This window comes from Eubalaena glacialis, chromosome 13, assembly GCF_028564815.1.
Source record: "Eubalaena glacialis isolate mEubGla1 chromosome 13, mEubGla1.1.hap2.+ XY, whole genome shotgun sequence".
Taxonomy (NCBI): Eukaryota; Metazoa; Chordata; class Mammalia; order Artiodactyla; family Balaenidae; genus Eubalaena; species Eubalaena glacialis.
This window is the reverse complement of record NC_083728.1, coordinates 21966548-22038334: the sequence shown is the minus strand read 5'-3', so window position 1 is coordinate 22038334 and position 71787 is coordinate 21966548. Positions and strand designations below refer to the sequence as shown.

At 47.3% G+C, this 71787-nt stretch overlaps 1 protein-coding gene across 1 annotated transcript; it reads left to right on the top strand.

Moving 5' to 3' along the window:
- The first annotated feature begins 33164 nt into the window (after positions 1 to 33164).
- On the top strand, positions 33165 to 63118 carry BPI (bactericidal permeability increasing protein). The gene is made up of 15 exons (XM_061208787.1): positions 33165 to 33294; positions 35790 to 35904; positions 37175 to 37303; positions 38792 to 38953; positions 40487 to 40550; positions 46449 to 46512; positions 47875 to 47966; positions 51369 to 51545; positions 52578 to 52637; positions 54056 to 54223; positions 55332 to 55399; positions 57550 to 57592; positions 60400 to 60463; positions 61530 to 61606; positions 63080 to 63118. The coding sequence occupies exons 1-15, from the start codon at positions 33165 to 33167 to the stop codon at positions 63116 to 63118; spliced, it is 1452 nt and encodes a 483-aa protein (XP_061064770.1).
- The last annotated feature ends 8669 nt before the right edge of the window (positions 63119 to 71787 follow it).

The window sequence follows — 71787 nt, the reverse complement described above, 5'->3', positions numbered from 1 at the left end:
ACAAGTGCTCATTATAAAGTCCATTCCTTGGGTCTCTTGACATTCTTTGCAACTTTATTACTGTCACATGTTCTTCCAAAAATACTTTCTACTTAGATGGTTCAATTCCACATCCAACCAAAAATGTACACACACATACATATCCATACACCCTTGGCCTCATATTGTGTGTGACCTCAAATAAGTTCACCTTCCTGAGCCTCAGCTTCATCCTTTGTAAGCCAGAGAGAATAATATTTACTTCCTTATAGGATCATGGTGGGGATTAAGTAAATTAATGAGTGTAAGGTGCTTTGCACTGTGTCTGGTACACAGCAGAATTAATATACAACACATAAAATGGTGGTGTTTATGTTAGGGATGAATGGTTGTGAAATCAGCCTCTAAATACACGGGCTTAACTGCTGGATTGGATTTGGTTCATCTCTCAGGAAATTTCCAAAGGATTTTCCAAGGACTATTCAAGTATTCATTTCCTCTCTCTTTGGTAAATGAATAACTGAATCTTGCTCCAATTGCTACACTGAATTTGGAGAAATAACAAAATCCATCACCGGTCTTACGTATGGTAGAGTGGAGAAAACCGGGAAGGGATGTGGAAATGGGCTCTGCTACTGATGTGCTGAGTAGCCTTGCACAGATTGAGGCCACAGTATCCTCAGCATAAAATGGAGGTTATAATCCTCTCCTCATGAGATTTTCGTGAGAATCCAATGAGATAATGCATTGAAAGGGCTTCACACAGTGCCTGGCGTATAATAGGTCCCTGGCAAGTGGCAGCTCTACCTATGATTCTGAGATTCCCAGGGCCAGATGCCAGGACATGTCATCAGGGGACAGTCTTACCTGGGGGAAGACAGTTGCCTAATTTCTTTAAAATGTCACGGGATTCAGAATTTATTCATTCAATAAATATTTATTTGTTCCTACTATCAGGATAGCAAATACTTGGCACACATGTGTACATTCACGCCTCTCCTACCCACAGTAGACATCATTAATCAATCATGGAACTTCCTGCTGAACCTAAAAGCATCCTCAGAATCCTCCTCAACACAGAGCCCAGGCAGCTGCTACCAATCAATATGAGCTGGCGTTACAGACAAGGCTTATTTACCATCTGTGGTCCCTAATGTACAAGGAAGATTGACACTGGAGAAGACACAGGCTCTGCAGACAGAAGGCTTTGGTTTGAATCTTGCCCCCTACACGCCCTTATTAAAATGAGTAGGTTCCAAGGTATTGTATCAGCCATGGAGTGTGCCACTCACATGTCCCTTCAACAGAAAGCCTGCTGCAGGAAGTTCGGTGAGCTGTGGATGACTCAAGATACAGTTTGTGGCTGAGGCCACATGCTTCCTGGGCAGCCCCTGGTTGAGCACACTGTGTACAAGGGTTTACCCCTTCTGCCTGATATGGGACTCTTCTGTAAACAGCCTCTGTGCCAGAGCTCCCCATTGGGCTGGCTGAGACTTCCTCAGTGCTCTAGCACAGGCCGAAGTTCTTTCTACCCAGTCCTTCTTTCCTTCCCCTTTCCTTTCACAGATGTCGAACCTGTGGCATGGTTTGAAGGCTCTTCCTTGACTCTCCCTGCTCCCTCTCCCCTTTATCCTCCTCACAAGCATCACCCCCAATGAATCCCTTGCACTTCTAACTCTGTCTCTGGCTTCTGTTTCTCAGAGGCTGCAACTAACACAGCACTGAGCTGCGTTAAGTCTGGGTTGGAAAGGAGTGGTTTGCTTCTCTTCTCTGATGGTGACAGTAGGGGGTGGCACAGAGATGATTGTGAAGGCTGGGGGCCAAGAGCGACTCAGAACAGGGAGGCTGAAGGGCACAGTAACATAACCCATGGCCTCCCTTGGATGAAATTGGCCTTACCCATCAAGGACTCTTGATTGTAAATGACAGAAGTTCAACTCAACCTAGCTTAAATAAAAAAGGGATTTAGGGTCTTAAAAGTGAGAACTGGTGCCAGAGCTCTGTCATCATTCTTCTGGTGGTTTTTTCCCTGTGGCCAAGGAAGAAGGAACTCCAGGCTTACTCAGGTCCTAGTACAATGACAACAAGTTTTTTCCCCTACATCTATATACTAATTCTAGGGAAGATCCTGATTGGCCTTGCTTGGGTCACATGTCTATTCCTGAACCAATCACTATGGTCAGGGTAACAAGGATAATCTGATTGGTCAGAATAGATTTTGTGCCCACCCCTCAGGTGGGAACACATGGTGGTAGCTCTACCAGGACTGCATGGAGTGGGGAGAACTTCTCAAAGAAACCAGAAGGAGGGAGATGGAAATGCAGGTTAAGCCAACAAAAGCTTTGATGATCATTGCCCACTTCATAAATAGTAGGAAGAAAAAAGACAGAAAAGACATGGTTTTCTCCCTCAATGACCTTCTCTTCTTGCAGGGGAAAACATGATGCTTAAGTGAGCTCCCTGATACCAGGTCTTGCGTTGGGAGTGGAGGACGCCTGTGGACACACAGGTACCTTAGACACTGTCCCAACTTCTCCTAGGATGCCCACAATCTGGTAACAGGGACAGAGAAGGAAATCCATGAGAACAAAACCTCTCAGGGCCCATGAAACTTAGAACTTAACTTGTTTAACTGTCCTAATTTACAGCAGGGAGATCCACCCAGAGAGGGGTGACTCACACAATGTCACACTGCCCAGCCAGGACTACTATCTTTCTTACTTGGTCTGCTCTTAAAACTGCTTCATGGTAGAGGAGCCCATGATATATATGTAAGGGCCCTGAATTCAAGTCCCTGGCTGCCCACTACTTCCCTGGGGGATCATGGGGGTTTGCCTAAATTCTCTGAACCTCAGTTTTCTCGGCTGTACAATGGAACCAGTAGCCTCTGCTTTGGCTCCCTCCCTTGCCTGCTGTGAGGCAATAGCCACAAGCACTTTTCATGTCCTGCATGGGATAGTGGTTCCTGAGATGCACTGATTGATTGCCCACTCTATTCCAGGGACAGCATGTGTACTGGGAGCTGGAGTAGCAGGGTGAACATAACAGAGAGTCCCTGCCCTCGTGTAGCACACAGTGTGGTAAGGGATCAAATCTTAATAATGAACACTTCATACAAATGGGGGTATTGTTGTTAAAGGGAAAAAAGAGTACATATCAAAGGAACCCAGTAGATTCTAGGGGTCTGGGAGAGGTGCCCTGAAGGCTTAAGCTGATATCTGACAAGAGAGGAAGCATTAACTAATGAAAGAAGGCAGGGAAGAGCATTACAGTCAGAGGCAACAGCTCATGCAGAAGTCCTGTGGCAGCAGGTTGAAGGCACAAAAGAGGCAGAGTGAGGGGGACAGGGACCCGGGAAGTGGGAGAGGTGGGCAGGGTTCTGCAGATCACAGAGAGTTTGAATTGTCTCCTTAGAGCCCTGAAAAGCCATGGAGGGAATTAAAGAGGGAGTAATGTGATCAGCTTTTTTTTTTTCAAGATTCCTCTAGCTGCTGGGTAGAGAACACAGTAGAAGGAAGGCAGGGGCCGAAGGGAAACCCACCAGGAAGGGGGCTATGGAGGGCTGGAGAAGTATCTAGCTCCAAGGGCAGTGGAAACCAGGAGCCAAGGCCCCAGGGGAACTTGGGGCTGGAGACCCCAAGGCAGGGGGCACTGAGGGCCATCCTGCTTCCCTCAGTCCATCCATTAGCCCCCCACCCCCCGTCTCTTTTCCTCCTAGTTCAGCCCTTTCTTGTTATTGTAGGATTGACTCCATGGATGACTCATCCAGGAGTTGGGTTTCTCGTTCCAGCCATCTCCCCCGTCCCTGGCCACTTGGAGCTCCTCAGGGCCTGCAGACCTCGCCCCTCACCATCTGGGGAGGCAGCCAAGAGCCCCCCAGCTGAGGGGAGGTCCAAGGAGGAAGGAGCTGGGCCTCTGTCAGCCTCAGGCATGACCTATGCCTTCCTGCCTCTGTGGTTTTGCTCATCCTCTTCCCCTCACCAGGGGATCCCCTTTTTGCAAGTCCTGTTCGTCCTCCCAGGACCACCTCCTCCGGGAAGCCCTGCCTGGTGGCCCCAGGCGATCTTCCCCGCTCTGCTCAGCAGCACCTGTCTTTTCATTCATCCCTCAGGAGCTCACTTTCTGGTAAAGGAAGCAGGAAAGTGCTGGAATGGAGCTGTGGACACAAATATGCTAGGAGCCTAGAGGAGGGAACCAGTAACACCCCCTAGAGGTGGGGTCCAAGGAGGTTTCCCAGAGGAGGGACACTGGCACTGGGGTTGTGAAGGAAGAATAGGAGTTCACCGTGGGGAGAAAGAAACAGGGTGTGCAGGGGCTGATGGCAGGTAATATCTGTAATGTGTGAAAGGGGCCCCATGCATACAAATGTTTGTGATGAATAAATGAATGTTTGGGAAGAACATTGAGAAAATTCAATGCGGCTGCAAACTGGTGGCATATGAGCCAAACCAGGCAAACAGAAGGTTTAAAAAAAACCAAAGCAAATCAGTTGTCAATGTCTAAAAATAAGGAGGCTTTACATAAACTTCTGAAGCTGGGCAGCAACCTCTCCCTTCACTGAGGCACTTGGTAGCCAGCTCACCAGAGTCCCCACCTGGTTCACTTTACTTGTTCATGCTACTTCCTGGACCCTGCGGACTTCTGAGTTTGCACCCCTGATCCAGATAATATGCTTTTTTCAAGGTTCTGGACTATGAGTTGCTCACAAGGCCAGGCACACAACAGGTGCTCAATTAATGTTTGTTAGCTAGGTGGATGGATAGCATGGTGATTCTAAAACATGCCCATGAATTTCTTTTTTTTAATTAATTAATTTATTTATTTATTTTTGGCTGCATTGGGTCTTCATTGCTGCACAAGGGCTTTTCTCTAGTTGCGGCGAGCGGGGACTACTCTTCGTTGCCGTGCGTGGGCTTCTCATTGCGGTGGCTTCTCTTGTTGCAGAGCATGGGCTCTAAGCGTGCAGGCTTCAGTAGTTGTGGCATGTGGGCTCAGTAGTTGCGGCTCACGGACTCTAGGGTGCAGGCACAGTAGTTGTGGTGCACTGGCTTAGTTGCTCTGCGGCATGTGGGATCTTCCTGGACCAGGGCTCGAGCCCGTGTCCCCTGCATTGGCAGGCGGATTCTTAACCACTGAGCCACCAGGGAAGTCTCCACGAATTTCTTAACACTCCTGCTTTCCCAAAGTGGAGCCCCCTTCAGTGTGGGCTGGATCTAGAGACTTACCTTGAAAGAATCAAATGTGGAGGAAGTGACGGTGTGTGACTTCTGAGACTAGGTCATAAAAGACATTGTGGCTTCCACCTTGCTGTCTCTTGGATCGTTTGCTGTGGGGGAAGCCAGCCACCATGTTGTTAGGACGCTCAAGAGGCTCTACAGAAACGCCCATGTGTCGAGGGACTGAGGACTTCGGTCAATAACCATGTTGCTCAACTTAGCAGCCATGCAAGCAAGCCATCTTGGAAGATGACCTTCCAGCCCGACAAGCCTTTGGGTGGCTGCAGCCCCAGCTGACAACTTGATTGCAACCTCATGAGAGACCCTGAGCTAGAACTACCCAGCTAAGCTGCTTCCAAACACCTAATCCACAGAAACTGTGTAAAAAAATAAGGATTTATTTTTGTTTCAAATGCCGAGCTGGAGGTAATTTGTTGTGCATCTAACTAATATAGATGGATGGATGGATGAATGAATGAAGGGATAAATGGATGGATGGATGGATATAGGGTATATAGGTAGGGAAGGAGATTCTATTCAGAAAGTGAGTAGAGGTCAGATCTGAACTAGAAATCAGAAAAAAGTTTGTGATACAGGAGTGCCATAGTCATCTCTAAGTTTTAGGCATGTCACACAGGCAGCCAGGTAGGGGAGGATGGAGTGGGAGAGCCTTAAGTCTGAGAGATAAGCAAGAGGCTGTGTCAATCATCCTGGGGAGACTGGGTGCCCTGTGTCTCCAAATCCAACTTCCTCGAAAAGCAGTCCCACCCCAGTCTTTTGCACCCTGAGGTCCTGGCTTCGTCATTCCTCGGCCCCAGCTGGCCCTCTGAGTTGTGGAGGAGGTCAAGACGTCAGCATTTCTCAGAGGCCTAGTCATCCTTCTCACTCAGAGTCTTCTTTGTGTGGAGGAAGCAGTTTCTCCCTTGACTGGTGGGGGGCTGAGGGTAGGGTCAGTGGCCTTCAGGAACCAGAGAGGGGGAGTGAGGAGCTGCGATCCTCTGTGGAGACCCCACTGGCCCTGGGCATGATGGGAGCCATGGCCACCAACCAAACATGGGGTTAGGTCAACCCTGAAATCCAGCCTACTGGGGTTGTTTGAAATGGCCCAGCACTTCTGGGGAAATGTATGTACGAATGGGACTGACACATATGAGAAGTTTCAATGCAAATCAGACTGCACTGAGATGCCATTTCTCATCCATCAAACTGGCAAAAGTTCAAAAGCTTGACAACACATGTTGATGAGCCTTTGAGCAAATAAGCACTCTCATACATCATTGGTGGGAATTTGGTAATATCAGCAGAATGACATGCTGTGCCCTCTGACCCAGGATTCTTACTTCTAGGATTTATTCTAAAGCTATAATTACACAAATATTTTAAAACTTATATACAAGATTATTCACTGAGGTATTATTTGTAATAGCAAAATGAATTTTGGTACCATACAACGAATGTTATGCAGCCATAAAAGCTGGGAGGAAGATCTCTATGAACCTGTATGGAGTGATTTAAAACATACATTGTTAAACCAAAAGATAAAATAAAAACAAGTGTAAAGGATTATGTATAGTATGCTACATTTCATGTAAGGAAAAAATTTTTAATTATATATTTCCGCATGTATTTATTTATTTGATCATGCAAAAGAAACCCAGGAAGGATAAATCAGAAACTTATTATGGGGTTGGCCAAAAAGTTCGTTTGGGTTTTTTGGAAAAACCCAAACGATCTTTTTGGCCAACACCAAACGGTTACTCGTAAGGAGTTTGCGGCAATGCAGTAGAGAATAAAGAGATGGGAGTGAGACTTCTCTGAATATATTTTTATACAGTTTTGATTTTTTAACCATGTAAACATTTTACATTTTCAAAAATAAAATTAAATGAGAAGATGAAAACCTAGACCCTAAGCTTGAAAACAAAGAGAAAAAAATGAGCTTAATTGTATGTCAGATTCATAATATAACCACACAAAGAAAACAATTAATTTAAGTAAGTTTGGCCACAGAACTCTTATTCCTAGACTCTTAGTGGGATATATTCTAAGAACAAAGAGAACTACAAAGAAACTTTAATTAGCAGTACTTGGCAAAGGTATTGGTGTTATAATTCTGAAACTACTATCTGTTGTCTGATAGAAGAAATGAGTGAATATACTGATGATTTGGGAACCTGGGTTCTCACTATGGGAAATGAAAGTTTAAAATATGGAACAGAGGAAGGGTCTGTGGCTATGAGTTTTATTTGGAGACATCGGTGTGAGCTCACGCTTTACACACACACACATATTCTCTAGCTCTGCCCACTGAGAGGCCTAGGGAACACTCCCATAGCAATTAGCATACCCAGTGCTCAGATCTCGGCTCCTAAATACCATTCCCCACTGAAGGAGACCCACATTCTTAGAGAAATGGCTGATTCCAGGATTGTGCAGGGAAGGTGTAAGGTGAACCTGAAATGTCTTGTGTCAGGAAGCAAGAAAGCCTTCAAAGAATGGTGAAGCCAAGTGAAAGGAGCCAGCTTAAAAGGACTTCCACCAGCCAAAGTTCAGACAATTTGATCATCAGAAGAAGAATGGTGCAGGTTTCTCACTACTGGAGTAAGAAGTTAACAGACAAGCAAGGGACTAGACTGATCCATGTGGTAATGGGTTAGAGCTGGAGACTCTCATCATGAACTCATCATGCTTAGCTTAATGTAGATACAGATGTAGATGGTAGATTGTTAGATACATATAAAAATATGTATGGATATGTGTGTACACAGAAGTTAGCCTATACACACTTATTTCCTTGCTCCATCAGCTGAGAGGGCTTAGAAACAACAACACCCCAGTAACAATGAGCCCACCTAGCATCCACATCTTGGTTTCTAATACCATTCTCCAATAAAAGAACCAAGGCTCCTTGGAAAAGTGGCTTATTCTACGACTGGGATAGGAATACACAAGATGAGCCTGGATCATCTTGCAGTGCCAGAAAGTAAGGAAGTGCTAAAAAACAAACAAAACCCGCAATGATGGCAGCATGTCAAAGGGACACAGGAACCAACTGAAAGAGCTTCTAATGACCAAAGCTGGGACAGTTTGAGCAAGAAAATAAAGCATTATACTGATATAAATAAATGAGTGGATAAATATGTGGGAGAAAATAGATAAATCTCCTTGCAGAAGAATTCCAAATAATTTATGTAGATGCATCACCTTCAAGGAGATGGAACGTAACTTGTCACTCCTAAAGTGTGGGCTGCACATAGTGACTTCCTTCCAAAGAGCACAGTATGGAGAGGGAAAAAAAGAGTAACTTTACATGGAGAAACCTGACAAACACTACCTCAGCCAGGTGATCAAGGTCAACAACAACAGTGATAAATCCTGTTGGTAGTAAATACTCTTGATATGTGGGCAAGGATAAGGTAACTGAGGTACAAACTGCCTTAGACAGCCTCGATTCTGTTCCCACCTACCTTGCAAAAATGCCCAGAGAGGGCAATAGTCTTCTCCAAGGACACACAGAGTGTCCATGGCAGATCAAGATTCAAACCCTCTATCTTGACCTCTAGCCCAGGAATCTACCCCCAAATTCCAGAGTGCTGGAAATGGGAGGCACACAACAGGCCTATTTACAATATTACCCAAGCTGACACTACGGGGACACCCATTTCACAGAGAAGGTAAGTGGGGCTCGAGGGGCTGGTAGAATTTCTCCCGCATCACCTTGGAGTGGCAGAGCTGCAAAAACATAGGATGTGGGGCTTCCCAAGTTATGTATGCCCCCAACAGCCACAGCTTAGCCTGATTTACCTTCATCCCTGGAATTCTCAGCCCTAAAATGTCTCCTTCCCCAAATCTCTAGCTCTTTCTCCCTCTTTTCTCATGAGAATGCCCCTTCCCCTTGTGGCCCCACTTCAAGGCTCTAGGGCCACCCAAGGACACCCCAGGCCTCTTGCTGGGGTAAAAAGGCCTGGGCAGTGCGAAAAAACTGGGAAGATGGTGCTATGGCAATGGCGACAGGGAGGGGGCCAGGGTCATACTGCGGCCTCTTCCCACCAGCCAGCCAAGAACTTAGCTCCTAATGAAAGGGCTAAATTGTCCTGTGCAGCTGTGCTTGTTTTTTTCCTCCTCTTTCAATCTGCAGTGCTGACAGGGGAGGGGGGAAGGTCGCTTTCTTCCTGCCTGTGTTCTACCCCCCACCCCCAGGGAATCCCCCAGGACTATTCTACAGGGGCTATCAAGTGCCACTTTCCCTTTCTGGTTTCTTGTCAAAGCAGAATCTCAGGTCTGCAGAGTGAGAAGGGGGTCTCACAAGCCATGGTGTCCAGCTGTCGCCACATCAGAATGACCCATGGGGTATATTACACGCAGAAGTCCCTTTCTTCTCCAGAATCAGGACCTCCAGGGCTGGGACTGGAAATTGTATATTTTCATAAACACAGCTGGTTGGTGAGACACCTGGTTTCACAGACTGAGAAAAACTGAGGTCCACAGAGAGCAGTGGACTTGCTCACAGTCACAGAGTGATTTTTATGGCTAGACCCAAGCCAACTCATTCAGTCAGTCATAAAAGCATTCACTGAGCGCTGACTCTACCAGACTGTATGTTAAGGATTTACCAGAAAGAAGGTTTGCTAACAAGATGCTCACAATAAGCAAACAAGCAACAAACGGGTCCTTCAAAAGCACAATGATAAGTCTGACCATTGAGATGTCCAAGATACTGCAGGAGCCCAGGAAAGGGTACTTAACCAGGCAAAGGAGCAGTAATCAGGGAAGGCTGCCTGGAGGAGGTGATAACCCAAGCAGACTCTTCAAGGAATTCTATGAAATATCTATGTAGCGGAGGAAGGGCCCTCCAGGAAGGTGGATCAGCATGAGTAAAGGCTTGGAGGTGATAAACAGCATGGTGTGCTTGGGCAGCCAAAAGCAGTTCAGTGTTGCTGAAGCCCAAAATCTGAGGGAGGAAGAAGTAAGAATTTCACTCACTGATTATATCTATTGAGTGCTTGCTGTATGCTGGACCTTTTTCAGGCACTGGGTTTGGGCACAGTGAACAAAGTGGACAAAATCTTTGCGCTCATGGGACTTACATTCTAGTGGGAAGGAGGGAAAAACACAAACTGGTAAGCAAACAAGCAAATAACATGCATGAGGTGATAAGTGCTGAGGAGGAATATAAAGTAGGGTAAGAGGCTGGGGGTTCCTGGAGGGGCAGACAGGAAGGCCTCCTGCAGAAAATGGGCATTAGTGGAGACTTAAAGGAAACAAGGCAGTGACTCATAAAGTATCTGAGTAGAATGTGTTCTAGGAAGAGAGAGTAGCAAGTGCAAATGTCCTGAGGCAGGAGTGAGATGGAGAAATGTTGGTGCAGGCCAATTCAAGGAGGAACTTATGCAACATGTTAAGAATTTTGTTTTTCTTCATTATGGAAAGTATAAGTCAGCAAAAGATTTAAGCAGAGGAGGGGACAAAGTCAAATGTAGACTTTAAAGGTCCTTTTGACTGTCATTTAGAGAATGGAGCAGGTGGCAGCAGGAAGACCAGTGAGGAGGCTGCTATGGCTGTCCAGGTGGGAGGAGATGGTGGCCTGGACTGAGGGGGTTGATGAGGAAGAGAAAAGAAATGCTAAACTAAGTCTCCAAGAAGCAAAATCCACAAGGCTGGATTGGTTGCTATTGTTGGGAGAGAAGGAGGTGTCCGGGATGGCATCAGGTTATAGGTGGGAGGCATGACCATCCCTTAGTTGGAGGCATACTTGGACCTGGACGAGCAGGACTGGGGAAAAAGATACATTTAATTTTTAACTCCTGAGCCTGGCGTTCCTGTGGGATGCCCCTGTCCAGAGGGAGGATGATCTAGGGCTCTAGAGAGATCTGAGACAGAGAGGGGGGTTGGGGAGTTGGCAGCATAATGAGGGGCTGGGGAGAGGCTGGACAGATTGGTCATTTGAGATGGTTCATGAATGTTGAATGGGAAGGAAAGAGGGCCCAGAACAGAACCCCAGGAAGCCCCAGCGTTTAAGGGGTGGAATAGACACCTACAAGGGAATAAGAACCAGAGAGCTGGGACCCAAGGAAGTGAGGAGAGAGTCTTTTGGGTAAAGCCAGGGGATGCTTCAATGGGAGAAAGACAGGCTATGTTAAGGGCGCTGAGAGACACATTCAATCAGGGACTAAAATATGCCCATGGGATCTTTGTCAGGCATTAAACAGAATGACACTGCTCTCAATGGGCTGATGTGGAGCTGTCTTCAAGGCTGTATTCATTATCTACTGCTGGGTAACAAATGACTGACAACTCAGCAGCTTAAAGCAACAGTGAACATTTATTGTGTCTCACAGTTGCTGTGGATCAGGAATTTGGGAAGGTTTAGCTGCCCTGTTCTGGCTCAGAGTCTCTCATGAGGTTGCAGTCAAGATGGTGGCCAGGGCTACAGTTATCTGAAGGCTTGACTGGGGCTGACAGACCTGCTTCCAAGTTGGCGCACTTACATGGCTGATGATTTGGTGCTGGCTACTGTCAGGAGGCCTCAGTTCCTCACCCAGCAGGCCTCTCCACAGGGCTGCTTGAGCAGCCTCACAACGTGGTGACAGGCTTCCTCCCCCAGCAAGTGATCCAAGAGAGCACGTGGAAGCCACAATATCTTATGACCTCACCTCAGAAGTCACACACTGTTATTTCCACAATATCCTATCATAGTCCGTCCTATTCAGTGTGGGAGGGGGACTCTACATAAAGGCAGGGGTCACTGGGGGTCATCTTGGAGGCTGGCTTCACAAGGTGAAGACAGTAAGACCATCAAGTGCCCAGCAGCGTGTTTGGTACACAATGATTTGTGGAAGTCTTTCAAAGGCCACCCATCCACATAAGCATGTGATGCTTATTTCATAGAACATCTCTGGGCAGATATGCTTTTCACTGTTTAATCCCTTTGTGTCTTTTCCATGTTTCCCCTATTCTAATAAATATATTTTAAACAATAATTATCAGGTGACTGGAAGAAGTGTCCATTGAGTTTGGAAAGGAGTTCTTTCATTCCTTCAAACAACAGACACTTGTATTGAGTTCCTACTGTGTGCCAGGCATTGTTCTTGGCACCAGAAACAGTGAAGTGAGCAAACCAAAGTTCTTGTTGTCATCAGCTGATTCGTTTGCTAGGGCCACCATAACAAAATACTACAGACTGTGGAGCTAAAACAACAGAAATTTATTTTCTCACAGCTCTGGAAGCTAGACATCCAAAATCAAGGTGTCAGCAAGGTTGGTTCCTCCCAAGGGCTCTGAGAGAAGAAACCATTCCAGGCCTCTCTCTCTGCTTTATGAATGGCCATCTTCATGTTCCAAAGCCTTCTCCCTGTGTATATGTGTATCCAGATTTCCCCCTTTTTATAAGGACACCCATCATATTGGATTAGGGCCCCCTCTCATGACTTTATTTTAAAGCGATTACAGTCTCTAAAGACTGTATCCCCAAATAAGGCCACACTGCAAGGTACCGGGAGTTAGGACTCCAACGTACGAATTTGGAGGGAGAACTATTCAGCTCATAACATCACCTTATGATCTAGTGAGAGAGACAGATGATAAGCCAATAAGCATATGATTCCTCAGGAGGTGAGGGGTGTAATGGAGAGAGAGACAGCAGCACTAGGGGATGAGTAGGCCAAAGGAAAGGTGTGGCTCTTATCTGTGGGATGGAAGCTTCCAGGGGCTGAGTGGGGAGGGGTGGCCTGAGGGCAGGAAGTGGGAGTCTGGGCCAAGGAGACAAATGGGGCTTTGTGGAGGTTTGGCTGAGGAGGGGGTGGAGGATGATAGCTGGAGGGAGGCCTGGGATCAAAGGGAAGTTTTATCTAATTTTACGAGGAAGAATTTCATGAGCTGAGAAGACTCAAAGAAATTCAGGAAAGGGGGGCAGGACCCCAGGTGGAGAGCTGGGCCTCTTCTGGGAGCTATGAGGAAGGGAGGGAGGGAGTGAAGAGGCGGGTGTATCAGCATGAGTGTCAGGGAGGGGAGGAAGGGAGCTGAAGCAGGGGACCAGCTGATGGAGCTGCAGGGTGGGTATGAGAAGGCTGAGGGCTTGGCTGAGGGACACAGAAAGCTTGAGGGTGGTGGCTCCCCAGCCCTCTCTGTTCACAGGCCTCCCTCCCAATCCCCCACCAGCGCCGGCAGCCTCTGTCCTTCCCATTTCCTCCCCATCTCCCCCAGGACCCTCCTATGACACGGCTGTGGGACACTCCCTCCCCACCACTGTCCACTCCATCAATGGATGCTGTGTTCTCTCTGGCGTTCCCCCCACCATGTGTCCACCGTCACAGGGACCACATGGCCCAGGGTCAGTCAAGGCCATCTTCATCTGGCAGCAGGGAAGCTCTGCCTCCACATTATGACAATTCAGAAATTCTTAAGAAGCTGTGCGGTGGTTTGTTTTTGGGGTTTTTTGTCTTCAATTTTTATGAGAAGCTGTGTTTTGTCTTTTCACATCCATTGGACTCTGCCCCCCCTTTTGAAAACCCTCCAGTGACGCCCTGTTGCTCAGAGGACAGAATCCAAACACTTCAGAGTGGCCTCCAAGGAAGGCCCTGCATGGTTTGGCTTCTTCAGTACTTTTTTTTTTTTTTTCCACATCACGCATGCGGGATCTTAATTCCACGACCAGGGATTGAACCCACGTCCCCTGAAACGGAAGTGCAGAGTCTTTTTTTTTTTAATTTATTTATTTTATTTATTTATTTTTGGCTGTGTTCGGTTTTCATTGCTGTGTGCGGGCTTTCTCTAGTTGAGGCGAGCGGGGGCTACTCTTCGTTGCATTGCGCGGGCTTCTCATTGCGGTGGCTTCTCTTATTGTGGAGCACGGGCTCTAGGCGGGCGGGCTTCAGCAGTTGTGGTGCGTGGGCTTCAGTCGTTGTGGTACGCGGGCTCTAGAGCGCAGGCTCAGTAGTTGTGGCGCACGGGCTTAGTTGTTCCGCAGCATGTGGGATCTTCCCGGACCAGGGCTCGAACCTGTGTCCCCTGGATTGGCAGGCGGATTCTTAACCACTGCGCCACCAGGGAAGTCCCTAAAGTGCAGAGTCTTAACCACTGGACCACCAGGAAAGTCCCTCTATAGTACTTTTTAAAAACTTTTTCATTTTGAAGTAACTTCAGGTTTGCAGAAGACTTGCAAAGACAATATAAAGAATTCCAACATATCCTTTGCCTAGGTTCCCCTAATGTTGCCATCCTACCTCACTATAGTACACTTATCAAAACTAAGAAATTAATGTTGGTGCAACGATGCGTTACTTTTATAATAAATAAAAATGCTTATGGATTTTTTCATTTTTATTGTGGAATATACCACAAATACAAAGGCATATACGTGCAGTTTGAAGAATAAAGATAATGCCCTTGAACCCACGAGTCCATTTAAGAAATAGAACCTTACTGTTACCTTGAAGATCTCTGTATGCCCCTCCCCGATCAAATCCCCCGGTCTCAATGATTGTACCCACAGATTTTAATTTCTGGAGGTGACTGAGTGACGACTCAGAGAGGCTAATGTCACTGAAAAAAGAATTGATTACTTACATTTTCCAAGGGAAGGGGGTTGCCCCAGGCCACTCAGGGTCACATGAGAAAGACATCTGGGTGAATTGGAGGCAGAAGCAAGGATGTAGGGAGCTTAAGGTCCTTTACTGGGGTTTCCATGGCTGTAGGGGTGGTCTCTAGTTGCCTGGTTAGCTGGATGATTTAGGGCAGGGAAGTATTGGTTTGGTGTGTGAGAGTTAGATAAAGTGGGTAGTAGTGGGTATGGACTCTGGATGCGTTGGTTTGCATATAAAAAGCACACTCCTGGAGAAACCCTTTGCTATTTCTAAGAATTGGCTACCCTGCAGTGCCATCTCTCTTGGGCCAGCAAGATTTTCCAAATGTCAAAACACCGTAAGATAACAGAAAATAAAAAACACAATTAAGGGAGTTCCCTGGTGGTCTAGTGGTTAGGATTCTGGGCTTTCACTGCTGTGGCCCAGGTTCAATTCCCTGGTCGGGAACTGAGATCCCACAAGCCACAAGCTGTGCCGCGTGGCCAAAACAAAACGAAAGCAAAACGATTAATATGCCCCCCTCCCTCCATGCTCCTGCTGCCTCATCTCAGAAAACCCATTCCCTTGTTTTTCGCTATAGTTTTACTCTTTATATATAATTTCCTAAGCAAAATATTCTTTTGCTTTGTCTGTTTTCAAACTTTATATAAAAGGAGTCATACTGAATACATTCCTCTGTGAGTTGCTTCCTCCCAATCCCCCCGGACCTTCTGCTTTTAAGATTCATCCATGTGAACACAAGCAGCAGACAGTTTCATTTGCCTTCACTGCTGTATAGTACTTCATTGTCTGCATATTACAATGTATATTGTACAATGCAAATTACAATGCATGTATGTTCTATTGTGGATGGATACTTGCATCTTCTCCAGGTTTTCGCTGTTGTTGTTTTTCTGTTGTGAACAACGTTTCTCTGAGTATTCCTGCAGATATTGCTGATATACAGATGTGATTCTTTTGGGTAAACCTAGCAGAGTGGAAGGGAACCTACAAATATGTTCACATCAAAGTACAGCATCTTCAGCATTACTGAAGATAATGGAAAACTGTTTTCCAAAGTTTACATGCCTGCCAGCTCCCTTCAGACCCTCATCATCTCTTGGTGCCATTTGACTTTCAAAATTTTGCCAATCTAGTGGGTATGTAAGGATATCTGATTGGGTCTTAATCTCTGCTTCTTTGATTGATAATCAGGTGTCAGTCCTGACTGTTGGCTTTTCTTTTTGTAATGGAAGTGCCTGACTTAAGCTTTGGTTGCCCGGGCATCCACTTCCAAGAGGGCTATCTCAAATAAACACATTGTTGGCCACAGGACTAGGTAAAGAGCCTGGCCACCTGCCCCAACTGAGGCTCTTTTGTTTTAGAGATCTTGGTTGATTTCAGTAATTGACCTTTTGGGCTACTTGTTTTTGGTTATTTCCTCTTCCTGTGCTTTAAATTCCCACTCTTATGCTTCAAATTTTCCAATAAAGAGAGAGCCTGAGAAACCCTAGGTCCCCACCCTTGACCCCAATTAAAGCAGGACCTCAGGTCCTCACCCTCTCTCTCTGCTCGAACCTTGCTGTGTGGCCCCAGGTGTGCTGTGTAATTTCTGGTTCCTGTAAGTAATAAACCTTTACTTTTTCATGCTGAAGGGCATCTTGCAATCATATGAACCACAAGGGCCGGTCCACCCCAAACATAGTTTACTGATGGGCTGAGATCAGCACACAACAATTAGTAAAGTTGGCTGGATTCTATGATTGCCCTTGCAATTAATCAAGGGGAATGCCCCTTTTACCTGCAACCTTCTTACTAACCACCTAACTCAGGTGGGGACTCCATCTGGGAAAGAGCACTGCTTGCTGGGCTTGTTGCACTGCTATGTGCTTTTGCATATTGCCTCTGTGGTGTGTTGCCTGCAGTATCCAACCCAAAAGGTAACGGCCACCATAATAATCCAAAGATCTCCCCAGAGCAGCGTGATCAAGGACATATGGTTTAAAGAGACAATAAGACAACTCATTATAAAGGCTTTAATTGACTATAAATGTGCATAAGGGTCCTCCACGTCTCAAGACTAAGGGGAGCTAAGGAGGGTGGATTGGATCACAAGGCTATTGTCACTGCCCAGGGAGATGCTCTGGGCTAAAGGCACCAAGAAAAAGTAAGGAGGACAAAGAGGGTGGGAGACCTCAGCCTGCAACCACTGAGTCAGTGGGTTGTGCCTGGACTACGTGTCCTACCCCAGGAGTCAAGTAGCCTTGCAACCAGAAACCAATGCTAACACCAGGGGGAACATACAACAGAGGCCTATGGCCTCTGTGTCACCACTTCACTCACAACTGTTGCTCTTCAGTTTACTATGGATTCAATCCCTGGCGGGATGTTGCTGGCAAAAGCTAATCCCTAAGAGGTCTCTTGGGATACCCTAGGGGGGAAAAAAAGAAGTGAAAGAGGGCTCACAGTGACGTCATCCAAAACTTGCCAGTAACAACACAAAAGATTAAGGTAACAGGAGAAATCAAGAGGTAGAAACTGAGATCAGAAACTGTACCTTAATCAAAATTCAAACCTTTCTTAAAGATTTTATGCAACAGGAAGTAGAGAGAGGAACTAATTGGCTATTGTAGGTTTTTATTTGTTTGTTTGTCTGAAACGGGCTCTGGATTATTATTCATGGCTGCTAAAATGCATCAACTGGTTTGTATCTCTGAGGACCCTAAATTCCATAATTTTCTTAAAGATCCATCCAGGCTACATGCTCATTGTCTTCAAGATACCACAGATCCTAAATCCCCTCGGCTTTCCCTTGAATGGGGCAAAACTAAAAAACACGCCTCACTAGGAGTCCCTGCCACCAAGGGAAAAGCTGACAGGGTTATTGAGGCCTCCAGTGAGGATCACTGCTAAGGCTCACAGTGAATGAAAAACATTAAGATGAGACCTATCTCCTGGTGCACAAAGTTGACCTGGTCCAATGGATTTATCATTTCCATGACCACCGTGAGCCAAAAGACCCCCTCTTCACTTCCAACCCTGAAGAGGCCCCATTTGACCTTGAATCCAAGGAATTATTTTTACAGGGGCCTTCCCTAATTGCAGGGCAATGCTACTACATTTTATTGGGACTGTCAAAACCATCCAAAGGACACTAAAACTTATAGAAGAAAACTTACATTCTTTCTCTGTCTCTTGAAGATATAAATCTCCCCATGTCTTTGAAATTTAAAACCCCAGGAGGTAATTTAAGATTATAAGTGGATCCACACAATTCAAAGCCGTGTTGTTCAAGGGTCAACTGTACTTTTTTTTCTCACTACCTGATCCCTCCAGAATTTAGAAACTCTCATTGAGTATTCTTACATTCATAGCAGTATAATTATTTGCATAAGTTCAATAAGAATCTGTTCTCCTTGTGACAGGATACAATTGGAATCATTGGTTGTATTACCAAGGCTTTGGCTGGAACATCGTATTTGAGAATATGCATAAAAATACACACGACCAGGTTTAAGGAACTAAGGCTGAGCCAGTAAAGCCCGATACCAAGTCTCCCTAAAATTGAGTGCCCTTACTGAGTTTATGATTAATCTCTCTATCCAAAACTTTATTCCCCTGCTTGTCTCCTTTGACCTCAACCCCTTTCTCGTCCCCTCTAACTTCAATCCGGTGCTAACCAAACACTAATCAACAAGAGTCAGATGACTAAGATTGCTGTGGTCAATAACATCATTAATGTACTAAAATTGCCATTATAGTATCATCATTAATATACAAATTCAGTTTGTTTCTCCAGGGCAAGATGAACTAACAGACCCCCAAGCCATGGACCACCTGACCTGAGAATTGTAAACCAAAGGCATCCTGACTTCCAAAACTATGATTAAGAAATGTCACAGAAATGTCCCAACATGATGGTTAATCCCAGTTTCTTTGTTCTTCCCCTTTAATACATCCCTAACTCAAAGACCAAGTTGGAGTGGATCTGAGACTTGTCTCCCACTCCCTTGCTTGGTGCCTGACAAATAAACCCTTATTTTGTTGCAAACACTCACTGTTAGAGTTTGGCTTTCTGCACCAGGGGCACATGAGCCCTTGCCCAGTAACAGCCCCTTGGAAAATCAGCCTGGCACCTTTCTTATAGGGTTTCTGGCAGCCTTACCAAGTGGGTAAGAAAGGTCACTTCCTGGCAGGCCCAGGAACCTCAGGATATTTGGGAGACCTCGAGAAGAGAGGAATTCATCTAAATCTATAGGTATTGCAGGCAAAGTCTGATGGTAAATGTTTGGCTTGGCTTCCTAGCCTTTAAGAGTTCAATCTGAGATTCCTTATGAAAAGTTCCAGCAAATCAGACGTAAAAGAGTCTGTATGGTCAATCACTATTCTTGCTGCACTTATGTGAATAATAAGGCCAAGTTTAATGAGACTAGATTTCTTTTGTGAACAAATTAGTCTTACTTTGATTGTCTCTGATGGAAAAAGGGGTGACCGTAGAGAAAAAAATTATGTTTCAGTAGAAACTATAATACACACTTGTGGATACTAGATTCTAGTTCTGTTAGTGGTCTTTGTGGTTTTGTTTTCTACCTGTAAACTGGAATGGATACTGAACCCTTTTCATTTCCTCTGATATCTGGCTCCAACTCTCCAAACGAATGTTTCCAATTTTTCTCCCTCTTTCTGACTTGGAACCACTGAGAACTAAAACTGCCCTTTCCCAAAGTCGCAAAAGCTAAAGTGGAACAACTTGAAATAAACTTCAGAGAAATCACCACACCAGTTCATGTATGGATGATCTTCATGCCTGTTGCTATGTGGGCCCCTTAGAAAGATCACCAGAGGCATTCAAACTGCAAACTAGGAAAATCTGTCAGATCACCACCGCCTGCCCTCACTCCATCTGAAGATGCTTCAAGCTCAGCATCTAGAAATCTTCTCAACTGGTTGCCTTCAAAACTCAGAATCTTTTGTTTCCATAGAAATGCCTCTTATGCAAGTACTTGCACCATGTTGGCCTAACTTGGAGAACTCACCTGCATCACAGCCAACTGAAGACACAACCCTTTAACTGAAGCAACCTATTGTCAGGACTAAGAGACTGATTCAATTAGATATGGAGCAATCTACCAAATCAGGACAGGTTCAAACCTACTTATACCAAATGGCCCAAGATGTTAAAATATTTCATAATACTACTCAAATCTTTGAACGGATTGCTAGGGCTCCCAGATCACTGACTTAGTTCCATCATGAGGCCCTTCAAGTTTGAGACAATGGCCACGAACTGGATTTCAGACTATTGGCTGTATAATTATTGTAGGATTTGGTACTATAATCCTATTTAGGTGTGTAATTTCTAGGTTGAAACATGCCCTACCCCTGACTTTTAGCATCCAGCTATCCAGGCAGTTAGTTGACTCATTGTTGACTCTGTTGCCTCCACCACATTACACTACACACATTGTAGTGTAAACCTTGACAGCTGGCTTTTCTTTTTGTAATGGAAGTGCCTGACAAGCTGTGACTGCCCAAGCACCCACTTCAAAGAGGGCTATCTTGAATAAACTAGATAAAGAGAAAGGCCCACATCCCCTACTGAGGCTCCTTTGTTTTAGAGATCCTGGTTAATTTCAATAATTGACCATATGGGCCACTTGTTTTTTCTCTTCCTGCACTTTACATTCCTGCGCTTATGTTTTAAATTCACCAATAGAGAGAGAGCCCAGCCCTGAAGCCCCCACCCTCTACCCCAATAAAAGCAGAACCCCAGGCCCTCACATGTGTTCTCTCTCTTGCTACTTGCAGCCTTGCTGTGTGGCCCCAGGTGTGCTGTGTACTTTCAGATCCCGTAAGTAATAAACCTTTATTTTCTCACAGTTTCCTGATGGCTATTTCTGAAGGACATCTTGTAATTATAATAAGAACCACAAAGGCCGGTCCAACCACATTGCTTATTGATAGACTGAGATGAGCAAAAAACAGGTGGAGTGTCTTTTCTCATGTTTATGGTTCATTTCTGCTTCTTTTTTGAAATTTCTGTTCATATTTTTGCTCATTTTCTATTTTGTTATTTATTAGTCTCTTTCTTATTGATTCATAGGTGTTTTTACATATTATAGTTGCTACTTTTTGGTTAGTTATGTGTGTTGCAAATATAGCAGGTTGTGACTTGTCTTTTCATTCTCTTAATGGGGTCTTTTGATGAATGGAAGTTCTCAATTTTCATGTAGTCAGACGTATCATATATTTCCATTACAGTTTAAACCTTTTGTATCTTGTTTTTAAAAGCTTTGGTTAAAGGATCTTTCCATAAAGATGCTCTCCTACATTTTATTCTAAAGTTGTAAGCTTTACCACTTACATTTAAATTCTTAATTCATCTGGAATGGGTTTTTAATATATGGCATGAGGTAGGGAATCGTTTTCATTTTCTTCCTTATGAATAGCCAATTATTCTGGCACTTTATTGGAAAGACCAATATTTCCTTCTGCATTTGCAATGCAGGTTGTGTTGTATACCAACTTTTCATATATGCATGAGGAAAAAAAAAGTGTTAAGGAAAAAGTAGAATGAAATAAAGTGGCATGCAAGTCTTTGTCCCAGCAAGTCCACGTCTAGGAATTTATCCTAAAGGAATAACTATAAATGCAAAAGAACACGTAGCTCAAGGATGTTGTTCATAAGACCTAAAAAAAAAAAAAAAAAAGAAAAGAAAACTATCTACTTGCATATCCAACAAGAGGGGATTGTTTAAATATATTATGGTACATCCATGCATTGGAACACTGTATAGTAATCTAAAAAGATGTGGTAGGTTTTAATGTGGTGACATATGTTGACTGAAAAAAAAATGCACCACCTAAAAGTTGAGAATTATGTTTTATTTGGCAGACTTGCTGAGGACTTAAGCCCGGGAGGCAGCCTCTCAGATAGCTCTGAGGGACTGCTCTGAAGAGGTAAGGGAGAAGCCAGGATTTATAGGAGATTTTGCAACAAAAACCAGGTAGTCAGAACATCAAAAGATTACTGTTAATTAAAGAAAGAACAAACATCTCAACTTAATGAATTTAGTGCTTTTGTATGTATGGGAAGATGCAAGAGTCTGGGTTCATTGAAATCATTCCTTTGATAAGCACCTTATCTATCTAGGGCCAATATCCTGTTTTTCTCCATCCTGAAGCCCCTCAGGGTACACAGCTGGGGGCGCTGCAGTGGCTGATGGCTTGCTGGCCACAACCTCCTTTGTTCACTGATATGGCAGGTGACATTTTTCGTTCACACATGGAAAGAAATACTGAGAAAAGCAGACTGTAGAACCACATATATAGTATAATTCTCTTTATATAATCTGTTCATAGATACATTTCAAAGAAGGGGAAGAATTTCTGTTAAAATACCAGCAGTTTATGTGTATTGTTCGAGTTTTTCACAGTGCTATCAGACAAACATAAATAACACACAATTAGCTTTTCCCATGTTAAAAAATAAATAATGTTTCATATGTTAGTAGGACCCAGAAATCCTACTCCTAGGTTCTTATCCAAGAGAAATAAAAAATTAAACACAAAAGCCTGTATGTGAATGTTTGTAGCGGATCCACTCATAATCACCAAAAACTACAAACAGATTCCTTCATCTGGTGAATGGACAAACTGTAATACATCCATACAATGGAATATTACTCAGAAATTAAAAACAAAACAAAACACTGCTATTAGATGGATATACCTCCATGCTCCGTTCTGTAAAAGAAGCGAGGCTCAAAAGGCTATACGCTCCACTTACGACATTTGGGAAAAGGCAAGTGTATAGAAGAAGAAAATATCAGGGGTTGCCAGGGTAGGGCTGGTGGGAGGGGCTGACTGCAAAAAGGTACAAAGAAACTTTTGGGGGTGAAGGAACTGTTCTGTATGCTGATTATGTGGTGATTAGACAGCTATGGGTTTGTCAAAACTCAGACATAAACACTAAAAAGGGTGACTCTTAACTGTATGCAAATTACACCTCAATTAAAAAAATGCTAAGTATAAAAGGTGATGCGTATAATGTGATCATTAACATTTAATGATATGGAAAAACATTCCCAACATTGTCAAATGAATATCCATGGCACACAACTAAGTAATAGACTTCCATCTGCTTGTGTGTATATGTGTGTCTACACAAATGTGTATACACACAAATGCACACACACACGCACACACTGGTAGGAAGACACACTGCTGGCTCAACACCAGAAATGGTGTCCACATCTCTCCGAGTGGAGGGGTCACAGCTGATCTTTATTTTATTTTGCTCCTCTTTTTGCTGATTTTCCCACGATGACCACACTTTGTCCTGGCTCCTTGGAACCGCTGGAGTCCAGGGCTGGCTCCAGGAGGCTGGGAGGATGCGGCCATTCCACAGCTGGGAAAACAGCAGCCCTCACAGGAACCCTGAGCCCCGTCCTGTCAATGTTTATTTTTCCTCCCTGAGCAGACAAGGCAGGAGACTGGGACAGGGGGGCAGAACTTCAGACCCAGAAGCCCCCTTCAGTTGCCACAAGGCAGCCTGACCGTCTCCCAGGCAGGGGCCCTACACCCTGGGCTCTAGTACATGAGGATAAGGTCAAGAGGGTGGGCTCTGGTGCCCCCTGGATCAACTCCCAATTAATCACTTATCAACTGTGTGCCCCTGGGCCAGGTACTCAACTTCTTTGTCCTCCTCTGTAACGTGAGGATAAAGATGGTGCCTCCTTCATCAGGATGTCGTATGTGCATATGAGCACGCACACATGTGCAAAGGGCTTTGAACGATGCCTGGCACCATTTAAGTGCTCGGCAAATGATTAGGAGGATTGCTGTGAAAATCCCGCTGATAGATGTATGAGCCTACTGGCCCCATCTCAGGGCACGTGGTGCTCACAGGGTCACTGTCCTGATATCCCCCAAATAATTTTTAAACAACTCATTGTGATTTAGAGCACCCAGAAAGGAATAGGCACAATCTCCTGAGATACTTCTTAGTATTTCCCTCTCCTCAACGGTTCACACCCCTCACCACCATCACTATCATCTCTTTGGAGGTCTCCCTTCTCCAAACTCCCTGAATTCAGCCAACAGGCACCTACTGTGTGCCAGAAGCCAGTCTAGGTACTTAGGAGCAAAACAGATAAGAATCCTTTTATCCATATGTAGATTACAGAGCCATCCCCCAGAGCTAGCCCTGGAACCTGGTCTTTTCCTTCTTTCTTCCCCCACCCTTGCTTCATCATTTTGCCACTCAGAACCCCCAGATCCCTGCAGCTCCCTCTTCAGAGGGCAGAGGACAGGAAAAAGCTGAGCCAGCCTCTCTTTAGCAGGCAGGGCTCAAGCAGAGCCTGGGCACCTCCAGTCATCAACAGCCATGTCCATTACAGACGGAGATTTCCAGCCCTGGCCGGGCACACAGGAAAGGCTTAGCCATGGTGGCCTCATTTTACAGCGGTCATCTCAACCCCAGTTGGACTGACAGCAACTTCCAGGACAGGGCCCACTGCTGTTCACTCCTCGGGGAAGGTACACCACAGGGCAAGGCGCTCAGTAGGCTCTTGGTGGCCAACGGGGCCCTGTAGGGCACCCCATGGACAGATCTCTTTCAGAGGCCATGGATGGCCCGCGTCAGAATCCACTGATATGCTGGGGAGGTGTGTGGGGCAGGGGGTGGGACTCACCAGCCCAGCCAGGGTTTTCTGTGCACTTACAGAAATCACAGTGCCCCACGCTGGCAGAGCACTCTGCCCCTTTTGAAGACCCCACCTGGCCAGTCTGCCACACGTTTAGTCCTCAGGATACACCTGTGAGCTCCAGGGGACAGACAGTGGGGACGGTGGGAGGAGGCCAGGGTTTGGACTTGTCCTCAGCTCCACCCTTAGTAGCGCTGAAGCCTTGACAACCTTCCTGACCCTCAGTGTCTTCTTCTATAAAAAAATACAAATGTTAACCCCTTCCTGGGTGGAGAGGATTCAGTGAAAGGTGGTACACAGAAGCATTTTGTTAATGTTGGTCTGCCCTTTTCTCTCAGAAAAAGCCTCCACCTTCAGACTATCAGACACCCGGGAACAGAACCCAGTGCACTGCTTCTCGTGGTTCTTATCACTGAGGTCACTGCAGATCCATACATGCAAGCTTGTGTACACCACACACACACACACACACACACACACACACACGAGGCAATTATGGATATTGTTCTAACCAGGGATCCTAACAGCAAGCAACAGAAGGCAACTGTGGCTGATTTGAGCAGGAAAAGAAATGTATGGAAAGGATAAAAATTTGCTTCACAGGGCTTCCCTGGTGGCGCTGTGGTTAAGAATCCGCCTGCCAGGCTTCCCTGGTGGCGCAGCGGTTGAGAGTCTGCTTGCCAATGCAGGGGACATGGGTTCGAGCCCTGGTCTGGGAAGATCCCACATGCCGCGGAGCAACTAGGCCCGTGAGCCACAACTACTGAGCCTGCGCGTCTGGAGCCTGTGCTCCGCAACGAGAGAGGCCGCGATAGTGAGAGGCCCGCGCACCGCGATGAAGAGTGGCCCCCGCTTGCCGCAACTAGAGAAAGCCCTCGCACAGAAACGAAGACCCAACACAGCCATAAATAAATAAATAAATAAATAATAATTAAAGGTGCTAATAATTAAAAAAAAAAAAAAAAAAATTTGCTTCACAGAATCACAGGAATCTCCAGGCCTTTACTGTGAAGGCAGAATGAACTTCATTAAAATGAATTGAGAGGTACACATAACATTGTGCCTTTCGCAGAGTTAGTGCCCCATAAATGTTATCTAAGATAAGAATAATCTTATGTTACACCTCTGCTCAAAATCCTTTAATGGCTCCTACTGTCACCAAGGTAGTCCTGGCCTCGGGCTGTGGTGCAGGTGGGGATGGAGGATCTGAATTCTTTCAAAGGATCTGTGAACCCAGATAGTCAGGAAGCGCTGTCTGGAAGCCAGCTCACATCCCCAAGGAGGATAAGAAATGCTCTCAGCCCCACCAGCTTCCCTACTCTCGCCATCTTTCCCCCTCCCCTAGGAATTTGGAATTGCTACTCCAGTTGGCTGGATTCCAGGACGCTGATGGGTTCTTGTTTGCTGGTGGGCAGGAGTCTCTGGGGCTACAGGGCCACACACCCAAGTGTCCTTTCTCTGTTCTTCTGCTCTGTGCCTTGTGACCAGTAAGCCAAACCCAAGCTCACTCTGGCTTTCTCCCCCCTCTCTCTCCACGCAAGCCAGCCATTGTTGGGATTTCTCCCCCATATGGTCAGTCAAAGGCTGGCAGGGGATGGGATGAGCCATGGGAAGAGACCCGTCCCCCTGGCTTCCGTGCTCCTGGCCAGGCTCAGCCAGTGGCCACTGGTCCAGCTGACAATGAATCAGTACTTTGTTTCTGAGCTTGACAGTCTCTGAGTTCAGCTCCCCAGGTGTAGTGGGGGCCAGGGGGCGGGGAGCTGGCAGCAGAAGTTTTAGGCGTTTAGAGGTCCATTTGCCAAACTATCAACTATCATCTGAATGTGCCTCTGGCTCCTCATCTCAAATGTCTGTAAACCCTGAGCTCGAAAAATGCAAATTCATTTAAAAGAGTGGCTAAATTTGCATTGGCTTTTCCTCAACCTCCTGGTTGCAAACGTTAACTATTATCATGGAGGACCTTCATACTTGAAAAACTTGGGAGTCAGTGGGCTTTGAGAACAAGACCACAACATGCCTTTGCTTACCTGTTCCCTCCACCTGGCCTCCCCCCACACGGTCCATGGAAGATGTTCAAGGGGCTAAGGGGATGTGTTTCTCAGGGAGTCCTGACATTGCAGAGTCAACTCCATCATGCAACCCAACAGGAAGTGCTCCCTCCCCTCTTTTTGAGGCCCTCAACACCCATGTGCCATTCCTCAGTTGTGTGGCCTCGGGCAAGCTACTTAACTTCTCTGAGCCTCAATTTTCTCACCTGTGAAATGGAGCCAGTGCTACCTACTTTCAGGGATGGGTGAGGATTATTAAAAGGGAATGTTAGCCAAGGGTTTGGCTTGGTTGCCAGTGTGGTTTAAACCCTCCAAAGAGGGGGCTGCTCTTATGGTTGAGGACCCTGGGCCCAGAGAGGAGCAAAGACTCGTCCAAGTTCACATAGCCGTGTAGAGGCAAGCCAGGGCTCAAAGCCAGGCCGTTCCTCACTGGCCTTCCGTGGTCCCAGCCCGCCTGTGTCTCCATCTCCGTGCTCTTACCACTATTGGGCAGGCTGGCAGCGGTTTGCTCTTTACCAGCCACAGTCCCCCAGGGCTGGCTGAGCACACACCTATTTCCTAATGTGGCTGAGGGAAAATGGTTCTGGGTGCTCCTTGGACATTTGGCAACTGTGTGTTGCTTTACTTCCTGTGATCCGCCGTGCGGCTGGAGGAGGCCCAGCCTGCTAGAGCCAACACTCTCAGCTTCCAGAGAGAACGGAGAAGCAAGAGTGACACTCTCTCCCCTCTGCCCCCTGGGAGAACAACATTGCTTTCTGTTTCCCTTTCCCTCAGCCTTCAGCTCTCCCCAGAAACTGTCCTTCCTGCAAAGCTAATGCCTTCAGACTCAGAAGTGGCCCTCCTTCTCTCAACCCCAAGACTGCCACCCCAGGGCCAAGGTCAATTCTCACCTCCTCCTGGAAGCCTCTGGGGATTGTCAGGCTGAGCTTGTCCTTCTCAGTCTACATACATTTATTGTCTGGAATTTATGCTCTGGGTTCTGACCCTTCTTTCATTTATTCATTGGTTTTTTTAAATGTTTAATTTTTATAAAATTTTAAAGGTTACTTTACATTTACAATTATTATAAAATATTGGCTATATTCCCTGTGCTGTACAATACATCCTTGAGCCTCATTACACCCAATAGTTTGTACCTGCCACTCCCCCACCCTTATATTGTCTCCCCACCCCCCTCTGGTAACCACTAGTTTGTTCTCATGAGTCTGCTTCTTTTATATTATATTTACTAGTTTGTTGTATTCATTTATTCACTATTGAATATATCTTGTGATCTACTCCAGGACTGCACTAGTAATAATAAAAAAAAAATAATAATAACAGCACCATGAGAAAGACCTGCCCTCACATCCAAGACCAGGGTACCCAAAGGGGTCTTTTTCTGAGATTTAAGGCTCAGAAAGAGACATTTCTTTTAGCATAACAAGGTAAGGGAGACACCCTCTCAAGAGGTTTTCTCCATGGTACAAAAAGTCTGATTGCCTTTTAGATACTACACACCTTGAGGCCTGATCTCCACGAGGTCCTATTCTTCTCCTCTCCTCCACCCCTCGGACCCACCATGAGCCCCTTCCTGTTCCTGCATCCCCAATCCAGGATCAGAAAATAACTGACAACATACACCAGAAGCCAGACACACAGAGAAGTTGGGACCAGGAGGGAAAGAGCTGGAGGATCAGGGGCTGAGGGGGAGGGAGAAGTTTATGGGGCCTCCACTGACCGCAGGGATGACCTCATGGTAACACCTGAGCATCGAGGTCTGATGAAGAGCTGCCCCTGAGGATGGAGTGTGGGGACAAATGAGGAAACAGGTTCAGCAAGGTTAAGTGACAAGGTCAAACTCACAGAGTGAGTAAGTGGCAAGCTGGAATTTGCACCCAGATCAGTAAGGTTTCAGCTCCTGCTCCTAACTGCCTTGCTGTGCTGGGAGTGGGTGTTTCTCCCCAGAGCACCTGGCCGAGGAGTGGAGGCTCACAGAGGCCATGGGAGCCCTGGATTCCTCTCCCTCTGCACATGTCCAGCCCAAACCCAAAGACCCGAGGACCGAGCGCTCAGTATGTTGTACCCCTAGTGTGTTTTCCTGGGGGCTCCAGGACTCTCCAGCCAGCTAGCCATGAAGGTTAAGTTATGACTATTTGTTGAGCACCTTCTCTATGCAAATTGATCCACACCTATTATCTCATTTAATCCTCAGAACAACCCCCATGATGGGCATTGTTTCCCCATATTTAAATGAGGAACCCAAATTTCAGAAGGGTCAAATAACTTGACCAGAGCAGGTAGCCTGGCTGGAACTATGAACCCAGGGCTCCAAGCCCAATGGACTTGCCTCTGGAAAAACTCGACATCCTAAGGAGCACGGCTTAGAAAGGTGGACAGAACCAGCCCCCGAATTAACCACTCTTGACCCATCCCACCTCTAAACTCCTGCTGAGGTAATATATTTTCCTATGATTTAAGCCATGTTGAGTTGGTATAGCAGGAGAGAATTTGAGTGGATGACAGAATTTTTCTATATTCTTATTGTGATCCTGGTTACATACACATAGCTATACATGCATTACAATTCATAGAACTAAAAGAAACTATGAGAAGTAAATATGGCATAATGTTAAGATTTTATAAACCTGGGTAGTCTATTCTTATCTATATGTTTGAAGTATTTTACAATAATGATAAAAAGACCAAAAAAAGAGGAGGAAGAAGAAGAAGAGGAGGAAAAGGAGGAGGAGACATTGGAAGAAGCCTGTTTAGATGCAATGGCTGGAGCTGCTGCAACCATCTTGCAACTGTCAATGAAAAATTAATCAGTAGATCTAAGAAAGAAATGAAAAATTTTATTCACGCCAAATTGAGGATTATAACCCAGGAACCAGAGAAGTTAATCTGTGAACTTAGTTCCTGCTTCTCCATTCTCTGGCCACTGAATAAAGCTTGTATTGTTTCAATCTAAGACAAAACAAAACAAAATGAAAAAATGAAAAAAAAAAAAGCCCAGGAACAGCATCTCAGAAAGCTCTGAGAACTGTTCCACCCATTAGAAGTCAAAACACAGTTACATAAGTTTTTTGAGACAGAGGGCTGTACGTTAGATGATGTATTATTGACATTTTACACAATCCAGATATGCAAGTACAAGGTGATGGGCCATGTGATCCCCTTTCAAGATCAAGAAGGAATGTTATGTTTAAGGAGTTGTCTTGGTGATGCTAGGAGAATGTTACTCTTTAGGGTTGAGCAGGTATTTCTGCCAACGGCGAAGTTTTGGTCAATGCCTAACGCAGATGCACAATGCACAGTAGAGGGGAGAGAGGAGGCCAAAGGGCAGAGAAAATTTTTTACGTTTAAATTTTCTTGTCTTGCCATTAAATGTGAATTTGATTTCGCACAACCATGAAAGAAGCCAGTGTGAAGGTAAATCTGAGACACTAGGATGGCAGAGCAGACAGGTGTGGAGAGATGGTAAATGTCTGTTAGCTGTTGAATTTTTTTTTTTTAATTCCCATTTTTATTGCAGATTTGTTTGTTTTTGTTTTTCTTGGCTGTACGGCATGTGGGATCTTAGTTCCCCAACCAGGGATCAAACCCACACCCCCTTCAGTGGAAGCACAGAGTCTTAACCACTGGACCTCTGGGAAGTCCTGTTAGCGGTTGAATTAATCAGAACCTCAAACCTGCCCTCTCTCTGGACTTCGTCTCTGAGATATTATATGTGTTTATTGTTGAAGCCAACGTGAGCTGGGGATTTCTATTCCTTGGGTTGAAGACATTGTCACTCATACCGAGTAGAGAGTCAGGCCTGAAGCAGTAGGACACCTCCATGGCCAGTGGCAGAGCTGAAAAGGAGGCCAGAGGGTCGCTGATGGACTCATCTGGATTTGACTGAACACGAGCATCAGAGGGAAGCCAGTGGGGCTGGCTGCTTCAAAAACTTGCCAGTTGGTTTTAAGATTCTGATGTAGTGGCAGTGTAAGTCATCGTCATGTGAGTTTCTTCTTAATCCTTCTTTCCTGTCTGACACCCTCACAGACGCAACATCTGCCTGGACCCAGGCGACTCAGGAATTTGGGGCAGTTAGAGCTGCAGGTGTTCAAAACTGTGTAAGATAACTCTTCAAAAATCTAATTTTCTGACAAGTCATGAATCTATGTGTTTTGGCGTCTATCTTCCTTGTACAGATACAGACATGTGAGTCTGGGGGCCCAGGAAGGTAGAGCTAGGGTGAGGACCCAGGGTGACAAGTCCTCTTGGAAAGGTAGAGGGGAGAATTCTTCTCTCCATGAAAGGCCGTGTGACCTTGATAGGGACATAATCGCTCTGTGACTCAGTTTCCTCAACTCCAAAATGGAGAATAATCATCCCACCCTCACAGGTTGTTTTTAGGCTTGGAGACAATATATGTAAAGTGTCTGCCACATAGTAGATGCTCTGTACATGGTCACTGTTTTCATTCTTAAGCAAGCCAGAAGGATTCTTGTTGTGGCGGGTTTGGGCAGGAAGGGAGACCCTTTTAGATACAGAGGAAGAGAAGAAAGAAAAAAAACAAAAACAAAAAAACCTCAGGAGGTCTCATGTCCTCCTGGCTCAATGGGCTTCATTAGGCTTTCAACAAATCAGAGTTGGGGAGACAGGGCGCCAGGGGGCTGATGAGGACTCAGCGGAAGAGAAGCCATCCTCCCCCTCTGCAGCCCCGCCCCTCCTCTAATCACCATGGAGATGGTGCGGCTGCCCAGCGGGATTCCTGCCCACACTGGGCCTGAGGCTGCTGCAAAGGGAGGGGCAGGGGCCGAGCAGAGAGAGATCCTTCTGGAAAGCTGGTGTGGAGATGGGGAGTGTGTGCTGGTCACCGCCCCCCTCAACCCCCAAGACACTGAAGGACTCAGGATGGTGTGGGATGCATCTGCGTTTGAATCCCAGCTCTGCTAGCAGCTAGCTGCGTGACTGTGGGAAGAACACTTCCCCTCTCGAACCCTCAGGTTCCACATCTGTCAAAGGAAGGGGTAAAAAGGAATAAAAACAAAAGCTTGGTGAAGAAAACTGTAGGATGAGGAAGCAATGAAATACCGTGCAGTGCAGGTAGAAGGAGACAGAACCCTACATACCGTTCATTGAAAAAAGGGAACTTTACAGAACTGACCAGTGTGATCCCGTATTTCTTTGTTGAAAAACACACTCTATCTACACTTACCAAAAGGCGGGGAGAGGGGAGAGAAATACTCTAAAATACACTTCTGCTTGTCCTCTCTGGAATTAGGGATTGCAGGTAATTTTTATTTTTTTGGTTCTTTCTCAAATTTTGGTCAATGAACATGGATTACTTTTAAAGCCAGAGTGACATTAATAGCTACCATTTGTGGGCTTATCATGCAGGGGTGTTGTGCTAGGTGCTTTACGTGGTTTAAAGCCCTTTATGTCTTCACAAAAACCCAGGGAGGGAGGGTATTCTGTTTATCCCCACTTTACAGAGAGGAAATTGAGGTTCAGAGAGGCTAAGGGGCTTGACCAAGGTCAAACCACCACAGAGTGGCAGAGTTGAGATTTAAAACCACAGTTAAGATACCAGACTCCAAAATTCAAGCATTTAATTATTACCATTTTTGCCTCTCAGGACAAGAAAATGCTAAAGGTTCTGTTTCCTTAAATGTTTCACTATAGAAAACATCAAAGAAATCAAAAGTAGAAAGACAAATATAATTTTCAGTTATAAAATGAATGAGTTCTGGGGATCTAATGCACAGCATGGTGACTATAGCTAAGAGTACTCTATTGTACACTTGGGATTTGCTAAGAGAGTAAATCTTCAACCTTCTCACTACACACACAGAATGATAACTACGTGAGGTGATGGATGAGTTAACTAGCGTGGTTGTGACAGTCACTTGACAATGCACACATTTATCGAATTATCACCTTGTACACTTTAAATGTACACTAGACCCTTGAACAATGCAGAGGTTGGGGCACTGACCCCCCCGACAGCAGCCGAAAATCCACGTATAACTTAGAGTCGGCCCTCCGTATATGCGGTTCCACCATATCCGAGGTTCCACATCTGTGGATTCAACCAACCACAGATGGTGTAGTACTGTAGTATGTATTTATTGAAGAAAATCCCCACATAAGTGCACCTGCGCAGTTCAAACTTGTGTCGTTCAAGGGCCAACTGTATATAATTTTATTTGTCAACTATACCTCAATAAAGCATTAAAAAAAAAAAGAAAAGAAAAATATAATGAACACTGATGTACCTACCACCCAGCTTCCAGGAAGTCCTTAGATAAAGGGATTGGGGTGAGGGTTCAGGGAGGGAGAAGGGGTGCTTAGAGAGGAGAATGATGCCCAGAGCCAGAAGTCTCAACCTACACACACCACACACCACACACACACCACACACCATACATACACACACAGCATACCACACCGCACACACAGACACAGGGCTCCCGGGCTCCACTGCTGGCTGCCCTGGGGCTGTGGCCCCGACCATGGTGGGGGACCGCAGGCAGGCGGCCGTCCACCCCCTCTCCCGCCCCTGCTCGTGTTCCTTCCTCTTTTCTACATTCCACTGACTTGTGCTTCCCCAGCTGCCTCATTTATAGGTCCCTGGTTCCCCTCCAAGGCCTCGAGGTTTTGGCAGCTCTGCAGGACGAAGACATGGCCAGGGGCCCTGATGACACGTGGAGGTGGGCGACCCTGGTGGTGCTGGCCGCCCTGGGCACAGCTGTGACAGCGACCACCAACCCCGGCGTCGTGGCCAGGATCACCCAGAAGGGCCTGGACTACGGTAATTGGATGCCTTCCTTTTCTCCCCTCCAACCTCTGAGGAGCACTGATTGAGCACCTGCTGTGTGCAGCCCTTTAAATCCAGTGTATGGCCTGCTCACAGCTCCTCCAAGGAGGCCCTCTTACCCCTGTGTTACATATGAAGAAGCTGAGGTAAGGTGAGCTGCCCAAGGTCACAGGGCTGGGAAGCGGCAGCGCTAGGGTTGGAGCCCTGGCCTGGAGGACTCTGAGTCCAGTGCTCAGGTCCCTCACGGTCCCCTCCCTCTACGCGATACCCAACTCGGGCTTCTAGGCCTTTCACTTCCTTCCAAGCTGGTTCTCAGCCCTGATTTTTGTCTCAAGGTCCCTGGCTCAGTCTTCAGTGTGGGGAGGCCCTCCCCCAGGGCAGGGGCTTGGCAGCCATATTGTGCACACTAGCCATCTGGGTGACCCAGAGAGGGTCCCCCAGGCCACGCATCCAGGCCCAGACAGAGGAGAGACTGGCATGAAGCAGCCCCCTGACCTGCTCAGATCGGTGCCAGGCACTGTGCTAAAAGGACGTACTGTTACTAGCGACCTTTACAGATGAGCAGACAAACTTGGAGGAGGGACTGGGAAGTGGGCGGCCTGGATCTGAGCTCTGGTCTTGTCAGATGTACCAGGGTGGGGCTGCTCAATGCTGCCTCTCAGTGGCAGAGAGATGAACTGCAGAACAGTGGGGGACAGCCAGTGCCAGAGAAATCAGACCCAGAAGGCAGAACCACAGCCGCGGTGGACCCCTGGGGAATCAGGACAGGACAAAAGGGACCTGGTATCCCACCCCTGAATTCCTACCCCAGCCCAGGCAGGACACCTCTGAATCCCAGGGGTGCAGACGGAAGGTTCCCCATGAGCTAGGAGAAAGGATTATGTCCCTGCTCTATACCCAGAGCTGGGGTGGTCCTGAAGTCTTCCAGAGAGCAGAGGCTTGGGCTCGGCCTTTAAGCCTGGAAGTCTTCATGTTCTGTCACAGCAGCCTCGGTTCCCCCTTCTACTCACACCCCATGCAGCAACCAGTGAGAGTTGTGAAATACAGCAAAGCTGCTCATTCCCCCTCTTTACTTACACTGTTCAGTGGTTCCCTAGTGCCCTCAGTGGATGTCTTGGGCTTGGCATTAGAGACCCTTCAAGACCTGGCTGCTGCAGACCTACAGATCGTGGCCATCCCACATTTTCTTTTCCCTCCGGGCAGTGACAATCTATGCATTGTTTACTTTTGAACTCCCAGAAGGCCTATCCTGAGGCACAGGCTCTGGGACCAGAAGGCTTGGATTCAAATCCTGCCTCCATCACCTGCCAGCTGTGTGGTCACCTTTCTGAGTCTCAGCTTCCTCATCTGTGAACTGGGAGTCGTAACAGGACCTACTACCCAGGATTGTTCAGATTCAGTAAATTAATATGTGTATAGAGCCCAGAACTGTGCCTGGAACAGAGTAAGAGCTTGATAACTGTTATTATTATTCTTACTATTATTATTCTTACTACTTCCTAACTGGCTCCTGGGATCCCTCATCCTACTACTTCTCTTCTCATTTAACGTGTTTGCCTTTTAACTGGTTTTTCGATGCTGTTAACCACGTAATAACTGATGGCAGAATTCCTGACCCTGCAACATTCATTCATTTATTCCTCCAACAGGTATTAAGTTCCAGTCACTGTGGTAAAGATAGGGGACGTCCGTGACATCTACCACTGACCTTGGGGGGCTTACATCTAGTAGGGAAGAGAGATAGTAATAAAAAAATCACATGAATAAATGCATAATTACAAACGGTAATGGGAGCTCCAAAAGAGATGCCCACAGCATCATGAGAATGATAACAAGGGGGGTCGCTCTCATCTGATGAGTCAGAGAAAGTTCCTAGAGGAAGTGGTGACTAGAACGACCAGGTGAAGATGAGAGGAAAGGGTTTCCTAGGCAACAGGAATGGTACATGCAAAGGTCCTGTGGCGAGAGAGTCCGAAAGCCAGAGAGATAGAGTATCTGTGAGGGCAGAGCACAGAGCAGAAGTTCAATAACACCCGCAGGATGCATGACTGGGTATTTGGAGGGGGTGATATTTTAAACTAGGGGTTGGCAAATGACAGCCTATAGGCCAAATCTGGACCAACACATGTTTTTGCATGGCCTAGGAACTAAGCATGGCTTTTACAGCTGGAAAAAATCAAAAGAAGAATCCTATCTCACACCATGTGAAAATGATATGAAATTCAAATTTCAGTGTCCATCAATAAAGTTTTATTGGAACACAACCGTACCTATTCATTGACGTATTGTCTACGACTGCTTTTGTGCAATAAAAGCAAAGCTGAGTGGTTGTGACAGAGACAGTAAGACCCACAAAGCAGAAAATATTTGCTCTGGGGCCCTTGACAAAAACCTTAGCTTGAGCCCTGCTTTAGATCTTTCCAATCCCAACGTCCCTGCCATGAACAGGCTGCACACCTCTGACCACTGACCCCGCTCTTTCCCCTCAGCCTGCCAGCAGGGAGTGGCTACTCTGCAGAAGGAGTTGGAGAAGATCACAATTCCCACTTTGTCAGGAAGCTTTAAGGTGAAGCACCTTGGGAAAGGGAAGTATAGCTTCTACAGGTAAGGTCCGTCAAGGTCAGTTCTCAGTGTGCAGGACTGTAGTGTGTTGGGGCCACCAAGACCTAGACTCACAGAGCCACAGACTCCTAAACTCAGAGACATTAGGATCCCAAAGCTAATGTTTACACCATCCCGAGGGGAGCCAATCCCCCAAGCTGCATGTGGAGGAAACCACACAAACGGTCTTTCAGGCACTCACCATGACTCCTGTGGGGATGTCACGAACCCCCAAACTCTGTGCCAAGCCCACATGTTAATTAGGATTAGGGGTGGGGGTGAGGTTTCAAGGACAGAAAACCTAATCCAAAATGGCCTAAACCAGAAGGTATTGGCTCACAAGTCCCTGGAATTGTCTGGCTTCAGGTTCAGCTTGAGGAAGGCTCAAATGTCACTGGACCCTGTTTCTCTCCTGCCACCTCTCAGCACCGCTTCCCTCGGGAGGGCTAATTCTTGGGTAGGGGCTCCCCGCGAAGCAGCCACCGGCATCTTCACAGCACTCCCAGCCCTGTGGGAGGAGGGCACCTTCTCCTTACAGCTCAAGCAAAACTCCTAAGATTCACTCTGATTGGTCCGTCTTAGGTTATGTACACACTCCTGGACCAATCACTGTGGTCAGGGGGATAGAAGACACGAATGAGCTTGTGCTGAAGTCTCAAGCTCCACCCCCTGAAGATGGCGGTGAAGTCAACTTTCTTTGGAGCAACACGGACTAGATATGGGGAAGGGTTCCTCCAAAGTAAAATGGCAGTTCTGTTATCACAAGAGAGGGGTGCGGGTGCTGGGGAGAAAAATCCATAAATGTCCTCTAAAGAATTTTATGCACTCACTCATTCAACAAATATTTTTGAGCACCTACTATGTGTCTGACTCATCAGGCTATGCTACAATAGTGAAAAAAAGGCAGACACATTCCACCCTTTACAGAACTTGTAGTCACTGGGATAACATTTGTTATCTTCACTGATCATCACACACCCTGCAAGATAGAGGTTACTGTGCTCATTTTACAACATGAGGAAACTGAGGCTCAGGATGATTAAGGGATGTGCCCAGGGTCACACAATAGTAAACTGAAGAGCAGGGTTCAAATGCAGATTTGTCTGACTTCAAAGCCTAGCCACAGAGTTCCCCAGGCTGCTCTCATAGCTTCTGGGTTCTTTTGGAATAACTGGGGTAAAGGGCCAGGATGGAGGGGAATGAGTCTGTACTGACCATTGAATGAGTCCTTGTGGGGACACTTAGAGACTAACTGATCCTTTCTTCTTTGCAGCTTGGTTATTCATGGATTCAAGCTTCCCAATTCCCAGATAAGACCGTTGCCCCATCAAGGCCTTGATCTCTCCATCAAAGATGCCAGTATCAAGATGAGTGGAAAATGGAAGGCACGAAAGAGTTTCATGTGCGTTTCCAAGCTCAGTGTTGTTGAGTGTGTGGGTGAGCTCTTGGTGATATTTGGAGGAGATGAGAGCCAAGGTGTCACGAATGATCAATTTTTGCCTGGTCCATTACCATTTGCCCCCTCAGAGTTCCTGGGGGAACTTTTCACAGAAGAATTTTCAACATAACCCTTGGTTAATAGCTGAGAATTTTCCCACGTCTCAATGCAGGGCATGGGCAAGGCTGAGTTGGTGCATGTGGCTTAGGATGGAAGGCTAAGTGGGACCTTTGGTTTACCCCTTTATCAGTTAGCTATCGCTCTGTAACAAACCATCAGTGACCGAAACTCAGTGACCTAAAACAAGTCATATATCATCACTTACGTATCTATGTGTTGGCTGGGGTTCCCTGATGTAGGTTGACCTCAGCTGAGGCAGCCCTGCTATACATGTATCTCCTCCTCCTCCCTGGACCAGTGGGCTACCCAGAGCATATTCTTAGTGATGGTGGAGGTGCAAAAAGGGCAACCAGAAACATGCAGGTCCCCTTAAGGCCTGGGGGGCACTGAACTGGCCCATGGTCACTTCTATTCATATGCCATTGGCCAAAGCAAGTCATGTGGTCAAGTCCAAGGTCAAGAACATGGAGATACACACATATCCCCCCAAGATAGGCAATGGTGAGGGTATGGATGCAGGGAGGGGTGAAAATTGGGGCAGATCATCCAAACTACAGCTCTGAATCTAAATATTGGGCTCTCACTGCAGTGACTCTGTGCAGCAGTGACAGTGGCTCAGACTGACGTGTCAGTTTATCAACTTCTCCTTTGTGGTGAATCCAGGGAGAAAACAGACACTTTGGTGAGGAGAGGGGCGTGGGTCTGCCTTCCGTTACAAGGACTGCTGGGTCTGTCCATTCCCCACAACAAGAATTGCTTAATTCTTCACTTGGGCTCTTTCACATCTATCATGTCACTTACTGATCACACACACACACAAAATAATAACAATACTTCCTCACATTATAGAAGAGTTGACAAACTACATTCACACCCACTGTCTTATCCCAAACTCATTTCATCCCTGAGGGAGGAGTTATTAACGCCATTTAATGAATGAGGGCATTAATTAAAGTCATTGGTCCCCCAAACTCAGCTTTCTAGTGGCAAAGCTGGTGTCCCACTGCTGGTCCAGGGTCTGGGTAAGGAAACTGAAGCTCAGAGAGGTTGAGAAACACTCTCAGTGCCACACAGCACACAGGCAGAGGCTGAGGCAGTGGGTAAGAACAGGGTTCTGCCAGGCAGACATGGGTTCAAACTTCAGGTTGGAATCCTGGCTCTTTCACTCAGCTGCTGTGTGACCTTGGGCAAGCTGCCTTCCCTCTCTGAACTCCATCTCCTCACCCAGAGTGGAGACAATAGCAAACCCTGCCTTCCAGCATTGGTGTGAAGTCTGAACGGCAGCGAGAAGAAAATGCTTGCTCCAAGTCTTTTCTTTCTGTTTCCCTTCAGCAAAGTCAGCGGCAACTTTGACCTGAGTGTGGAGGGCATCTCCATTTCGGCTGCTCTCAAGCTGGGTTATGACCCCACCTCGGGCCACGCCACCGTCGCCTGCCCCAGCTGCAGCAGCCACATCAACAGTGTCCGCGTACGCATCTCGGGCAGCAGCCTGGGGTATGATCTCCTGGGACTGTGGATGGGAGGAGGGACAGGATTGTCCTAGTTATTCTTTTTTTTTTTATAAATTTATTTATTTATTTTTGGCTGCATTGGGTCTTTGCTGCGCATGGGCTTTCTCTAGTTGCGGCGAGCGGGGGCTACTCAGCTGCGGTGTGCGGGCTTCTCATTGCAGTGGCTTCCCTTGTTGCAGAGCACGGGCTCTAGGCGCGCGGACTTCAGTAGTTGTGGTGCACGGGCTTACTTGCTCCGCGGCATGTGAGATCTTCCTGGACCAGGGCTCAAACCCGTGTCCCCTGCATTGGCAGGTGGATTCTTAACCACTGTGCCACCAGGGCAGTCCCTGTCCTAATTATTCTTGTATTCAGAAAACACATCCCAAATGCCACTTCTATGCCAGGCCTCAGGTGTAAGGGGACAGGGGTCTACAGATGGAACACACAACATCCCTGCCTTGAAGAGTCACTTGCTCATTCAATATTCATTCAGCAAACTTTACTGAGCACTTACTATGCTCCAGGCTGTGCACTAAACACTTTAAGTGCACCAAGTTATACAATCCTTACCACAAGCCTGCAAACATTCATCTCTCCATCCATCCAACGAATATCGACTAAGAATCTGCTATGCACCAGGCTTGTGCATTGTGCTCAGGAAATAGCAGTGGTCACTAAAAATTTGGCCTTGCTAACAGCGATTGGAGGCTTACTGCATGCCTGGCACTGTTTCAAGCATGTTCCTTGTCTCATTCAATCCACACAATGACTCTGTGCAGTTAGTCAAATATTACCCCATATTCAGAGGAGAAGATCAAGGCACAGAAAGAATAGGAAATAACCTGAGTTTTCATACCTAGTGAGTATTGAGAAAGGATTGGGATTCAGCCCAGGACTTGCTGGCCCCAGAGTCTTAGCTACACAGTCCCCGCTCTTTTGAAGCTTCCAGCCTGTGGGGAAGGCAAACATTAATCAAATCATTGCATTAATGAATGGCTCACAAAGAATTACAAAAGGCTATAAGAACTGAGAAAAAGAGGTACAAAGTGCGATGAACACATAGAACTGGAGGATCTGACCTAGTCTGGGGGCTGGCCATTTCATTTTCTTTGATGAAATGACATTTCAGTTGAGATGAAAAGAATAAGTAGGAGTTAATTAACTTGGGGACAATGGGTGTTTTAAGCAGCGCGAACAGCATGTGCAAAGGCCCTATGGTGAGAGGAAGCACAGGACACAGGAGGATACGGCGAAGCAGTGTGGCTGGAGTACAGAGAGAGGGAGTGGTGAGGAATGAGGCTGAGATGGGATGGGGGTCCAGCCGTGCACCTATTGAAGAAATAACCTCAGAAACAGGTCACTGCACACAGGGGAAGAAGTGTCTGATGGGGGTGTACAGAGTTGGAGCCCAGGGATGAGGGAGTTTAGGTTTATTTGGAAAAGGGAGGAAGGCTTCCCAGATGAGGCAGCCTTCGGAATGCATCCCAGGGACACCTGGGAAGCCTCATGCATGTCCCCACGTGTCAATCTCCAGGTGGCTGATCCAACTCTTCCACAAAAAAATCGAGTCTTCGCTCCGAAACAGCATGAACCGCAAGGTACGAGGGGTTCAAGAGTCTCACCTCCTGTCAGAGCGGGTGGGGCCTTCTATGTCCACATACCTCACGCATCGCTGGACACTTCTGCTCTCACCCAGACCTCTTTTTTTAATATATATCTTTATTGGTGTATAATTGCTTTACAGTGTTGTGTTAGTTTCTGCTGTACAACGAAGTGAATCAGCTATATGTATACATGTATCCCCATATCCCCTCCCTCTTAAGCCTCCCTCCCAGCCTCACTATCCCACCCCTCTAGGTCATCACAAAGCATCGAGCTGATCTCCCTGTGCCATGAAGTAGCTTCCCACTAGCCATCCATTTTACATTTGGTAGTGTATATATGTCACTGCTACTCTCGCACTTCGTCAGAGCTTCCCCTTCACCCCCTGTGTCCTCAAGTCCGTTCTCTATGTCTGCGTCTTTATTCCTGCCCTGCAACTAGGTTCATCAGCACCATTTTTTTAGATTCCACATATGTGTGTTATTTGTTTTTCTCCTTCTGACTTACTTCACTCTGTATGACAGACTCTAGGTCCATCCACCTCACTACAAATAACTCAATTTCATTCCTTTTTATGGCTGAGTTCCCATGTATATATGTGCCACATCTTTATCCATTCATCTGTCGATGGACATTTAGGTTGGTTCTATGTCCTGGCTATTGTAAATAGTGCTGCAATGAACAGTGTGGTACATTTATCTTTTTGAATTATGGTTTTCTCAGGGTATATGCCCAGTAGTGGGATTGCTAGGTCATATGGTAGTTCTATTTTTAGTTTTTTAAGGAACCTCCATACTGTTCTCCATAATGGCTGTATCAATTTACATTTCTACCAGCAGTGCAGGAGGGTTCCTTTTCTCCACACCCTCTCCAGCATTTGTTGTTTCTAGATTTTTTTGATGATGGCCATTCTGACTGGTGTGAGGTGATACCTCATTGTGGTTTTGATTTGCATTTCTCTAATGATTAGTGATGTTGAGCATCCCTTCATGTGTTTGTTGGCAATCTGTATATCTTCTTTGGAGAAATGTCTATTTAGGTCTTCCACCCATTTTTGGATTGGGTTGTTTGTTTTTTTGATATTGAGCTACATGAGCTGCTTGTATATATTGGAGATTAATCCTTTGTCAGTTGCTTCATTTGCAAATATTTTCTCCCATTCTGAGGGCTGTCTTTTCATCTTGTTTATGGTTTCCTTTGCTGTGCAAAAGCTTTTTTATTATTATTATTATTATTATTTTTCTTTTAACATTTTAATTAATTAATTTTATTTATTTATGGCTGTGTTGGGTCTTTGTTTCTGTGCGAGGGCTTTCTCTAGTTGTGGCAAGCGGGGGCCACTCTTCATCGCGGTGCGCGGGCCTCTCACTGTCGCGGCCTCTCTTGCTGCGGAGCACAGGCTCCAGACGCACAGGCTCAGTAATTGTGGCTCACGGGCCCAGTTGCTCCGTGGCATGTGGGATCTTCCCAGACCAGGGCTCGAACCCGTGTTCCCTGCATCGGCAGGCAGATTCTCAACCACTGCGCCACCAGGGAAGCCCTGTGCAAAAGCTTTTAAGTTTCATTAGGTCCCACTTGTTTCTTTTTTATTTTATTTCCATTACTCTAGGAGGTGGGTCAAAAAGGATCTTGCTGTGATTTATGTCATAGAGTGTCCTGCCTATGTTTTCCTCTAAAAGTTTTTCATGTCTGGTCTTACATTTAGTCTTTAAACCATTTTGAGTTTATTTTTGTGTATGGTGTTAGGGAGTGTTCTAATTTCATTCTTTTACATGTAGCTGTCCAGTTTTCCCAGCACCACTTATTGAAGAGGCTGTCTTTTCTCTGTTGTATATTCTTGCCTCCTTCGTCAAAGATAAGGTGACCATACGTGTGTGGGTTTATCTCTGCTCTCACCCAGACCTCTTCAGCAGTCCCCCACAACCCTTGGAAAGCACATGTCCAGCTCTAAAAATCAGTCATGTCAATTTTCCTGGGGATCCAGTGAGAAACTAAGAAAGGGTCATGTGACACACCCACAGCAAACTCCCCCGTGCTTGGACCACCTCTGCTCTTCCCCCATCATTCTTCCCTGCAGAGAAACTACCGTTCTCTCGCACTGTGCCCCTGTCCTCATAGCCCTCCAGCCTCCTTCCCCATACCCCCCCTGAACCCCTTTGGTGGTGATACCCACCCGGAAAATGTGCAGCTGATGAAGCTGCTAGACTAGAGTGTGGTCAAACTATGTCCTGAGGCTGGAGGCTGGAACTGGTACGAAAGACAGACACGGACCAGAGCTTCCCAACCCTACCTTCACCCTAACCCCCTCCCCACACAAGCCAACCTCTTCAGCTGAGAAAAGGGGCCATTCCTTGGGCTAGTTTTCCATTAATAAACTATCAGTCTCCAGGAAACCCCTGAGCCTGTCTCCCAAGACAAGTGAGCTTGAGTTTTCTCAAAGGGCAATGGGGAGCCATTGAAGGTTTTAGGCAAAGGGGTGACCTGGCCAGATCTGTGCTTTAGAACAATTTCTCTGGCTGCTGTGAGAATGGCTGGAGGGACCAAGAGCAGGGGCAGGAGTCTCAGGGACTCTGAGGAGGCTTGTGCAGCCTTCCAGGTGGGAGACCTTGGTCTCCCAGTGAAAGGCACTGACAACATGGGTAGGGAGACATCGATCAAATGAGATCATCTATCTGAAGGCACTCTGTCAAAAGTTTAAAAAAAAAAAAAAATCCATGCCTGGTGGTCAAAATGCATAACAGAGGAGATTATAAAACAGGTTTTAGAGTCAGAGTCTCTGGGTTTTGATTGTGGCTCCAGGGCTTAGCTGTGTGATGTTGAGCAAATCACTTGACTTTTCCAAGCCTCAGTTTCACCGTCTGTAAAATGGGGACATTGATACCTTCTTCACCAAGCCATTGTAAGGATTACTAAAATAGTGAAGGCTCCCCACCAGCCTGGCTCAACCATAACTCAACCGTCTTTGTAATTAAGTAATAGTATGAGGGGAGTGTTAGCATGTATTTAACATAAAGAACTATTAAAACAGATTATTTCTTGTTAACGCCTTAAGAGTGACCCCTTGAGAGCAGCCAAGCTGAACAATAATAACTCTGAGACACAGATAGAGGAAGTGATAGTGCTGGGCTTCAAACCCAGGCCGCCCCACCTCAGAGGTGAAGCTCTTAATCAGTCCAAGATATTGTTTAGAAGAGAGTATGGGCCTGAATGAATGAATGAATGGATGGATGGATGGATGGATGGATGGATGGATGAATGAATGAATAAATGAAGTGTCAGGGTGTCCATGATGTTAGGAAGGCCTGGAAATGGCGAGGAGTGAGTTTGGGAGTCCACTCCCCAGTAATACAGAGAGAAGAGTGGGCGTCTGAGGGAAGGAAGGGTCTATATAGGGTGTGGATGGGGGTGGGGGCGGAGGAGGGTGGCAGCAGACAGGCAGGCGCCAGGCTGCCGTGTGATTTGCTGTGATTTGGAGCCCCCTGGTGGCCCTCATTAGTAAGTGGCATTGGAGGGCAGTAGCGGAGGGCAGGCAGCCCAGGTGTCCAGCTGGCCCCTCGCTGCCAGATGTGCTGCCCGCTCTCACCTTTGGGCCACTTGGAGCAGAAGCACGGGTTTCTCCGAGAGTGACATTCTTAGTCTCCTTGGGACATTCAGAGTTTTATGTGATAGAAACACACTCCAGGAAAACCAAAATTTCTCCTTCCTTCCTTCCTCTCCTTCCTCCCTCCCACCCCCTAGATAAAATAACTTGATTGACAGTGGGGAAGGCGGGAGGGAAGTGTGGAGGTGCCCTATCTGCCCTCTGGGCAGATGGGGGACCAGCACTGCGGAGGAGTGGGAACCTGACAGGTTTGGTTGAGATGTGCTGGCCTTGGGGGCCTGTGGGACATCCAGGGACTTGGTCCAGGAGGCAGCTGGACCCTCAGGCTGGAGCTCAGGGGAGATGTCTGGCTGCAAACCAAGGTCTGGGTGCTGGCCGCAGGTTGGGAACGTGGAGCGGGGCACCCAAGCAGGGTCACCCCATCTCCCCAGGCATGGCTGAGACAAAGATTCAGGTGCGAGTGGTTTATTGGGCGGGGATCCCGGGCGAGGGGTGGGGAAGGGAGCTGGGGACAGGAACATTATTGAGTGGGCTACTGCTCTGGACAGCTGGGGCCCAGTCCTGCGGGACTTCGGGGCACACACCTCAGAACTGTCCCAAAGGGGTGGGGAAAGCTGGGCATTTATCCACCAACTCTCACCCCTCTTTCTGGCTGCTGTAACTCCTGGGCACTTCGGAGCGAGGTCCAGGTATTAAAGTCCTCAGGCAGGGAGAGTTGCTGGGTGTGTAAGGAGCTGTCACACCAAGCCCAGGGGATCCCCGGGGTGGACCAACAATGCCCCACAGGGGCCATGGGCATGTATGGCAGGCTCCAGAGGGGCTCGTGGGTGGAAGGAGCGGGGAGCCCCAGGAGATCAACATCTTCACGAGGGAAGAGGAGCTCACAGGGTGTCCGAGGAAGAGGAAGTAGAGGGCCAGGCGGAGAGCGGGGAGGGTCCTCAGTCAGAGAGAGTGGCCCATCATGCCAGGGGCTGCCCAACAGTCAAGAAAGGCAAGGACTGGAGAGACTCCGTTGGATGAATGAGGTCATTCAAGACGTGGGGAGAGCAACGTCGTGAAGGCGGGGCTTATCTGACCACCACCACCTACTGCACCACCTACCCCATCAGCCCCAATGGGTCAAATTAAGGAAGCCTGTGATTTTAATCCTCTATTCCAGCTATTGCTTCAAAACAAATAGCGCCAAATACAGCGTCATCCAGCAACGACCATTTGATAATGTTCACGGATTCTGTGGAAATCAACAGGCACAGTGGGACCAGCGTAGCTTGTCTCTGCTCCATGACGTCTGTGCCTCAGTTGGGAAAACTCCAAAGCTTGGGGCTAGAGTCATCCAGCGGGATCTTCTCTCATGTCCGTGGTGCCTGGGCTGGGAAGACGTGATGCTCAGCTCAGCCAGGGCTGTTGACTGGAGCATCTACCCATGTCCCCTCCATGGGGCTGGGGCTTTGCACAGTTCATCAATGGGTTCCAGAGGGAGCATCTCAAGAGACCAAAGTGGAAGCTGCACAGCCTTTTATGACCTCACCTGGGAAGTTACACAATGTCACTTCCACTGTGTTCTATTGGTTAGAAGCAAGTAGCCACCCCGCCCACCCAGATTGTAGGGGAGAGTTCACAGACTCCACCTCTCAATGGGTGTGACAGGGCCACATTCCAGAAGAGCAAATGGAATGGAAAATATAACCCACAGTGCTCCATTTTACAGATGAGAAAATAAGGGTCTCTTTTCTCATAGAAATGGAGTAACTTCCTCAGTGGCAAAATCAGCATGTGATCCAGGACTTCTCAAACCAGTGCTTGTTCCCCTATGAGTTATGGGAGGGGGACGGCTGGGAAGTCTTCTCTGGCCACACAAAGCAAAGGTGAGGGTGCCCACCCAGGCTTGAGCAGAGGGTCTGCCCCCTGCTCCTAGAAGCACACACAGGGCAAGGCTGACATCTGACCACCTCCTGTTCGTTTTTCACCACCTTATTCCACAAAGGGTCTGAGTGCAAACAAAAACAAACAAACAAACAAAATCTCACATTAAAAAATAGAAAACATAAATACCCATCAAGAAAGCTCCATGCCAGAGTAGGAAATAAAATGCAGACATGCTGGTCATACAGTCATATAAAGTTACATGTTGAACTCTGAGCTTCCTGATGGCCAAAGAGAAAAGGGAAATTGAGTAGTTACATGATTTTCAAGGAAACATTCAAGAAGAGGGAAACATGTCCGGATAATTATTCTCAGAGGACATTTTCCACTATAGGAAAACTTTGCTGATCAGTTCTTTTGTTCTCCCCAGATCTGCGAGGTAGTGACTAGTGCCGTATCCTCCAAGCTGCAACCTTATTTCCAGACACTGCCAGGTAAGGAGGCTGGGGTAGAAGGGGGTGAGGGACACAGGGAGAGTGTGATGGAGCCAGGAATTTTCCTAGGCAGGCCTGGGCTTGGGTGGGAATGGGTAGCACAGATTATTTTCAAATGGCAATTGGCATCAGATCCCCTATTGGGCCAGGTCTCTGTGGCAGATCCAGAAGTTTAATGGAAAAGCAGCTCTGCAGGGGCCAAACAGCAAATACCTGCAGCTCTCTGGAGCCAGAGATACATAGCTGGCCTGAGATCTGAGGCTGATCACTTCCCCTCTCAGGGCCTCAGTTTCCATATCTTTAAAATGGGGACAATCTTCTCTTTCCCCAAATGCTTGGTAAACGGTGAAGGGCTGCAGTAGGTGGGGGAGGACCCGTATGGCCAAGTGCTCACCATGTGTCATGTACCCAGCAGAACGGTTTCCCCTCGGCCTCCTAACATCCCACTGACATCACTGTTTTGTCCCAATTTTACCACCAGGAAACGGAGGCTCAGAAAGGAGCCGAGACTTACCTGAGGTCAAGAGGCAGTAAGATACAGAAACAGGATCGTAAGCCTGTGCCCCAAACTGCTGCCTGGGCTGCCTCCCTGTGGAGGCTGGTTTGGCTGGCACATGGCACATGTCCATTTCAGATACATTCCCTTCCCCAGGCATCACCCCAGCCCCTCCAGGTGCAGGGCCCCTCCTGGGCGTGTTCAGTGCAGTTGCAGTGTCCAAGGTTTGGCCTCACCAGGCAGGAAAAAGATTTTGGCTTGAGTCCCAGCCTTGTCACTCACCAGCTTTGCCATCTTAGACTAGTTACCTCTTCTGAGACTCGGTTTATTCCCCTCTAACATGGGAAGGAAGGGCTAAAGGAGGAACCAATATTTATTTAATCCTCATTGATTACTGCTGGGAAACAGAGAAACCGTTCAGACCTGAAGCCAGTCTGGGCTCAGCCTGGGATATTATCACTGCTAATAATGATCCCTTCTGGCTTTTGAGTTCCTACCATGTACAGGGCATCGTCAAGGTCACTAGGAGTACCCCATTTTACAAATGAAAAAATGTGGCTCAGAGAAATGAAAGGACTTGTCCAAGGTCACATAGATTTCAATTCAAGCCCAGGTCTTTCTGCTCCTTGACTCTGTGTTTTAGCCACGTCTCCAGGCTGTTGGAAGAAGGGAGATGATATCTCTGAATGTGGGGTGTGGGCTCATTTTCCTTTAAGGAGAGCTCAGGGAGGGCTCCCTGGAGGAGGTAGGAATGGAATTAGCACTGCAGGTCTTGATTCAACTTTAGGGGATGCTGGCCCTGCATCCCAGGCCCCAAAGATGCTGCCATGGGGAGCCAGTTCATGGTCCATCTTCTTTCCCCCTAGTGACAACCAAAATAGACAACGTGGCTGGGATCGATTACTCTCTGGTTGCACCTCCAAAAGCCACAGCTGATAGCCTGGATGGGCTGTTGAAGGTAAGACTTACACCAAGAATCATACACCCTCACACCTTTGCCTCAGACCACCTCCCCGCCAGACTCCCCATCATCCCTGGAGACAGATCTTATGACTCCACCCCTTTCCTATCCATCCTCACTGCTCTCCCCAGTCCACTCTCCTCATCTTCTCCCGGTTCCAGTCACACTGGCCTTCCGGCTATTCCTGAAATGCACTACGACTGCTCCCTCCCCAGGGCCTTTGCACTTGCTGCTCCTTCTAAACAGGAGGCTCTGGCCCAGATATCCACAGAAGCTCTCCCTTTCCTCCTTCAAGTCTTTGCTCAAATATCCTCTCCCTAAAGAGGTCCTCCCAGACCACTGTTGCTAAAATAGCGCCCTCCTCTTCCCCTATATCCTGCTTTATTTTTCTCAGCAGCACTTAGTACACACGGTCGCAAGCTTGTCTCCCTCAATGTGATGAAAGAAAAAGGGCTGTGATTGCTTTGTTCCTTTTTTTTTTTTAATTAATTAATTAATTTATTTATTTTTGGCTGTGTTGGGTCTTTGTTGCTGCACACGGGCTTTGTCTAGCTGCAGCGAGCGGGGCTACTCTTCATTGCGGTGCGCAAGCTTCTCATTGTGGTGGCTTCTCTTGTTGCGGAGCACGGGCTCTAGGCACGCGGGCTTCAGTAGTTGTGGCATGCGGGCTTCAGTAGTTGTGGCTCGTGGGCTCTAGAATGCAGGCTCAGTAGTTGTGGCACACGGGCTTAATTGCTCCGCGGCATGTGGGATCTTCCCGGGCCAGGGCTCGAACTTGTGTCTCCTGCATTGGCAGGTGGATTCTTAACCACTGTGCCACCAGGGAAGCCCGCTTTGTTCTTTACTGTATGTGTAGCACCTAAAGCTATGCTTGGCATATAATAGGTGCTCAGTAAATATGTATTGGATGGATGGATGGATGGATGGATGGATAGATGGATAGATGGAGTTAGTTTCATTTCATGCCACTTTCCCCCTCACTCCCCAGCCTCCAGCCAAACTCACTGGCCTTGCACTTCCTCAACATATCCAGCTAGTTCCCACCTCAGGGGCTTCGTCCTGTCCATTCCCTCTGCCTGGACTCCCCTCCCTCCCATGCCCTCCTCTACCCCACTGGCTTCTTCTTATCCTCCAGTGGATGTGGGCTGGGTTGTCGCTCCCTGAGCAGCCTTCTCGGACCTCCTCAGCTGGAATAAGTCCCACTCCCTGAATCCCCTCTGGATGTACCTCAGTCCCTCCACAATCGGTGATTGGCTTGTTTGTTTACTATTTACTTGTTTGTTCTAAAACACATTTGATGTCAAAAAGAAAATGTAGAAACCACAAAGGAGCAGAGAAATAAATAGGAGGGAAGGAAGGGAGGAAGGAAGGGAAGAAGGAAAGAGAGATTACCCTCATATTACAACTCAGAGATATGCACCGTTGACACACAAGTTACAGTCTTCCAACCCTCCAATCCTTGTCTCTGCCGAGACACAGGAAATTACACACACACACACACACACAGACATGCGTAACAGAGGCAGAAACAAATACACACATAAACCACATATATAGACATAGAAGTACATACACGCACATGCATGTATACAAGTCATATTTTACATGCTGTTTTACAACTTTTAAAACCAGAACAGTATAATGTGAACATCTATCAATGAAATGTCCTCCCGTAGCCCTTTTACTGGCTCTTGGGTCTCTCAGTGAACAGCTTGTGGTAAGGTACATGGACAGTGCCCGCTCCTGGGGTGTCTGTGCTCTTTCCATTTTTCCCACAAGTTTAACCAGAGCTGCCTCGAATATCCTCATAGCTGGATCTCTGCCCATCTTTGACTATTTCCTAGAAGTGAAATTGCTGGACCAAATAGTATAGTTTTTAAAAATCTAAGTGATACGATGGAATAAAAGATTAAAACAATTCCTATTTATCCCTAACGAATGAGAATGTCCTGTTTATTGCCCCCTATCCCCACTCGGGGCTCCTGCCCAGAGGTAATGGCCGTCAGCCGTGGAGGGTCTTAGCCCTCCAGTCTCCTGGTCCTAAGCATTCACATATACATATGTGAAAGCCCATCTAGTTTTGCTGAGAATCTGTTCACACGTATGAATACACACTGTTCTTCACTTGCTTTTCTCACCTAATTATATATATTAGAGCTGGTTCCTGTTTGGTACATAGGTCCACCTGTTTCTTTTATTTTTGTCTTTTATGTTTTCTTTTTTTGTCTTTTTTTTACACCTGATATTTTTAAGAGTTGCATATGGTATTTATTCTATAGTATGGGTGTCACAGTCATTAATTGTAAATAATGAAATGATCCAAAAGTACAGAGAATATTGCACATTCTCATGTACCCACCACCCAGATTTAAGACATGTTACACATTTTGTCATACTCACCTCTGATTTTTTTTGAAATGAAACATTGTAGAAATAAATAGCTGAGGCCCCCTCTACCCTCCAGGGAATCACACGGATGACGTCCCTGTGTGTCCCTCTTGCCTGTGTGTGTCAATAATTCTTATATAGTATGTTTTTTTTTCACACACACACACTGTATTCTATTTTTACAAGAGATAAATAGACTGACACCAAGCATTGTAAATGGATGACCACAACAAAAGCAACAATGATTGCAATTACCAAACACGAAACACACTCATACTATGTCATAATATTGACATTCAGTCCAGTAATCCTCCATATAGTATGTTTTATAGGCCTTTAAATTTTACATAAATGGTATTCTAACATATGTATCCATCTACAATTTGCTTTTTTATAACTCAACATTCTTATTTTTTTAGCTAAATAAGTGATCTGTTTTTGCAATGTGTTGCCAAATTGCTCTTCAGAAACATAAACATATAATCCCCAGCAGCATGTGAATACTTTCACCAAAAACTGGGTCGTATGAGCTTAAAATACACACACACTTAAAACAGTTTACCTCTCTCTTGAAAATTTTGCTAATTTGATAGATGGAAACAAACAAACAGAACCTCCTTGTTCTCTTAGGAGAATTTCTGCGCTTCTTTGCAAGGTTGAGGCAGAGCCAACGGCGTGGTTGGGAGTGTGCTTGCCGGACTCTGGCTGCCCAGGTTCAGTTCCTGACTCTGCCACTTACCCTTCTGAGTGACCTTGGGCAAGTCACTTCACCACCCTGAGCCTCAGTGTCCCCTCCTGTAAAATGAGTATAATCTCACCTACCTCACAGGGTTGGTGGGAAAAGCACTTAGAAAGTAGCCCCAGGAGAGATGCTATTGTTAGTTTCTGGCCATGGCTTTCTCCTTTGTGAATACGTGATTGGTATACTTAGCTCGTTTTTTCTTGAAATGGAGACATTGAATTGTAATTCCTGAAGGATGCCCAGGCTCACTCTGCCGCCTCCACCCCCAGGGGGAGTTTTTCAGGCTGGCCCACCGCAGGCCCCCTCCCTTTGCCCCGCCGGCGCTGACCCTTCCCACCGACCACAACCTCATGGTGTACCTGGGCATCTCCGAATATCTTTTCAACACGGCCGGGCTCGTGTATCAAGAGGCTGGAGTCCTGAATCTGACCCTCAGCGACGACATGGTAAGGCCAGGTGGAGGTAGATGTGTGAAGAGCTCTGGGCTCAGAGTGCAGTAGACGGTCTGGATCTGAGTCTTGGTTCACAGTTGGGGAGATCAAGGTCTGGACTCTAGAGTCAACCAGACCTGAGTTCAAATCCCGGCTCCCCTCTTTTCCAGCTGGTGACCTTAGGTGGTTATTCAGCCTCTCAGAGCCTCGGTTTCCTCTATTTCCTCCAAAGGGTGTAATGAGGGTTAAATGAGATATGAATGCTGGTGCAGCCCCAGCACAGGTTTATCAGCATGGAGGAAGTCCTCTGAATACTAACAGTAACAGCCAACGTTGACTGAATACTTGCCATGTGTTGGTCTGTAATCCAGCCTTATCATCATATCACCGTTATCGTCATCATCCTCACTGTATATTTGTGGCTGAGTCCTGCTCTGGGCCTCAGTTTACCCATCTGTAAAATGAGGAAATGACCATCTTCTCCAGAGTCTAGGGGCAACCTGATCCCACCCTGGTCACCACCCACACAGGGTTCCTCCTACACTGCTCCCTGAAGGGATGCCAGATCCTCCCTCTCTGTAGAGGCACCAAAGGGATGCTGACCCCCACATGTCCCCCCCTGTGGAAATAAAGAAAGACCACCCGAATGAGAACTCTTCAGGGCAAGGGAGTCAACCTCTATCAATTGCGTTTGGCAGAGACTCAAAGGCAGACAGGGGGCAGGAAAGCTTTATAGTGAAAAAAAGGGAGGGCTTCAGGTAGGCTCTTATGGAGGTTGTCGGTGCGGGGAAGCTGGAGGTGGGCTAACGGAAGCCGGGCATCCTATGTGATTGGTTTGAGGAGCATATTTGACTTTTTCAATACAAAAAATAGGGAAGCTGGTGGTCATTGATCATGCCCTGACCACTCTGGGTCAGCATTCTATTGTCATATGTGGTCTGGCCATGGTCTGTTTGTATATTCAGCCTCTCACCCCTCATATGGAATTTGCCCCCGAATCTATGACATAATCTTCCAAGATCCTTTTCTCTTCTTCTCTCGCTACAGTTTCCAAAGGAATCCAAGTTCTTCCTGACGACAAAATTCTTTGGAACCCTCCTACCCCAGGTAAGAAAGGATCTGTTCCCCTTTAGGCAGGCCTGGGGGAGCTGAGGAGGACAGGCCTCTGCTGAGTGGCCTGCCGAGAGCGCCCCTCTCCAGATCCAGAGGCAACCCAGCCCGAGAGTATGGAAATAGCTTTGTGCAGCCCATCCCCAGTACAGAGAAAGGCTCCAGGCATCCACGTGACCAGGTGTGAGGGTAGATGCTGAGGGCTCATCCATTCAGCAAATATTCATTGAGGGCCCACCCCACTTCTGGGGCCCTGTGCTGGGCATCCAGCAAAACAGACCATATCCCTGCCCTCCTGGAGCTCCAGTCCAGTGGAGAGAGAAAATTATTGTCAGACACCCAAAACAATAAAAAAGAAAATGCAGACTGTGATAAGTGAAGCCAGCACTTATTGGCTGAAGTTGATGAGGTCACTTCAGACAAGGCAGCGGAGGAAGGCCTCTCAGTCTGCTTGGGCTGCCATAAGGAAATGCCACAGACCAGCTGGCTTAAACAACAGAAATTTATTTCTCACAGTTTTGGAGGCCAAGAAGTCCAAGATCAAGGTGCCAGCAGGTTCCGTTTTTGGTGAGGGCTCTCTTGCTGGCTTGTAGATGGCTGCCTTCTTGCTGTGTCCTCAGATGGCCTTTCCTCTGAGCACATGGAGAAAGAGCAAGAAAGCTCTGGTGTCTCTTCTTATTAGAACAGTAATCCTGTTGGACCAGGCCCCAGTCTGATGACCTCATTTAACCTTAGTTACTTCCTTAGGGCCCCATCTCCAAATACAACCACACTGGGGGTTAGGGCTTCAGTATATGAATTTGCAGGGGGCGGTGGGGGGGCGGGGAGACACAAACTTTCAGTCCATAATGGCCTCTTCGGTGGTGGCACTTCCAGAAATTTCTATACAGGAGGTACTGGTGTAGAGGAGGAGTGACTGGTAGGGGGCCAGGGGAATTGTCTTGAAGCTTCATTTGCATAACAATGGCATTCTTTTTACTCAGACTGTGAGTTTACCTGGGGGAGGATTGGAGGCTAGCTGAGATGGGGGTGTTGCCAAAGCTCTCCTCTGTTCCCCCTTGAAGCCACCACTGCTCTCTAGACTTGAAGGAAGGAAAAGAGCGAAGCTAGGGAAGAATACAGGACAAGCATTCAGGGAGAGGGAACAGAGAGTGCAAAGGGTTTCAGATGGGAAGAGAGCAGGTCATATTTGAGGGAGAGAAGTTCCTTGTGGCTGGAGTTAAAGGGCAAGAGGCAGAAGCACGGGGCGTGAGGTTGGCAGGGTACCAAGTGCTGAATTATGCAGTCTTTACGATTTATTCCAAAAGCAATGGGAAGACATTGGTGGTGTTTGTGCAGGACCAGGACAAGATTGGATTTAGAAACATTTTAATAAAATTGCCCCTTTTGTTGGTTGTCCCTGCTGGGGGCTGCAGGTGGCTAAGATGTTCCCTGACATGAAGATGCAGCTCCTCATCTGGGCCTCCTCCCCACCGAACGTCGCCGTGTGCCCCACCGGCCTTGACCTCACTTTTTCCCTGGATACCCAGGCCGTTGCTGTCCTCCCAGACTCCTCCTTGGCCCCCCTCTTCCTGCTTGAGGTGGTAAGCTGCTCCCGGGTGAGAGCAGATGGGGAGCCCTGGACAGGGCCAAGAGCATGGCCCTCAGAGTCAGAGGGACCAGTGTGAATCCTGCCCAGACTCAAACCTGGACTGTGTGTTTCCAGGGCCTGAGACTGGCGCCACTGTCCTACTGCTTCTGACTTCTACTGGCATTCATTCATTCCGTTGTTCGTTCCGTCGCTGGCTTGAAATAGGCGTACTATTTCCAATTCATTCACTTGTATCTTTGATCATTCAATTATGTATTTGTGGATTTGTTCATTTATTCATTCAATCAATTATTCATTTGACTGCTATCTTGAAATATACTATATCTTTGCTGGTTCATACATACATTCATCTATTCCATCATTCATTTACTTATACCTTTGTTCAATTGATCATTCATTTGTATATTTGTTTGTTCATTCATTCCTTTATCATTTATTCATCCATGCATATCTTTATTCTGTCCTTTGTGAGTTTAATCCTTCACTTATTCAAGTATTTATTCCATGATTGACTTGTGCATTCATTCATTTGATCACTCTGTCACACCGCAAACATTTGGTGGCACCCACTCTGGCAACTGAAGGTGAGGGCCAGATTCTCCCCACCAGGAGGTACTCAGGTCTGCCCAGTCTCAGGCTGAGGCCCGTTTTCCCCACTTTGCAGATTCAGTGGGTTCTGAGGGGGTTGCCCAAGGCCACACAGACAGTGGGCAGGAAAGCCGAGGTTGGGAGTCGTGGTTTCCTGACTCAGTAAACATTCGTTGTATGAATGAATGAATGAATGTCTGTGAGAATAGGGCTGGCCTGGACTCCAGCCCCACAGCCTGTCTCCCACAGTCCACGGGAGTGGCCTGGGAACGCTGAAATGGTCTCAGAAGCAGGGGGAGAAAATGGTAATTGGTTGACAGGCCAGGACTCATCAACAAGCACAAAGTTTGCAAAAGGAAGAGTCCTCTCCTCCGTGGGTCCCACAGGTCTGACCCAACAATGAGGGCTCCTCTGCCGAGCCTTTGTGAAGCTTACCTTCCGGTCTTGGAGGCTTCGCAGAGTCCCCAGCCCCTGGGTCAGGGGCCTTCACTTCCTGGATTGTTTCTTTGCAGAACGTGAACGTTTCTGTGGATATTCGTGCCAAGTCCAACAGACTTGTTGGAGAGCTCAAGCTGGACAAGTAAGTGGGCCTGTGGGCACGTGAGGAGGGGGCTGCCCATCTGTTCTTGGTGCCTGTGGGCTAGCAATGACCTTACAGTGTGCCAAGCTTTCCTGTTCATCCATCCCATTTAAGCCTCAAACAGTGCATGGTGGGCACAATATCCGCATTTTGCAGGCAGTGAAACTGATGCTCAGAGATGAAGTGACCTGAGACCACACATTATAGGGTGACCGACCATCTCAGTTTGTCTGCAGTGTCCCAGTTTTAGCACTGAAAGCCCTGCAGCCCAGGTCACCCCCCGCCCCATCCTAGGCCCACTCATGGCTGGGCAGTGCCAGCTGATGAATGTGCTCCAGCCCCCAGCCACTCCACGTCCCTGGCCTTCCTTGGCACTTGGAAAACACTTCAACTTCTTCACACCCTTCCTTGGGACTTCATCAGCCATCTCCTGCTGGGAGACCCTGGAATCCGTGCCTGGGTTGGAATCCCAGCAGAGGAGGTTGTGGTTAGGGATGTGGGCTCTGAGGTTGAGCCTGTTGCCTTGGAAACGCAGCTCACCTTTGGCAAGCACTGAACTCTCCAAACTTCAGCCAGTTTCCCTGGCTGGTAAAATAAGCCCAATAACTGTTTTTTGCCAACAGCATCATTTTGAGGGTGAAATGAGGTATTAATATGTGTTGCAGTGCTTAGAACACTTCGAGGGATACAATAAGCACTCAGTAAGCAAGAGGAAAAGAGAAAGACAGAGGGGCGCACAGAAAAAGAAAAAAAAAAACAGAAATGAGGGAGAGTCAGAAAGAGACAGAGAGACAGAGAGAGACAAAGGAAGGGAGGGAGAGACGCAGAGAAAGAGAGAGTGAGAGCAAGACAGACAGACAGATGGAGAGACACATTAACAGGAGAGACAGAGAGACACAAAAGGAGGAAAGAGGAGAGAGAGACAAGGAGATACACAGAGATCAAGAGTGAGGGAGACGCACAGAGTCGATGCGGTGACCCCCGCATTCCAACCTGGCGTCTACATCTTCATCACTTTCACACTGTTTAAACTGAGTCTTGACCCGCATTCCTCCCCATTTCTGCCTTCTCTCTGGCACAGAGCTGTCCTTCCTAACCTTGAGTTTGGCTCCTGAGGTTTACGTGCTGCTTAATTCTCCTGGCATCATTTTGACAAGTGTTAGTGCTTTAGAAACATGTGGATTTAATTTTCCTGGAAACACCCATGGGCCTCTCAAGTAGAGGAGCTGGGGAAAATAGAGCTGGGTGATGGCTGAACACAGACTTTCTAAAACATGCAGGGATGGGGGTGGTGAGAGTCCATAGGGTAAGAGTTTTCAAACTTTGTAGGGTATTGGAGACAACAAAAGCTTTGGCATCAGGGAGACCTGTTTGAAATTCTACTTGGCTGATTGTTAGCTGTATGACCTTGGGCAGATTGCTTGACTTTTCTGAGTGTCAAGGACCTCATCTGTAAAATGGGAGTGTGATGGCCCTTGGCTCTTGGGTATTACAGGAATTCAATGGGATAAAGCAACCAACATAGTGAATGATAGGGGTTCAATAAATAGCCATTTATTTACCTATCTCCTAGATCATTGTTAAGATGCCATAAAGTCTGTAAATATGGGTTTGTTTATTGGCTCAAATAATCGAAAAGTCCAAGGGTTTCAGGCAAGGGTGGATCCAAGTGCTCAAATGATATCCTTACAACTCTGACTCTCTTGATCTCTTGGCTTTACTATCCCTTATTCTGGCTTCATTTCCCAGCAGGCTGTCACCAAGTGACGGCAAAAATTGTTACCAGCATCTCCCTAATTTTGCTGGAGAAAAGAGAATACCTCACTTCCAATATTTCCAGCAGAAGTCCTGGGACCAGCTCTCATTGGACCAGCATGGGCTAGAGGTCAATCCTTGAAGCAATCACCATGGCAGGGGAGATAGACTCTGCCCGTTGGCCAGCCCACCCCAGAACCCAGCATTAATAATGTAGGGAATGGGTGACCGTCCAAAAGGAAAAATCAGGGGGCTGTCACCATAGAAAGGGGGAATGGATACAGGATGGGAAAACCACACAGTATCCACCAGAGTGGGCCCCTTCTCCCCAGCAACTGAACTCTAATATGAGTCAGGCTAATGGTGGTCTCAACTTCCCCCTCCTCTTCTCACAGGCTGCTCCTGAAACTGAAGCACTCGGACATCGACCACTTCCCGGTGAGTCTGAGGCCGTTGGTGGCTCCTTCCTTCCTCTGATCTTGAGATAACTGTCCTGAGGGCACCTGGGCTCATAGCATCATTTCAACAGACCACTGGTTCATTTGCATATAATTTGCCTGTGAAGTAATGATGCGGGGAGCTTTGTGGGCACAGAGACCCGAGCTGGAATTGCTGCTCCAAGCTTACTAACTGTGGGCCTTGGGCAAGTCACTTCCCCTCTGTGAACTTTATATCTTCCCCACAAATCAGGGATAATCCTTTCCACCTGAGTTAGTGTGGTGAGTTTTAAATGGGCTTAAATGTGCACAGTCAGGTACAGAAAATCTGCTCAACAGATGTTTGTTGAATGAACAAGTTAATTACTTTATTGATACCTACTATGTGGCAGGCACTGTTCCCCAGGTGTGGGAATGTGCTGATGAATTAGACAAGAAAGTGACTTCTTCTAGAGCCTACATTGTAGTAGAGAAACAGACAATAAGAAATGAAGAAGATCATTTCAGTCAAGATCAATGCTATGAAAAACTAAGTGGAGGTGCGGTAGAAAGTGATGGGGGAGGTTAAGGGTTAGACCATGTGATCAGGGAAAGCCTCTCTGGGGAGGTGATATTTGGGCTGAAGGAACCTGCAAGGTGAAGATCTGTTGCAGGCAGAGGGAATAGCAGGAGCAAAGGCCCTGTGGTGAAACAAGCTTGGAATGTTTGGGGAATGCAGAGAAGCAGTGTGGCTGGAAAAAGCAAGTAGGGGGTGTAGAGAGGCAGGCAGGGGCTGGCTCGCCTGAGCTTTCTGGACTAGAATAGGTTGTGTTCAAAGGGCAGCAAGAAGCTGGTGAACGTTTCATGCATGGAGTGACATGATCTGATTTATACTTTATAAAAGATGCCTCTGGCTGGTATGGGGGGAATGGATTACAGGGGACGAGAGTCAGACCATGTGGATCGTTGGGGAGGCAGGTGCATTTGCCCATGTGAGAGATGATGGAGGCTGGGTCTAGGCCAGGAAGAAGGAGAAAGATGGTGGATTGGAGACACACTTTGGAAGTAGAACTAGAACTTGGTGAGAGATTTGATGTGTGTGGCGGGGGAAAAGGCAATGAAGAATGACTCCTAGATTTTTGGCTTGAGCAGCTGGGTGAATGAATGGCAGAGTCACTTAGAGATTGAGTAGGGCAGGTGGGAGGGAGACGACAGGTGTCTTGCCAGCCCAAGTAGATGATTCCACTACCTGGAATCACAGACTGTCATCAAATAGACTCACCCCTGCTGCTCCCCCATCACCACCCTCTGGCAGTGGTGGGGAGTTGCCCCTGTAGATAGCAGGTCAAGTGTACTTCAACAGCCGACCTGAATGAGCATCGCTCTTGTGACTTCCATTAGAAGCCACAGTGTGCTAATTCTGTCCACAGTGTTTTACAGCACATGGCCCGAATCTTACAGAGAGCCTCTTGCTAAACCTCTGGAGAACATTTCCTTTGATCTCTGAAATGCCCCCCAAGATTTCTACCGAGTGGGTGCCTTATAAGCCACCCAGCCCTGAAGTCAGTCCCAACATCCCCTCCAAATCCAATGGAAATCCAGCCAGCCATTTCCATCTGATAAGATTACAACAAACAGAAGGGCCCAAAGCAACCTCATTGTATTTTCATGGATTTATTGGTGCCAAGGCTCTCATGGTGGCAGCTGGACTCAGTCAGTAACTAACTTCTGCTTCCGCAGAAAATAAAAATTTAAAGTTCCCAGATTCATGAGAAGAAGGGCACCACATTTGATGAGCCCAGGGAATTACAGTCTGGGGAAGGAAACTCAATTGTTCTAGAAATAAAAATGTACATATTTACAAGTTATAAATGTCACCACTACAGGCAATCATCTTGAGGGTGTTACATTATTTTTGAATTTTTTTTATTATAGCAAAAGCAAAACATATACATTATAGAAGAGTCAGACCCTACAGATTTGCAAAACAAAAAAAAATAAAAAACCATTCCTGTTTTCACCACTTAATTAATAATTTGGAGTACATCCTTCCTGACTTTTTTCTATGAATATTTAATAACAGAATGGAATTACATGGTTTCTGTAACCTACTTTTTCTTTTTTAAAAAATTTTTATTGGAGTATAGTTGATTTACAATGCTGTATTAGTTTCTGCTGTACAGCAAAGTGAATCAGTTATACATTAGCCTGCTTTTTCTTACTCAAAAATATATCACGAAAAATTTGTGCTGATAATTATATATCTACAATATCATTTTTAATAGGTGCATAGTATCTCTTAGTATCAAAGTGCCACCATGTTCCCCAGATGATTCCCCAATTGTTGGATATGTAGGTTGCTGTTAATTTATTGATTTGGTTCTATTTATTGCACTACTTCATTTCCTTAGGATAAATGCCTTAGAGGCATGTTTGCTGGCCCACCATGCACACACATTTTTAAGGCTTTGGATGAACATTGCCGAATAGCCCTCCAAAAGTTTGAACTAATTTGCTCTCTAGCCCACAGTGTCTGAGCGGGTGCATTTTCTTATGCAAAGCTTTTCATATTTAAATACTCTGTGATGACCTTCCTTACCTCAGCCTTGCCCCCTACAGCCTAGAATGTGATTTGCATCTGGAACCTTTAAAGCAAAAGGGATCACTTTGGTGACCTTGATCGAGCTGCAGAGTTTTCGCGTCACCCCTGTGTCCATCTCTCAGCGGTTTTCCCAGCTGCGAGGTTGCCCTGGGTGGGAGGGAGGGTGACGGAGGACAGCTGATGCTACAGTGCCCTGATGTGCGTCCCATCCTCCTCCTGATCCCCAGGTTGAATTGCTGCAGACTATCATGAACTACGTTGTGCCCACTGTTGTGCTTCCCAAGATTAACAGTAAGGAGTTTGGAGAAAGGATTGATTTTCAGTCCTGGGGAAGAGGCGGGGCGGGGGGTGGGGTGGGGTTCGGTCCTGAAGCCACCGAATACCCAGCCCCAGTTGTGGTAGCTGGAGGTGTTGCCCTCAAATGAACCTCAAATGGCACCTGACCCAGAAAAGGGACGGGAAAAAGGGTTGAGTTCCTCCTATGTGCCCATCCAGCCCCTAGAGACAGGGGATAGCAACGTCATCAGTTTTTGTAGGAGGAAATGGGAGATCAGAGAAGCTAAGTGATTGTTCCAGGTCACAGAGAAGGTGAGAGATGGAACTGGGATTGGATCCCAGCCCTGAAGCCAGAGCCCTAGGTCTTTTTCCAACTCCGAGAGAGAAGGACCAAGGAAGAAGGGCGAACCTGGGCTAACGCTTCCACTCAGCTCACTCACTGGTGAAACCCCTGACCTTTGCAGAGCCAGGGGCAAGGGCACAAATAGAGGCCCACATGCTGTGTAACTAGAACACTTAGAAATTGTAAATGAAGACAACAAATTATTACATATAGACTCTGGCTTCTCCTCCTACCTTGACAAATGCAGCTTCATAATGACCTGAGGGACCAGGCTGGAGTTTAGAATTCTCCAGAGTTTCACACCAGAATGTGGTGGGATGGGGGAGCTGGCCCCTGACCACAGCCCGTTTCCGGTTTCATCCTAAACATCGAGGGGCTTCATGTGCATATCCATCACATGTCCCCGGGGGGCCTCCACAGCCCAGCAAGCAGCCGCTCCGGCTGTCACTCGGGCTGGGCGTGCACCAGCAGTGCCGGCCACCCTCAGGAGGGTGGTCTTGGGGCTGAGGGGGCGGGAATTCACCAGTCCTGGGTGCTTGGAGCGCGGTGGAGGAGAGAGTGGGAGACTCCAGGCAGCCTCTTCACAGGTTTCTTCCCAGAGCCAGGCATGCCGGGCCAGGGGAGCTGCCGGCAGGCCGGGCTGGCTGTCTCGGATCCCTGCCCCTCCCTCCCTCTACCTCCCTCTTCCCTACAGAGGAGGTACCTTAACCTTAACCTCTACCTTAACCTCCAATGCAGAGAAGCTGCAGAAAGGCTTCCCTCTCCCGCTGCCCGCCTCCATCCAGCTCTTCAACCTGGTGTTTCAGCCTCACCAGGTGAGTCCCCAAGCTCTCCTTTGCCAAATCTCCCATCACAATAGCCACCTTCCTCCATGTCAGCTCTGGATCAAGTGCTTTCTACCCTTACAACAATCCCAGAGGGTGGGCGCTGTTACTAAACAGAGAACAGAGGCTAAGACTCAGAAAAGGCCATTACATGAAGTCCAAAGTCAAAGCCAGGTCCCTGCTTTTAACCATGAGCTGCACCACTCCCACCCTCCACTTGGTAAAAATGGAACTCATGTGGTGGCCCCAAAGCCTCTTTTATAAGGTGGATGCACTTAAATACTTGACAAGTAGGTGTCACATGCCTTCCTTTGCATCCAGCATCCTTCTAGGCCCTGGGGTATAAAGTGCAGGGTCTGGCAGATTAAGATACCGGAATGGACGGCCTCCTCTTCCCTTTCCCTCAGCCTGACCCCCAACAGCATCTGACACTATTTTCCCCATCCATGGAATGCTTTCTTCTCTTAGCTTTGAAGATTCCCTCTCCTGGTTTTCCAGCCACCTCTCACTGGGCTGTTTGGTCTCCTTTGCTGGTTCCTCCTTCCCCTACCAGTGGGGGTTCTCCAGGGTTCCTGCCCCGGCCTCCACCCTTCCCCCACTATTGCTTTCCCTGGTCACTTCCATCAACTCAGGCTCAACAGCCACCTTTGTGCCGCCCAGTGACCCGGCCGTGCTTCCAGTCTCTTCTACGTGCCCGAAGTGTACCTACGCTGGTTTCCTTGGTGCCTCCATCCTTAAACCCACTATGTCCCAACAAAGCTGATAACTCTGCAAGGAAAGCATCACCCACTCTTACATTCCTTACCGCTGTCCATGGCTTCCTGATGACCTGGTGGCCCTCCTGGGAAACCCCCACCCAGATTCCTCCCTCTCCCTCACCCCCAACATCCAGCCCATCAATCCCTGATTCTTTCAACTTAATGGGAGAACTACCAGGGCTAAGAGACAGTAGAGAAATAGCTGAGCGAGCAGAGGAAACACATCCCCACGTTCCCCACATTTTACCAAGTTCATCCTTAAAATAAAAAAATGACCCCATAGGCACAATTTAATTCCTTCATTTCTGAAAATCCTGAGTGAAGGGCAAGAAGGAGAAAAAGAGAAGTGGTTTTGCAACTTTGATTGCAAGGAGGGCTCCCTGGAGCTGCCAAGAGGCAGGGATGACAAGTGGAGGCCTTCCCAGCAGCCTGGGGGTCTCCACGTCTGAGAAGAGAACAGCTGGCAGAGAAGCTGCTGACAGATTCACGGGCCTTGGCAGCCACTGATGTGCAGACCCCAGGGGTGGGATGCCAGGTGCCCCCCGCCCCACTCACCCCTGCCTTTCTGTCAGCAGACAGGCCTGCTCTGCTCTCTCCTTCCCAACAGACAGGCTCCCAAAGTTTCCTTCTAAAAACCCAGCATCCCCATATTCACAAATGAGGGGTACTCTTCTGGCTGATGACGGCCTTCTCATCTCTCCCCCAGGATTTCCTGCTGTTCGGTGCAGATGTCCGCTACAGCTGAAGTCCCCATGGGTGCTGGGGGCTGTCAATCACATCAGGAGGTGAGGGGCCGTCAGCACCCGCTCCTGACAGGACCCATGGGGCACGGGCTGCCTCCCTCCAGGCTTCCCTCTCTAGCTCTTGACTCGGAGACTCTTGCAAACTTCTCTGAACTCAGATTCAGAAATGATCTAAACATGGGAACCTTGTTCCTTGGAAAAGTGTGTGATGTGTATTTTAGGGATTATGAATTTCTTTCAAGGGCTAAGGCTGCATGGACATTTCCTCCAGGAATTGCATTTCAATTGTAATCACAATATTTCTCTTTGTGCTTCACACAACATTAAAAAAACAAAAAACAAAAAACAAAAACCCTGTTTTTTCTGTGGAATTCTGTGTGATGGTATGGTTTCTTCTTGTTTTATGTCCATTCATTCGTTCATTGGCTGTACCCAGTATGGCCAAGATACAATCACCTCTTTTTAGTTCTCTAATTAATTTCTTGAGCCCCCCACATGCCTTCCTTAGCAGAAACTCCCACTGTCCCTTTTTGAGGGCATCCCTCATTCCACAATCCCCAAGAATAATTGGGGTTTACTTTGTCCAAAGGGAGTGGGTCTTGATTCCTAACGTCAGGCAGAGGTCTGTAGAGTGGCTCTGTCCATTGGGCTGTTGTTCCTGCCACTGCCACATGGTGTCGCTGTTGAACAGTGAGTCCGCACCGCCCATTGTCTTCCTGTGTAGTCATCTACCGCGGCTGTTGCTCCTGTCACCACCACGCGGGGTCGCTGTTGAGCGCTTAGCCTGCACAGCCCGTTTTCTCTGCCCCACACTTGGGCTCCACCTTGATGGCTCTCTTAGTCATGCTTTCCTGCCCAGCCATTGGGCCCAAAGCAGAGCACTGAGCCAGGGGACAGAGCCCTTTGGAGTTTTTAGTCAGTCACATTCTCAGCTGCAATTAACACTTCCCCATGACTCTCCAGGCTGGTGTGGAAGCCCAATCACCAGCCCAGACTGTTGCTGGACTCTTGGTGAGTTTCCCTGGGGACTTAGGGCCATTTCCTATCATGGAACATCAGGTGTGGCTATCTCAGGCCATTAGACGGGTCCTAATAGTGCTGTACTTGAAACTGGTTGAACATTCCTGGAAAGCCTCCTTAGCTGTTGACATTTGGTCTGAGACCAGAAGAATGAAAAAGAGCTTGAAGCAGGCAGTGGCGTATGGATGACATGACCAGATTTCGTTTTAAAAATGTTTTTTTTGTGACTTCTGAAAGCATTAGAAGGGCAAGAGTGGAAGGGGGTGGGCACAAATTAGGAGTCTGTTGTCCTTCAGACTTCATCCAGGCTGGTGCTAGTAAAAATGGAGAGAAATATTGCAGTGAGGAAAAGCAGATAAAAAACTTTTTTTAATTTTAAAAGAAAAATGTACATGCTTCTGCTAACATCATTGATTCTCTGTTAAATGGAGGTAGAGACTCTGGGGCCCCACAGGGGAAGGGAGGGACATTGATCAAGCATAGCACACTAATGATTTCATTTAATCCTCACAGCACTTTCCATCCCGCAGGGTGAGATTTGTTCAGTCCTTGTAGATTGAGTCACTCCCTGGATTACACATCTGGTCAGTGGCAGAGCTGGGATTCCTGCCTTTTATGTCGTCAGAGCCCATGCTCTTTCCACTCCTCCCAGATGTCCAAATCTTGCCTGTTTGGGGCTTGGCATGTTGAAGGCAGGACTACTGGTTTCAGTTGCCTAGGCCGTGCACTGTAAAAAGGCACCAGGCTGAGGGAACAAAACCCTTTCTCTTATTTGTCCTCCAAGAGGGTGCACTTTTTCTGTTTGCCTAAGACTAATGGAGGCACTGAATAGGAACAGAAAAAAGCAGCTTGTTAGGCTGGAAGAGGGCGAATGGCGCACAGCATGGGATGAGGCTGGGAGGCCTTGAAGACTGTTAAGGACTCTGGATTTTGTTCCAGAAATTAAGGAAACCATTGGAGAGTTTTGAGCAGGAGAAGGACACAATCTAATTCACACTTTTTAAAGACCCCTCTGGCTGGGGTGGGAGCATAACAGATAAGTAAGGGGACATAACCCTGCTTTTTCCCACCCTCACTTCGTCTCTTTGGAGATGGTCAGCCCCTTCCCACACCTACCCTCTACTTTCCAAAACATTCAGGCAGCCCCTGCCCCACTTTCTATAGAAAAAAGTGCAATTATTTCTTGGATCTAAAGACTGGTGAGTGGGACTTCCCTGGTGGTTCTGTGGTTAAGAATCCACCTGCCAATATAGGTGACACGGGTTCGAGCCCAGGTCCGGGAAGATCCCACATGCTGCGGAGCAACTAAGCCCGTGCACCACAACTACTGCAGCCCGCGTGCCTAGAGCCTGTGCTCCACAACAAAGAGAAGCCACCGCAATGAAAAGCCCGTGCACCACAACAAAGAGTAGCCCCCGCTCGCCGCAACTAGAGAAAGCCCATGCACAGCAACGGAAAAAAAAAAAAAAAAGACTGGTGAGTGGAACACAGTACGCCCTGGAGACCTCTTACTAATGGCTGAGAAATAGGCAGTTGTTTGGAGGTCTGATGTGCGGAGCATCCCCCCAACACACTCCAAATTATCTGCCGCGCTGCCTACAAAACCACTATTGGAGCAGCTTCTCCCTTCAGGCTAAGCACTGCTCACTCCAAATGATGGCTAATGGGTACAGGGTTTCTTTGGGGGGGGGGGTGCAGAAAATCTTCTGAAATTAGATTATGGTGAGAGTTGCACAACCCTGTGAATATATAGAGCTGGCCAAAAAGTTCGTTCAGGTTTTCCCATTAAAACCCCGAGCGAATTTTTTGGCCAACCCTATACTAAAACCCACTGAACTGTACACTTGAAATGGGTGGATGTTATGGTATGTGAAATATGTTGATAAAGGTGTTAAAGAAAAAAGAATTGAACTGTCCACTCTGGACTGCCTAAAAGCTCATCATCAGAGCAGCTTCACTTCTGGTTAAGCATTGCCCACTTGGGGTTCCTTTTGGCAATGCTGACTTAAATATGAAGGAGGGGTACCCTACAGGGGGAGAGAAGAAGAGGTGTTAACGCAACACCTCTTGGGCTGCACAACTTTCCAAATGGTACTTAACCTCTCTAATCCTCTATTTCCTCCTCTGAAAAGTAGAGGTAAAACCTTGCCCTCCTCTGTGGCGCGAGGTCGTTGTGAGGAATGAGTGGTACCATTGATGAGCTCATGCCATGGTGGTTAAAAGCAGAAGCTGTGGTCCCAGACACTGTGGATTCAAATTCCTGCTCTGCTGTTTACCAGCTGTGTGACCTTGAGCCATTAAGCCTCTGGCCTTCAGTCTTCTCATCTGTAAAATTAGGATCATAATAATACCCATCTCAAAGCGTTGTTATGAGAATCACATCTATGTGAAATCTGTGGTACAGTATCTGACAGGCAGTAATCAAAGTTGGCACTAAATATTAATAAACCCACTAATTCTTACTCTACTGTACGGACTATATCTGGCTTGCCACAGTTCTCTTCCCAATGCCTGCCGTACGGGTGACACTCAATAAATATTTATTTTTTAAATGATCTAGGATTTGAATCCAAAACCACTTTGTCATGATTTTCAAAGTCTGATCCAGGGCTGCCTGCCTGGATGGGCCTGACCCCAAGAATCAGAACTACTGCCTGGCTAGAAATCTGGGTTCAGTGATGGATTCACTGTGTGGCTGGTCTTCCCTCCCTCCGTCTCAGCCTCCCCTTCTGTAAAAGCAAGGGCCCTCTGGACTTCCAGGAAAGGAATCCAATAAAGTGAACTCTGGCAAATATTAAAGAATCTTTTCTTGCTGAGACATTTTCATTTTAACAGAAGCTCCTTAGGGTCCCCAAAGCTATTAAGACCTGGTGAAATGAGGCTATGGCTCGGATTTTAGATGCTGCCAATTGCAGAGGCAGAGAAGGGGTGGAGGGAGACATGGGAGGGTTTTCAAGTTCCTTAGAGTTTCCCTGGGGTGAGAGGCTGTGTGCCCTCGTGGCCAGCCCTGCTTCAGTAGGTGACATCTCCTGGCATCCCAAGTAGGTGACACAATCTCAAACCACATTGGATCGGCACTGACAGTACTATTTTTTTTCCTGTAAATCCACATGCCTCAGGGCTCATGCATGCGTGTGTGTGTGTGTGTGTGTGTGTGTTCATGCACACACATCACAGATCTGCAGGTGACTGGGTTGGGAGAGGGGACAGCCATAGACATCAAACTCCAAAGTGCCTACAGAGCTCCAAAAAGGCAGGTCTTCACGACATCCTTCTCTTCAACTAGAGCCAATGTGCTCAGGAGTGCAGGCACCATCATAGAAAACTGCCCCGAAAATAAGAGTGAACAGAGGTATAAAATCACTGAGCTTGGAGGGAACTTGGAGCCCACTTAGTCCATTGTTTTCAAAGTACGGTCCAAGATTGGCACCACCTGGAGCTTGTTAGAAAAGCAGAGTCTCAGCTCCCAAAGGAACGTGATGAATCAGAATTTGTATTTAACAAGATCCCTGGTGTATATATACATACCACAACTTCCTTATCCATTCATCTGTTGACGGACTCTTGTTTGTTTCCATGTCTTGGCTATTGTGAATAACGCTGCAATAAACACAGGGGTGCAGATATCTCTTCAACATCCTGTTTTCATTTCCTTTGCATATATATCCAGAAGTGGAATTGCTGGATCATACAGCAGTTCTATTTTTAATCTTTTGAGGGACTTCCATACTCTCTCCCTAGTGGCTGTACCAATTTACATTCCCACCAGCAGTCTACAAGCATTCCCTTATCTCCACATCTGGCATTTGTATATCTATACCCAATGGAGTATTATTCAGCCATGAAAAAGGAGGAAATCCTGTCATTTGCAACAACATGGCCCTTGAGGGCATTATGCTAAGCAAAAAAAAAAAGATAAATACTGTACGATATCGTTTATATGTGGAATCTAAAAGAGCTGCGCTCATAAAAATGAGAGTAGAATGGTGATTACTGGGAGCCTGGGGTGGGGAGGAACTGGGGAGATGATATTTAAGGGTCCAAACTTGGAACCAGTAGATAAATAAGTCCTGTAGGTCTAATGCACAGCATCGTGATTACAGACAACAATACTGTATCATAAACGTCAAAGTTGCTAAGAAACTAGGTCTTAATTATTCCCACCACAAAAAAGAAATGATAATTGTGTGCTGTGATAGAGGTGTCAGCTAATGCTACAGTGGTGATCATAATACAATATATAAATACATCAAGTCAACACATTGTACAGCTTAAACTTACCTGTCAATTATGTGTCAATGAAAATAAATTTTAAAATAAAATAAATAAATGAGATCCCTGGGATCCGAGGAACACTGTCCTTGTCCAACACCTTCATCTGCATTTGGAGGCAAAGTGAGGATCAGAGAGGGGCATGGTTTACCCCGTGTCACACAGCCCATCAGGAGCAGAGCCTAGACAGGGACCCAGGCTTCCTTGCTGCCAGTGCGTCACATGTTCTGGCTCTGTGTTTCGACACACCCTGCTTCCTTCTCTTGGACGGCTCTTGGCTCTCTCCTCTGCAAAACCACGTGTGACCTTCAAGATCCAAGAGGATGTCACCTCCCTATGGAAGGTGGCCCCCAGAGACATCCTTGGTGGCAGAGTGAGGGTTGCTGTGTACTTTTAGTTCTGTCTCACAGGCTACTGTTCCCGCACAAGACCTGTTCAGACTTTGGAAAAGAATTCAGAGCTCTCCAGGAGAGGAAGGCATTTGCTACAAAAGGTCAATAACAGAAGAAATACTCAGTGTACCAACTGTGTCAATCAGGGTCTAGGCAGGAAATCAGAATCCAGCTCAGATGGTTCTTGGGATTCTAATGAAGGGGCTATTTATAGAGCTGGGGGACAGGCTTAAGGAAACCTGTGAAGGATGGGAGGCCCCCAGGAACCAGCCTCCCTAGGCTTGAAGCCGCAAAGAAAGCAGTCGGGGTGTCCCAGCCTGGGGGGGAGATGGGGAGGCTGGAGCCAAGGGCGAGAGGAGTGTCAAGAGTGATGCAACCACGGCTAGACCTAAAATCCAAAGCAAGGAGGAAGCAGGGAGAAGTGCCCTGACCCTGCTCTCTTCCTGACCTCCGACCTCCTGCCGTGCTGGCCTTGGGCTGAGCCCAACTACAGGTGAGAAAACTGAGTCAGCGTGCCCAAGGTCACCCAGTGGGTGAGCCAGGATTCAAACCCAGGCCACCTGGTCCCAGCATCCATGCCCTTAACCTTTCACTTTTCCGATTTATGTTCATTCACTCAGTTATCTACTATGTGCTGCTCAGTATTCCAGGCACTGTGGTTTCCAAATTCCGGGTTTTCCAAATTCTTTTCGAGACTTTTGTAATCAGAACACAGTAAACACCGTTCCTGTTAAAAGGGAGAGCGTTTTCTCTGCTGTAGGACTTGATGGTGAGGGAGTGACAGCGGCTTTGGCTTTCGTGGAGGTGGATGGACAGAGTGGTAGGAGAAAAGTCCAGGGGTTCTGACCAGTGTTGGATTCATGCTGCTCCCAGGGGCCTCTGCTGGGTCCTGGGTCACCAGCAGGGACCTTGACCTGGGGGTGGGCACCTGTGGCGGTGGAGGCCGGGCCTGGGCCCATGGGGCACGCTGGCCAGCCGGGGAAGTTCTAAGGTCCAAAGCTCACTGCTATGGGAACTCCCGCCCCTGTAAACAGCCCCCAGCCTGGACATTCTCAGACCTCTGCCAGAGGAAGAGTGACATCTGTGTCCCCATGAGATCCCCACTCTCTAGAATGTCCTCCCTCGTCTCCAAGCTGGAAGGGCCCATGGGAGTCACCTGCTCTGTCCCCCTCATTTTACAGAGGGAAACTTAGGCACAGGAAGAAACAAGGCTTGCTGAGGGCCCCATGGCCTGGCAGAAGCCAGATCGGAACCTTGGTTTCCCGGCTCCCAGCCCAGCGCCCCTCCCTACCTCCGCAGGCAGAGTCCAGGGAGCAGATGCCCCCAGGCACACTGCTGCCAGGCTTTTGTCCTTGTTCTTTGCTGGCCTGGAATGGCTCTTCCAAAGGCCACCTCCTCCTCATCCTTAGGGTCCCAGCTCAGCATGTCACCTCAGAGAAGCCTTCTCTGACCATCGCTTTGGAATGGCATCTCACAGATCCGGGTTCAAACCCCTGCTGGGTGACTATGGCTTAATCACTTCACCCCTCTGAGCCTCAGTTTCTTCAGCTCAAAACGAGACTTCAGTACTCACCATAAAGGGCTGCTGCAGGGCCGAGAGGGGGTGTGTGGCGTAACCAGCATGGTGCCCCGCACATAGTAGGCGCTCAATAGATGCTGCTTTCCTGCCAGTTCCCACCCGAAGCTGGAAGGATCACAGGATTCACAAGGCTCAGCCCTGCCCTCAGGAGCACTCAGGCTGCTTGCAGGGGGATTGGGGGTTGGGACACAGGACCCGAAAAACCTCAGCCTGATGGACAGAAACAATAGGACACAGAGGAGCAGAGAGGCCCCAGTGTGGGCTTCCCTGCGCTCAGCGTGGGAAGTTCTGATCCCAGCCCCAAATCCAGTGCCTTTTATGACCCACTGGGAAGAAACCCTGTCACTCCTGCCACAGTCAGTGTGTTGAGGCAGTCCAAAGACCCACCCAATTTCGAGGTGAAGACACAGAGACCCCACCTTTCGATGGAAAGAGTATCAAAGAATTTGTGGACATATTTTTAAAGTACCACAATTACAGAAAAGCAGAGAGCGGTTAATGCTATGATGGAGAAAGTGCAAAGGTTTCTGGGATCTCAGAGGAGGACCTTCCTCTAATCCAGGGAAATATGGAGGTGATCGGGGAAGGCTTCCTGGAGGTGGGGGCAAAACAAAACTCACGAATATAGGGAGTCCTTGGAAGGGGAGAGATCCCTACAAATTAAGCACAATCCCTACTATAAATTTTGTTTCCCAAAATAAAATTTTATTTTCTTTACTTACTGCAAATACAATATATCCCAAGAAAATAAAAATTGAAATACCAGCAAACAAAAAGGTTTTCAAAACACCCATAATCCTGCCCATCCAACCAGAAACAATCCCTCATAACTCCTTGCTAAGAATTTTCTAGACTGGCAAACGTGAGAATAGAACAAAGAAATAGAACTTCACCCTATGATGCCGTTGACAATGAGCCCCTCATAAGCATCTTCCTGAAATATCAAGAAATACATTTATTTCTGCAGTCTCACTTTAAATGTATGATAGTTAGTATACCCAGTGCACTTTTTTTGAACGCCTTAGGTTGGGTCCCACTCCGACCTTGCTGATGTCACACGGAGCAGCAAAGGGCATCCTACTGCTGTGACATATTTCCACACTGACTTAATTCTGTACTTAGAGTCAAGTTCCAGAAGTAGAATTACTGGGTCACTGGGCATGCAGGTGTTTAAGGATTTGCCAAGTTGCCTTCCAGAAAATTTTACCACTAGCAAGGCTTGAGAAGCCTGTTTTCCCATCGGGGTTGGGGAGTGGGGGTGGGACGGAGATTTCTTTTTTACATAAACTGAGGTGAGTATAACTCAGCTGGCTTGGACTCCCAGCTCTGCCACCTGCCGGGTGTGTGAGCTTGAGCCGGTGACGTGGCCTCTCTGAGCCTCAGCTTCCTTGTCTATAAAACCGGGCCT

Bases quoted from the DNA above. Each gene is read 5' to 3' on its own strand.
- BPI (XM_061208787.1), top strand. From the start codon at position 33,165: ATGGCCAGGGGCCCTGATGACACGTGGAGGTGGGCGACCCTGGTGGTG. The intron at 35,905-37,174 runs GTAAGGTCCGTC...TCTTCTTTGCAG, and splicing joins GGGAAGTATAGCTTCTACAG to CTTGGTTATTCATGGATTCA. The intron at 55,400-57,549 runs GTAAGTGGGCCT...CTCTTCTCACAG, and splicing joins GGAGAGCTCAAGCTGGACAA to GCTGCTCCTGAAACTGAAGC.